The sequence below is a fragment of the Nicotiana attenuata genome, chromosome 12 (assembly GCF_001879085.1).
Source record: "Nicotiana attenuata strain UT chromosome 12, NIATTr2, whole genome shotgun sequence".
Taxonomy (NCBI): Eukaryota; Viridiplantae; Streptophyta; class Magnoliopsida; order Solanales; family Solanaceae; genus Nicotiana; species Nicotiana attenuata.
The window spans coordinates 17247316-17319404 of record NC_032000.1 but is presented as its reverse complement, the minus strand read 5'-3'; the positions used below and the strand labels follow the sequence as shown (position 1 = coordinate 17319404).

Below are 72089 nucleotides of genomic sequence, written 5' to 3'. Positions count from 1 at the left end.
CTACCATTATTCTCTTAAAATCAGTATTTGAAATATGTATGGTAATGACAAGAGCATCAGAGTGAGGAAAAATCAAACCGTTGGTATCCGACTTATCGAAGATGATACTTTCTTCGAGGTCGTCATACTGGTCGCGAGTGATTGATCGCTTCAGCTTGTGTGTGATGGTGAATTTTATGTGGTTGACTGCTACTTCGTCGCCTCCACAGATGATCATCTGAATGGTGCGGGCAGGAGAGGGTGGCTTTGGAGGCCCTGGTGTTGTTCTCGTCTGCGGCCGAAGTTGGCTCATCCTCGGTCACTCATTAGCTCCTTCAGGTGTCCTTGGTTTAGCATGTTAACCACTTCTTGCCGTAGGGCTATGCAGTCTTCGGTCATGTGACCCCGCTCCTGGTGAAATTCACAAAGGACGTTCGACTTTCGGGTACTAGGGTCGGACTTTATTTTTTGCGGCCATTTCACCTTCGTGCCAAGCTTCTCTCGCGCGTACAACACTTCTGAAGGAGAAACACAAAAATTGTGAGCGGATAAGAGTGGGGTCATGCCTCTTTCGTTTCGCTGAGTCCCTGTGTGCGGCCCTTCCATAAGTCGAGGGGATGGTGGAATGGTGGTTCTGACATAGTGCTGATGCCTATCTCGGTTGAGGTGCGTTCCAGGCTGATCTCTTCGATTGTCATTACGACGGTCTTTCCTTGGCTCTATTTGAATTGATGTTAAACGTTGGGTTGGACCGTTAAGGTTGTCATCATCTGCTCTCACCTCGACACAGTACGCGTTGTGAATTTTTCCCAAGTGGTGGGAGGATATTTCATGAGCCTGCTTAACAGCTTCCTGGTTGCTCTTGACCTATTTCTGTTCAACCCGTTTTGGAAGGCTGCTACCGCCATCCCTTCCGAGACTATATTCTCACTCTGTTAAACCGAGCGAGGAAGTCCCTGAGTCCCTCGCCTGGCGATTGCCTAACGGCGAATACGTCGTTCACCCTGGCCACTTTCTTAGCTCCGGAGTGGGCGGTGATGAACTTATTAGCCATTTCTTCAAACGTTGTTATGGACCGTGGTGGTAGTTGTGAGTACCAGGTTAGGGCTCCTCCAGTTAGGGTTTCGCCAAACTTTTTTAGTAGCACTGACGGTACTTGCTCCTTTCATAGTTCGTTGCCCTTTACTGCCGTGATATAGTGAAGGATGTGGTCTTCTGAGTCTAAGGTACCATCGTATATTTTTAAATATGGCGGCATTTTGAAGGTCTTGGGTATGGCATGCGGCGCTACCTCCTCGATATACGGTCGTTCAATGAATCGGCCGACGTCTCGTTTTGGTAGCAGTTTCGGAGCTCCCGGTATCTTATCGACCCTTTCTTGATGTTCTCTCATCGGGTGACGGAGTGCCTTATTTTCGTTTTCCATTTCTTCCATTTTCTTTAAAATGGCTGCCAGTGCAGTATTGATTGCATCAACAATGGTGTGAGTGTCACCTGTTGAGGGAGCTGGTTGCTCACCGGTCATCGTTATGACATCTACCGGTGTGGCATTTCGGTTCACCTTTTGAACAGGTTTGTCAAGTATGTCATTGAGAGTACTTGTCAGCCACTCCTTCAACAGTTTCTTCACTGCCAGTGGTGCTTCCTCAGCTGTGGATGTGGAAGCTCCTCTTTCATGTGAAGCGGTTACACTTTCATGAGGAGGAGGTGAATCACTCCGCCTGGGCGTAACGCTTGGCGTCACATTCTCATTGTCTTCTCTGCCATCCTCGTTGATGGTGTTCAGAATGTTTGTAGTGCCACCTGCTATTGCTTTCTGTCTTGTATCTCCTTTTCCTGCCATTGTTAGTTTATGCAAAGCGAGGAAAAGATGGCTGTCCCTTTTTATGATCTAGAAGAAACTAAAATTTTAACTAAAAACTCCCCATAGACGGCGCCAAATTGTTTGATCAAAAAGTGTTATGCTCTTTGATTAAATCAATTGATAATGATAAGAAGGGTGAATCTTAGTTAAGGATAATAAATTCTAGACCGAATACTAAACGGAGTAGGCAAGATGGATGATGTTAATAAGTATGTTCGAGCTGATCAAATGCTCATAAATGCAACAACATAAATGTGCAATGAATATAGATTAATGCTACTGGTATAACAAAAAGGATTTACTTTCCAATTATTGCGAGACTCGAACGATTCCTTCCCCTGACAACGACATGGAATGAATGGAATAATAGAGAGTTCTGGGATCCTTGGATCTTGCGAATATAGAACCAAAAACGTGGGTTCGAACAAGGTAATCAATGAATGAGACAATTTCAGTATATTCTCCAGTCAACTCTTTACACAAAATGCTTTTTTCAAGAAATCAAGATCCCCCTTTTGTTCTCTATCTCTTCCTATTTATAAGGGACATTTCCCAAAAACCCTAAACAGTACAAAGCAAGGAATATCCTAAGGAATATTCCTTGTGTATATATTATGAACTTATGCTACCGTTGACCCCTCATCTCAGCTGCCCGTCTTTGGCATCAAACGTCTTGAGAGCAACCCTCAATTGTTATACCATGGTCGACCCCGTCCTTTATCTTACTTAGACTTTACCTTCGATACGCCAAATTTTGGACCTATACAGTTAGTCCCTCCACTTGTTGAGGTCGTGGTCCTGCATGCCCTCAATAAGCGGACCAAATTTGCCTTCGTTTCGGAAGATTTTGGTCGTTGAATAAGCAAGGTCGACCCAGATGGAGAGAACGGAGCGACTGGTGGAGTCGTGATTGGTGTGGCTACCATGGGGTGACGTCATAGCCACGCGCGTCATCATTACGCATTTTCCCGAGACAGCGTCTGCGTGCCTGTCGCTTCGGTTCTGGTGTCATTGACAATCCTTAACTAAGATTCACTCTTCTTATCATTATTAATTGATTTAATCAAAAAGCTTAACACTTTTTAATCAAACATAGATCTCCCTCTATGTCAACATATTCTTTAGATTCAAAAGTAGTGCTGGTGCACCAGAAGCTAAAGTTTATATGGACATTCTATTCTACGTTAGGTTATAGCTTTAAAGAAGTTCTACTATTAGTTGGTTTTAAATTCCTATAGTTAAGGCAAAGTGCAGATTTTATCCAACATTCTGTTTTCTTTATTGGAGTTGGTTATGAACTCCTATATTTTAGGCATTAAATTTTACCATATTACCCAACGTTTTGTTTTTCTTTCAATGAAATAAATTAATTTTGAAGGGTATAAAAGTCATCTAATATTTCAAGGATATTTTTGTCGTTCAACATTTAATGTAAAATATTCGTGCTTTTATAATAATATAGATATAGATATAGATATAGATATAGATAGATAGATATAGATAGATAGATATAGATAGATAGATAGATAGATATAGATAGATGGATAAATATAGATAGATATAGATATATATAAATATACCTCTACCATACATAAAATATACATATGATATATAATCCGTGTATATGTTTTGTATATATTTGACTATTGCCCGTAATTATCTGCCAAAAATAAAAAAAATTCCAATCGTTTAATTACTTGTTTATAAACTTCTTTCTTTAAGACGAAGATTTTGAATATGGAATCAAATTTTTGTAAATGCCAAAATTCTTTCCACACGATAGCAACCTAGTCACTTGCTGAGTAGTTATTATGAGTTTTAATGTACTTTACATGTTCTATATTTAATGACGATTCCAAGTATTCTTCTAGCCGGAGCTTACATCCAAAGTACATACATAAACCTAAAAATATGTATTTTCCTTAAGAAAAGATTTTCTAAAGAGTTTCTTGTCACATAATCTCAAGTCTCAACAACAGAAACTCAGAAAGTACAACCTGCATAAAGTATAAGGCTATAAGCATACAATAAACAAAATTAGAGGGTAAATTTCCCAGACCGTGTCTAAACTTATAATTTATTGCACTGAAGTACCTAAACTCTATCTTCATGTAACAGAAAGTACAAGTCCATATTTTTCTTACTAATAAAAGACAATTTTTCTAATCAGCATGTTCGTCATCATTATCACATCATCACTACTCATCTTTTAATAACGAAATTTTTTATGTCCCTCAAAATTATACTAACACTCTCTAACCACGATTTTTGGACGGTGTATGAGCAATTTAAAATAACAACAACATATGTATACTATAATAAAACCAGTGGTATAATGCTGCCGCACCACGACACAAATAAATGACAAAGTACGAGAAGGGAGACTAGGTAACAACTTCCTAATATAAAGTTTCAGAGCGAACCTGTGCAAGAATAACAACTTTTAATTAATTTGTTCAACTTGCAGTTTTAAATTCATATATATCATGGGTCATACTTCACTTATTGGTGCTCAAAATCTAGTTTGTTCATTTCTAAAAGGATCTTTACTTAGGTGTTTGCAGACTTTTAAATAATAAAATAAGTATTTTAAGGCATAAAGTTAAACTCTTAAACTTTAAAGTTTTAAATTCAAATTTTGAATTTTAAAATTTGAAAATTGAAATTAAGTGGCTACATAAAATTATTTAATAAGACCAATATGTAAGGATCAAACTTCAAAGGCTTTCATATCATATTTTCATTGCATAATAATACTTCAAATTAACTTGTCTTATAAACTAACACATTAAGCTTAAATAAGTCTAACAAATTCAAAATAACTCAAATTGTCTCAAATCAACTTAAATACGAATTCCTGAAGGACGCACAAGACAACCCCTTGATGCGCCTCCTTAAACCAGTTGTGCTCTCCCACTTTTGATGAACATTAAAGACTCGACCACAGTTCTTGAACTCTACTTTGCGAACTTCTTCATTTTCGTCTACCACCTCAAAAGTGTTCCCAAATATGTGAACGCACTCTAGAAGCACGGGGCATGACTTAACTTGAACCTAACAAAAATGGTAACCACACTTCACTTGATAATTATAATTTTGTAATGGCTACTGTAAATAATTGACAAAACTTGAAATATTAATTAATTGAGAACTTGAGAGCAATAAGCAATTCAATAATCAAAAGGGAATTGAGAGAGAATTAGAGTAGAAGAAGAGAGCAAGTTGTGAAAAAATAAAAAAGAGGGGGGCTATTTATAGTTATTAAAAGGTTAAAAATATAATTTATCAATTATTAGGGGGTGGAGGGGCTATTCTAGTAGGGAGATAGGCCGAAATGGCTAAAAATGCAAAAATGGCCGTTGCCCAGCGGTCATTTTTGATTTTGACCGTTGGCAACAGTTAGAATTTTTAAAAAAATAAAATAAAAAATTACAACATAATCGGGCTAGAAGGGTTAGCGGGCTAGCCAGGTCCGGTGCACCGGTAGCCAAAAAAAAGCCTGACCCCATTCGGCACACCCCCTACCCCAGCTGGCCAGCCAACCCGTCCGACCCCTTACCTAACCGGGCTGAACCGGGTCGAATCGGATCGAACCAGGTTGTCAGTGGGTCGGCCCGGCCCGATTAACACCTTTAGTTGGAACTCCAGCACAATATGAAATTCCAGCATGTTATGCTGGAAGTTCACATGTAAAAAATTCGAGCTCCAGCATATTATGCTGGAATATTTTTCGGATTTTGAACAAGTGTTTTTGTTTAGATTTATCTTTACATAAAAAGTGACTAAATTTCGATTACTTTTAAAATTGTCGCTATTTTTTAATTATCATTTGTAAATCTGGCTATTTTTGAATTTTACCCTTAGATTGACCCAAATTGTTTTGAGCCTCCGAGCATATAGTTGATTTGCAAGAATGGCAATGGAAGTAGGTTATCTTGAACTTTAATTTTAACAAGTGTTACCTCTCTCTTACCCCATGGATACTGTATTGGGAAAAAACTGAATTTATAATTGAAGGTGACGTGGCATGACACGTGGACTGGTCAAATGGTCAAAACATGATGATCAGTTAAGAGGCACGGGCAATATCAGATACGAGGAGAAGAAAGTTAAATAGGCACGAGATGCTATTCAAATGATACGAGTCTCGTATCTATTTAACTTAATTAAAGCCAGGAGGTCAGAAGGAATTGAAGATATGAATCTGATGGCATAAAGGAGTCTAAATTCAGTATTAAATGTCAAATACGTTAGCGAATCAGTATTGAATAGGAATGATTGTGTAACGTTTCATTTAATATCATTTAATGCTCATAATTGCCTCTTTAAGGCTAAGGCATTATACCTTTTCCTAGAAAAATCAACTATAAAAGGAGGAGGTCTCAGCATTTGTAAGGACACGAAATATCATTGAGATTACATTGAAATACAAACTTATTTACTGCTTTATCCTCAAAAATTTCTTATTCTTTTCGTCTCCTGATTATCAGTAACCCGATTTTTCCTCTTGATTTCTAGTTTTAACCGAAATTCTATTTTTTGGTTAAACAAATTGGTTCCGTTACCGGGAATCTGATAATCAAGCATATCTCAATCTAATTTTCTTGATTGCATCAATCATGTCGAACAACAATGACAACACTCAAGGAAACCCAGAAATTCAGACAATCCAACAACTTCAGGGAGATTCCCCACAAGGCTCTCCACAAGATTCTCCACGAAGCTCCCCACGACGATCTCGTGAAGGCACTCCTGATGGATCTTATACAGATGGACAGGCTCAATTCGAAAACGTTGAAACCATGAATGAGGCTCTGCAAAAACTTATTGCCTCTCAAGTCAATAACGCTCTCCAAGCTTTTGTTCGCCAATTGCCTGCTGTCCCACCCACATCTGCTCCGAACAACAATACTTTGGAGAATCCTCGTTCAGGATTGATTAATTCTGGCAGCGGCGGAACCCCTAGTGAAACACAAGAGAGAGACCCAGGTAATCCAATTAATTCTGATTTACAAAGTCTAGTACTAACCTTGCAGAAACAGCTTAAGGAGCAAAATGAACGCATAGAGCAAATACCCGGAGTACCGCCCGCGATCAAGGGTGTGGATATAGATAAATATTCCCAACAACCATATTCCAAAGTATGATGGCACATCAGACCCACGAGATCACGTTACTGCATTCACAACAGGTGTCAAGGGCAATGATTTGACTAAGCAAGAAATTGAGTCGGTCTTGGTCAAAAAATTCGGTGAAACACTCACTAAAGGAGCTCTAACATGGTATTCTCTTTTACCTGAAAATTCTATAAATTCGTTTGCTGAGCTTGCAGATTTATTTATCAAAGCACACTCGGGAGCTCAAAAAGTTGAAAAACGAATGGAAGATATCTTCAAAATCAAGCAAGGAGACTCAGAGTTGCTTAGAGAGTTCGTAGATAGATTTCAACGGGAAAGAATGACGCTGCCACGAGTACCTGACAATTGGGCAGCCATAGCCTTTGCTAGTAATTTGAATGAGAAGAGTTCAGAAGCCACGAGGCGACTCAAAGAAAGCCTTCGAGAATTCCCAGCAACAACGTGGAATGATGTCTACAACAGATACAGCACAAAGATGAGGATTGAAGAAGACATTATTTTACGACATAAAACAGAAGAAAAGGTAAGCTCAAGGCGTGTGGAAAATGAAAAGAGATCCGGTAAAAACAGGTACGAGCCATACATGGGACCTGCGGGAAAGGACTCACGGTCAAGACAAGATAATCAAAGGTACGATCACAGACCTAGGAACAGGGAATCAGGCTCCTCATCAAGGTTTGGGAATGATCGAAACACACGCGGGTCACGAGATGATGATGGAAGTTTGAAGGCAAGATTTGGTGGATATAATTTCAATGTCGCTACCTCCGAGCTCGTAGCTGTTTTGAGGAGCATGGGAGATAANATAAAGCAATTTCAAAGGATAAAAATGCTAAACTATTCTATAAGTCCTAAATAGATCAGAAAAAGGCAAGAATAGAACATATTGAAGTACCAAGAAAACTTCTTAAAAAAGACTAAGTAAAACTTAGTCAAGCGAAATGTTTTTACAAGTGCCCCATTATGATAACTGGGGACTTAACCAAAAAATCCCTTAAAAAGGTCAAGGGATAAAACCGCCAATTAATTAAAAAAAACAACAAAGGAGTAAAATATTCAACTTGTCACTAAAGGGGTTGGAACTTCTGAAGTTGCAATGTCAACTTCACTTTCAGAAGCAGTTGTAGGCACGGTAGCAATTTCTGAGGAAGTAGCGGCAGTTGGGTTTGAAGTGTTAAATTCACCGAGGGAAGCAAGAGTCACGGGAGCTTCAGCTTCCACGGACTGTATCAGTGCAGTTTCACCCTCGGGAGCTGGAATTGTAACATTTTCAACTTCAACAGAAGCGGCTCCTTCACTTAAAGGTTCCTCAGCCACGGGAGTTTCATCTGCTGGAGAAGAAAAGTCAAGTGGTTGTTGAATCATTTCAATGGTTCTCAAAACCTTGGCCAATTCCGATTCTAAATCAAAGTTTTCTTGACTGGCTTCAGTTAAGGCATCACGGCGGGAGTTTAGAAAGGCCCAGCTCACCTCTGTGTTAAAGTTCTCCTCAACAAGCTCATAATCCATTTCCCACGAGGCAAAATCATTTTTTAACATTTGATTTTCAGCCAAAGTGGAATCAAGGGTAGCTTCAAGGGAGGCACGAGAATTCTCTAAGGCACGAACCTTATCAGAGGAAATTTGCAAGTCAGCCTGAGCCTGAGACAAGTTTTGAACTAGCTCTCCCGCGTACTCCTCTTTCTTGTTCAACAATACCTTAAGTTCTCTAATCTCTTCGCTTGACTTTGATAATTGTTCTGAAAAAGAACATTCAAGGCGCTCTTTATCCTTCTCAGCTTTACTAGAAGAAGCCTTGGCCCCCGCTAATTCAGAAGTCAGAATTTGCTTTTGCTGTTCCAGGTCACGGTTATTCTCTTTCAATTCTTTTATCTTTTTCTGAGCATTTTTAAACTGCTCTTTCCAATTGGTTGCCTCAAGCTGGGCTTCTCTAGCTATCCTCTCAGCTTCAAGAAAAGTCTGATCAGACTCGCGAGCCTTCTTTTCTAAGAGGGAAATTCTTGCCATCAATTCCGTACCAATGAGGTTAGCCTACAAAAATAACTCATGAAAGTTAGAATTAAAAAGAAAGAATTTATTAAAAAATAAAGAGAGAGTACCTTCAATGTACAGTGAACTATATCATTCATCAAAGTTAGACAACTGTGACTGTCCATCTTCTTTTTCTCAATATCCCCAATTAAGGGTTCAAGCCAAACATCTGCTCTGCCAGACTTCCTTAAAAGACTGCTATTAGCAAGAACCTCAAGTGTTACACTCCTCATAGCCATGCTTCTGCTACTAGAACCCTCCTCTGCATAATGAGCAGAGGAAGGGAGAACTATAGAAGGAGGAACGGTAGAAGAGGTGAAAATAGTAGTAGTCGAAGGAGTCGAGGTAGGTAAGGGAGCAGAAATTGACAAAGAGGTAGGAACAAACAAAGTGGGTAAGGAAACACTTGAAATTAGAGGAGGAACAGAAAGAACAGGAACGGAAGATGAAAGAGGAATTTCATCTAAAACCGGACCTAATTCACCACTTTCGAAGCCCTCAATAAAGAGGCGATGAGTGGATTCAGGGGTGTCCCTTGGAATGGTTTCTTCATCAGAGGTAATAGTAACGGGTTCGGTGGTACGAGCGGGAGAGATTTCAGTTTCATCCTCAGAAACAATGCGCCTCCTGGTTCTAGGACGAGCTGTCAAAGAGGTATCTTCATCTTCATCAACGTCAGAATCCTCTTCAACCACTTTCCTCTTTGACAGCGTGGCTTGTGTTCTTTCCAAAGCAAGAGGAGTACTGGAAGAAGTTCGAAGGGTGATAGCTACTTCAGCTGACATCCCTCGAATAGCAAATCCTGACAATAAGAAGGATAAAAAGTTAAAAGAGGTGAAAAGAATTTAACACACGAGAAGCAAAAAGGGATGTATACCGTGAGTTTTCACTTTCCAACCATGTTTGTTGGAAATAGATTTCCAAGTTCGTGCCTCCATAGGCACGGCTTTCAAGACAGCATCTACCCAACCACGGAAATTAGGAACGGGTTCCACATCTCCCATGGTTGTTACAAAAAAAGCAAAGGAATAATAATAAAATTAGAAGAGAAGTTGAAATAACGAAAGCAGATACGGCAAGAAAGAAAATACTTACATGCAAAGTTTCATTTCTCAGGAAAAGGAATACTTGATTCACCCGCCAAATCAATTGTGGGAACAGCAACAAATCGGGTGTACCAGCCACGGTCGTTATTATCTTCGGGGTTAACCAAAACCTTCTTACTTCTTGAAGATAAGGTAAAAACACCATTGCGGAATAGCTTGGGGTGATAAAGATGAATTAGATGAGGGAAAGTAAAGTCAACATCAGCTTTGGTTGACATATACCTCAAACAAGCTACTGCTCTCCATACGAAGGGACCAACTTGAGCCAAACAAATTTTGAAAAAACGACAGAAATCAAGTATGACTGGGTCAATAGCAGGAATAAATCCCAAAGTAAAGGGATAAGTGTAAACGAAAGAAAATCCAACCCTATAAGAAGATATTCTTTGGTGTGGGGTAGGAATAACAATGTGGGTGTCATCTCTCCAACGACAGTCTCTTCGAACAATTTGAATCAAAGGTTCAGTAATTAAAGAGGGATATTTATCAGCTCTCTCTACTTTAATCACTTGGTCACGAAGGGATTCTTTGTCATGTTCGAAAGATAAATCCGTTGGCACAATTTCTTCAACCAGAGGCTCTTGGTTAGACTCAGAAGGTTCTTTGCCCTTAGAAGTGGATCTGTTAGAAAGAGAGCCTCTAGAGATATTGCCAGAACTAGAAGAAGGGGTGATGGAACCAGAGGTACCACCACGAACCGACCCTGTACCACGAAGCACACCTCCTCTACCTCTTCTATGTCTAGCAGGAGCATTGGGGAAACTATCAAGAATTGGAACTCTTTTAGGGTTAGGACTCGAAGACGACATAGTGAGAAGATATGAACAGAAGGTATGAATTGAAGAAGAAGTGAACGAGAGTAAATAGCAAGAAATTTGGTAAAAAGCTTGTGAAGAAGAAGACAAAAGAAAAAGGGGGCAAATTTATATATAAACTCAACCGTCGATAATTAAGAAGTGTAATGATGGAAAGCCTATAATAAAGGCAACTATCACTTCGTGAATAGTGGAGTTAAAGAAGCCTTAGAAAAAGGCTGCAAAATCGCAGAACTAATGAGAAGGTGACACGTATATGGTGCATTAAATAGAAGAGACAATTGAAGCGCCGACACTGTCATAGCATTGATTATGGCAAAAATTCCCTTTTTAATGAAGATCCACTTCCCAAAATATTTAATTGATAAATAAATGGAAAGTGGGGGGACTATCTGTATTGGGAAAAAACTGAATTTATAATTGAAGGTGACGTGGCATGACACGTGGACTGGTCAAATGGTCAAAACATGATGATCAGTTAAGAGGCACGGGCAATATCAGATACGAGGAAAAGAAAGTTAAATAGGCACGAGATGCTATTCAAATGATACGAGTCTCGTATCTATTTAACTTAATTAAAGCCAGGAGGTCAGAAGGAATTGAAGATATGAATCTGATGGCATAAAGGAATCTAAATTCAGTAGTAAATGTCAAATACGTTAGCGAATCAGTATTGAATAGGAATGATTGTGTAACGTTTTATTTAATGTCATTTAATGCTCATAATTGCCTCTTTAAGGCTAAGGCATTATACCTTTTCCTAGAAAAATCAACTATAAAAGGAGGAGGTCTCAGCATTTGTAAGGACACGAAATATCATTGAGATTACATTGAAATACAAACTTATTTACTGCTTTATCCTCAAAAATTTCTTATTCTTTTCGTCTCCTGATTATCAGTAACCCGATTTTTCCTCTTGATTTCTAGTTTTAACCGAAATTCTATTTTTTGGTTAAACAGATACCACTTTTGATTTTTGACCTTAAAAGTTTGCTCATGGGACAAACGGGGGTAAAAAAATCAAGATCAACTATTTTCAAAGTAATTAGATATAATTTGCTGAGCTTATAATTATATTCTTGGGCCGCCCAAAAAAATAATACCAGGTAAATGAATATGTTTTGTACGTTAAGTATAAATATATACACATATACCTATAACATACATAGAGTATACATATAATATATAAAATCAATGTATATATTTTGTATATTTGACTATTGCCTGTAATTATTTTGGGCTGCCTGCCAAAAATAAAAAAAATTCATTCTTTTAATTACTTGTTTATAAACTTCTTTCTTTAAGATGAAGATTTTGACTGTAGAATCAATTTTTTGTAAATGCCAAAATTCTTTCCACACGATAGCTACCTCGTCACTTGCTGAGTAGATATTATGAGTTTTAATGTACCCCTTCACATGTTCTATATTTAATGACGATTCCAAAGTAATTTTCTAGCCGGAGCTTACATCCAAAGTACACGCATAAACTTAGGGATGTCAATGGGGCAGGGCGGGTTTTATTTGATGCGGGGCGAGGCGGAGCGGGTTTACTCTTATGCGGGTGCGGGACGGGGCGGGGCGGGGCGGTAAAAATAATTTTTAGAATTTTTAAAGCGGGGCGGGGCGGGTTGCGGGTTTAATGCGGGGCAACTTTGAATTTTATCTTTTTTGAAACAAAAATCATTTCAACTACAATTTCACATTCTTCTTCACTAGCACGAATACTATTTTGATTTATAATTAACCAATTTGCATAAGTCTCACCAAAATGATATTACATAAGTCAAGATATCGTATTAGTAATAGGAAATGATAGTAACCCATTTATTTTGGAAGATCAGCGTAATACTATCAGTTTTATGTTAATGTGATTCTATGAAACTCTCCAGTTTATAAAATAATAAAATGTCAAACTAGTTTGTTTTAGAAAAAAAATAAGTGGGGCGGGTCCAAGCGTGGCGGGGCGGGGCGGGTTTAAAACTGAAAAAATAACTATGCGGGACCGGGAGGGCAGGTTAAAATTTTTATGGGTTTCGCCAAACCCGCCCTGCCCCGCCCCGCCCCATTGCCATTGTCACGACCCGGATTTTCCACCGTCGCGACCGTGATGACGCCTAACTTTTCAGATGCTAGGCAAACCAACAGTTAAAGATTTAATACGCTAACCCTTAACCAATTCAGTAAAAAACAGCAATTAAACCAAAACAGATTAAAGGAGTGCAGAATTTCATAAAAACTCAAGTACTTATACACAACTACCCATAATCTGGTGTCACAATTCACGAACTTCTAAGAGTCACTACAAACACTGGTTGAAAGAAAGTACAACTATTTTCGAATTAACAGAAACAGAAAACTGGAATAACTGGAAGGAAACTCCAGGGTCTGCGAACGCTGGCAGATCTACCTTGGGTCTCCTGTAGGATTGAAGGCAGCAGCTCAACTCGGGTCAACACGATCCAGTACCAAAATCTGCACAGAAAGTGCAGAGTGCAGTATCAGTACAACCGACCCCATGTACTGGTAAGTGCCGAGCCTAACCTCGGCAAAGTAGTGACGAGGCTAGGACAAGACACATACATAAACCTATGCAGTTAAACAATATACTAGCAGAATAACAACTAATAGAAGCTAAGCAGAAATTAACGGGAAGGGAAGCATGCTGAGGGGGGGTTGCAAGATAAAGGATCATAGCAATAGAAGAATTTAAACAGCTAGTACACCTTGAACCAGTAATAGCAAGTAAACACAGCAAACGGAAAATGCACGGCATCACCCTTCATGCTTTTACTCTCAACCTCACCAGATAATCAATAATAGAAATGTACACGGCATCATCCTTCGTGCTTTATCACTCAGCCTCACCATATAAATAATAGAAACGTGCACGGCATCACCCTTCGTGCTTTATCACTCAACCTCACCATGTGAATAATAGAATTGTGCACGGCATCACCCTTCGTGCTAAATGACTCTACCTCACCAAACCACGAGACAACAATAACAGGGAGATAGAAATGACAACAACAAGTCTTACTTCAACACTTAGTTCCACAATACCAATCTCAACTTTGAGTAAATGCTCAATCAATACCAAATTCAATAAAACATGATAAGAAATTGCTCAACACATCGAATAGCTAGTGTAAACATGAACAATATGATAAAAAATACAACATTTACAAGAATAAGACTCACTCACATGCTATGACTCGACAACAACGTATGGGTACTCGTCACCTCGCCTATTTGTTGTACTTAACATCCAAACATGTAACAAGTAAGCATATAACACCTAATCCCTCAAGCTAAGGTTAGCCACGACACTTACCTTGCTCCCACGGCCAAACTCAAAGCTCAATCACCGCTTTTTCCATGTAGCACCAAATTACATGAAATTCTTGAGAACACTTGAAATTCCTCTTTTCTCAACCGGATGCCCGAATTGCGTCAAATCAACTCCGTTTTTCACCAAATTTCACAGACATGACTTAAATATTATTTAAACCTGTACCGGGATCCGAAACCAAAATACGGGCCCGATACAAATGAGATCAAACATTAATCAAATTCTTTAAACCATTAGATTTTCAGACTTACAATTTTTAACAAAAATTTATTACTCGGGCTAGGGACCTCCGAATCCGATTCCGGGCATACGCCCAGGTCCCATATTTAAATACGGACCCACAGTGACTGTCAAAATACGAGTCCGGATACGTTTACTCAAAATATTGACCGAAATCAACTAAATCAACTTTTAGAGGCAAAAATTATTATTTTTCTCAACTTTCCACAAGTTTTCCGAAAACACGCCCGGACTGTGCACGCAAATCGAGGAGGGATAAAATGTTATTTTGAAGGCCTTGGAACAGGGAATCGAGTTCTAAAACATAAGATGACCTTTCAGGTCATCACATTCTCCACCTCTAAAACAACCGTTCGTCCTCGAACGGACATAGAAAAGTACCTGAGCTGGGAAAAAGGTGGGGATATCTACTCCGCATATCGGACTCGGACTCCCAGGTAGCTGCCTTAACAGGGTGACCTCTTCACTGTACTCGAACCGAAGGATAACTCTTCAATCTCAACTAACAAACCTGCCGGTCTAGAATAGCTACCGGCTCCTCCTCGTAGGTCAAATGCTTGTCCAACTGGACAGTGCTGAAATCTAATACGTGGGATGGATCGCCGTGATACTTCCAAAGCATGGACACATGGAATACTGGATGTACCGCTGATAAGCCTGGGGGCAACGCAAGTCTGTAGGCCACCTCTCCCACTCGATCAAGAATCTCAAAAGGCCCGGTGAACCTAGGGCTTAGCTTGCCCTTCTTTCCAAACCTCATTACGCTCTTCATGGGCGACACCCGAAGCAACACTCTCTCTCCGACCATGAATGCCATATCACGAACCTTACGGTCGGCATAACTCTTTTGCCTAGACTGAGCTGTACGAAGTCTATCCTAAATGATCTTAACCTTATCCAAGGCATCATGTACCAAATCTGTACCCAATAACCGAGCCTCCCCCGGCTCAAACCACCCAACCAGCGATCGACACCGTCTACCATATAATGACTCATAGGGAGCCATCTGGATGCTCGACTGATAGTTGTTGTTGTAGGCAAACTCCGCTAACAGCAAGAACTGATCCCAAAGAACCTCCAAAGTCAATAACGCAGGCGCGGAGCATATCCTCCAAGATCTGAATAGTACGCTCGGACTGTCCGTCCGTCTGAGGATGAAATGCTGTGCTCAACTCGACTCGCGTACCCAACTCACGCTGTACTGCTCTCCAGAAATGCGAGGTAAACTGCGTACCTCGATCAGAGATGATAGTCACGGTCACACCATGAAGACGAATGATCTCACGGATATAAATCTCTGCCAATCGCTTCGAAGAATAGGAAACTGCCACCGGAATGAAATGCGCTAACTTAGTCAGTCTATCCACAATAACCCAGACTGCATCGAACTTCCTCTGAGTCCGTGGGAGTCCAATAACCGAATCCATAGTGATATGCTCCCACTTCCACTCAGGAATCTCTATCTTCTGAAGCAAACCACCAGGTCTCTGATGCTCGTACTTTACTTGCTGATAATTTAGACACCGAGCTACATATGCAACAATATCCTTCTTCATCCTCCTCCACCAATAATGCTGCCGCAAGTACTGATACATCTTGGCGGCGCCAGGATGAATAGAATACCGGGAACTATGGGCCTCCTCTAGAATCAACTCACGAAGTCCATCCACATTAGGCACACAAACACGACCCTGCATCCTCAAAACCCCATCATCTCCAACCATAACCTGCTTGGCATCACCGTGTCGCACTGTGTCCCTAAGGACAAGCAAATGAGGGTCATCATACTGCCACTCCTTGATACGCTCAAACAAGGAAGACCGAGCGACTGTGCAAGCTAAAACACGACTGGGCTCAGAAACATCCAACCTCACGAACTGATTGGCTAAGGCCTGAACATCTAATGCAAGCGGTCTCTCACCGACTGGAATGTACGCAAGGCTGCCCATACTGGCTGACTTCCTACTCAAAGCATCGGCCACAATATTGGCCTTCCGGGATGATACAAGATGGTGATATCATAGTCTTTCAATAGCTCCAACCACCTCCCCTGCCTCAAATTGAGTTCCTTTTGCTTGAACAAGTACTGCAAACTCTTATGATTCGTGAATACCTCACACGACATGCCATATAGATAGTGCCTCCAAATCTTCAATGCGTGAACAATGGCTGCCAGCTCCAAGTCATGAATAGGATAATTCTTCTCGTGAATCTTTAGCTACTGCAAAGCATATGCAATAAACTTGCCACCCTGCATCAATACCGCACCAAGTCCAATACGAGATGCGTCGCAATATACTGTATAGGGTCCTGAACCTGTGGGCAACACCAACACCGGTGCCGTAGTCAGAACGGTCTTGAGCTTCTGAAAGCTCGCCTCATACTCGTCCGACCATCTGAACGGGACACCCTTCTGGGTCAACCTAGTCAACGGGGCTGCTATAGATGAGAACCCCTCTACAAACCGACGGTAATAACCCGCTAAACCCAAGAAATTACGGATCTCCATGGCTGAAGTAGGTCTAGGCCAATTCTGAACGGCCTCAATCTTCTTAGGATCCACCTGAATACCCTCTGCTGATACAACGTGACCCAAGAAAGCAACTGAACTCAACCAAAACTCACATTTCGAAAACTTAGCAAATAACTGGCTGTCTCTCAAGGTCTGAAGACCGACCCGAAGATGCCTGCTCATGCTCCTCTCGATTGCGGGAGTAGATCAAGATATCATCAATAAAAGCAATCACGAAGGAATCCAGATAGGGCTTGAACACCCGGTTCATTAAATCCATAAATGCTGCTGGGGCATTTGTCAGCTCATAATGCCCATACCGAGTCTGAAAAGCTGTCTTAGGGACATCGGATGCCTTAATCCTCAACCGATGGTAGCCAGACCTAAATTCGATCTTTGAAAACACTTTGGCACCCTGAAGGTGATCAAATAAGTCATCAATCCTCGGCAATGGATACTTGTTCTTGATAGTGACTTTGTTCAACTACCGATAATCTATGCACATCCTCATCGATCCATCCTTCTTCTTTACAAACAACACCGGCGCACCCCAAGGCGAGGCACTGGGTCTAATAAAGCCCTTATCAAGTAAATCTTGCCAATGCTCCTTCAACTCTTTGAACTCTGGCGGGGCCTGCGGTATGGCGGAATAGAAATAGGCTGAGTGCCCGGAACCAAATCAATACAGAAGTCAATATCCCTCTCGGGTGGCATCCCCGGTAGGTCTGCAGGATATACCTCTGGAAACTCTCGAACAATTGGTACAGAATCCATAGAAAGAACCTCCACACTAGAATTGCGGACATAATCCAAGTAAGCTAGACAACCCTTCTCGACCATGCGCCGAGCCTTCATATAAGAAATAACCCTGCTGGTAGAATGACCAGGAGTCCCCCTCCACTCTAATCGAGGCAACACCGGCAAGGCTAAGGTCACTGTCTTGGAGTGACAGTCCAATATAGCATGATAAGGTGACAACCAATCCATCCCCTAAAGGACATCAAAGTCAACCATATCGAGAAGTAGGAGATCTACACGAGTCTCAAGACCCCCAATAATGACCACACACGAACGATAGACATGATCTACAGCAATAGAATCCCCCACCGGCATGGACACATAAACGGGAGCACTCAAAGAATCACGAGGTACAACCAAATATGAAGTAAAATAGGATGATACATATGAATAAGTAGATCCCAGATCAAATAATACTGAGTCATCCCTACTACAAACTGAAACCGTACCTATGATAACCGTGTTAGATGACTCAGCCTCAGGCCTGGCAGGAAAAGCATAGCATCGGGGCTGGGTCCCACCACTCTGAACTACATCTCGATGACGGGCCCTGTCTGGCTGGCCTCCACCTCTAGCGGCCTGACCTCCACCTCTAATACCTCGACCTCCACCTCTAGCTGTCTGACCCCTACCTCTAGCTGGCTGAGCGGGCGGTGGAACACCCGGTGCCGGGACCATGGCACGAGAACCCTGATGCTGAGAACTACTCTATGCTCGAGGGCAATACCTAGCAATGTGCCTCGGATCGCCACAAGTATAACAAGATCTCGGCTGCTGTGGCTGATGACCCTGTAACTGACCCTGGCGGCCCGAGTAACCACCCTGAAAACTCAGAGCGGAGGTGCACTGATAGGAGCTGGTGGTGCACTGTAGGCTAGCTGATCGAAATACTGCATATGAGGGCCACGACCACCTGAAGCACCGTGAGAAGCCTGAAGTGCTGAATTAAACGTCCTGGGAGGATGGCCTTTGCCAAAAGTACCCCGGCCTCCAGATGAGGCCCCACTGAATCCACCGGAGTGACGAGGCCTCTTGTCAGACCCCCTGACCAGTCCCCTGAGCTAAAACCATCTCAACTCGCCTGGCAACATTGGCTGCATCCTGGAAGGAAATCTCACTCCCAGTCTCCTTAGCCATCTGCAATCTGATAGGCTGAGCAAGTCCCTCAATAAACCTCCTCACCCTCTCTCTCTCTCTCTCGGTGGGGAGTATAAGAAGAGCATGACGGGCCAAATCAACAAATCGAGTCTAATACTGAGTGACAGTCATAGAACCTTGCTGCAGACGCTCGAACTGCCTCCGGTAGTCCTCTCTCTGAGTGACAGGAAGATACTTATCAAGAAATAGCCGAGAGAACTGGTCCCAAGTAAGAGCCGGCGACCTAGCTGGTCTGGCCAAACAAAAATCCCTCCACCATTTCTTGGCGGAACCTGACAGACGAAAGGCAGCAAAGTCGACCCCATTAGTCTCCACTATCCCCATATTACGTAACACCTCATGACAACTGTCCAGATAGTCCTGGGGATCCTCTGAAGATGTACCGCTATAGTGAGTGGTGAAAANACTGGCTGAGCTACTGGAGTCTGAAACTGGGGAGCCATCTGCTCCGGAGTGTGGGTAGCGGGAGTCTGGACTCCTCCTCCAGCCCGAGAGACGGCTGGTGCCACAGGAAAGGTGCCGGTCTGAGCGACACTCTCCATAAGGCCCACTAGATGGACCAAAGCATCCTGAAGCACTGGGGTGGCTATGAACCCTTCTGGAACCTGAGCTGGTCCGGCAGGAACAGTTTGGGCTGGAACCTCATCGTCAAACTCCACCTGAGGCTCCACTACTGGTGGTGCTGCTCGAGCCCTGGGCTGAGCCCTGCCCCTGACTCGGCCTCGACCTCTGCCCCTCGTAGGAGCTGCAACTGGGGGCTCTGGCTGCTGCTCAGCTGAAGAAGCGGTACGTTTTCTCGCCATGTGCGAAAGAACAAGAGTAGAGAGTCCAATTAGCATTGGGAGAACTAAACCGCACGATAGAGAAAGATAGAAGTGAAACTGTTCCTAACTCCACAGCCTCCGGAAGATAAGTACAGACGTCTCCGCACCGATCCTACAGACTCTACTAAGTTTGCTCGTGAATTGTGAGACCTAGGCAACCTAGTGCTCTGATACCAACTTGTCACGACCCGAATTTCCCACCGTCGGGACCGTGATGGCGCCTAACTTTTCAGATGCTTGGCAAGCCAACAGTTAAAGATTTAATACGCTAACCCTAAACCAATTCAGTAAATAATAGCAATTAAACCAAAACAGATTAAAGGAGTGCAGAATTTCATAATAACCCAAGTGCTTATACACAACTACCCAGAATCTGGTGTCACAATTCACGAACTTCTAAGAGTCACTACAAACACTGGCTGAAAGAAAGTACACATGTTTTCGAATTAACAGAAACAAAAAACTGGAATAACTGGAAGGGGACTCCAGAGTCTGCGAACGCCGGCAGAATTACGTTGGATCTCATGTAGGATTGAAGGCAGCAGCTCAACTCGGGTCAACACGGTCCAGTACCAAAATCTGCACAGAAAGTGCAGAGTGCAGTATCAGTACAACCGACCCCATGTACTGGTAAGTGCCGAGCCTAACCTCGGCAAAGTAGTGACGAGGCTAGGACAAGACACATACATAAACCTATGCAGTTAAACAATATACTAGCAGAATAACAACTAATAGAAGCTAAGCAGAAATTAAAGGGAAGGGAAGCATGCTGAGGGGGGGTTGCAAGATAAAGGATCATAGCAATAGAAGAATTTAAACAGCTAGTACACCTTGAACAGGTAATAGCAAGTAAACACAGCAAACGGAAAATGCACGGCATCACCCTTCGTGCTTTTACTCTCAACCTCACCAGATAATCAATAATAGAAATGTACACGGCATCACCCTTCGTGCTTTATCACTCAACCTCACCATATAAATAATAGAAACATGCACAGCATCACCCTTCGTGCTTTATCACTCAACCTCACCATGTAAATAATAGAATTGTGCACGGCATCACCCTTCGTGCTAAATCACTCTACCTCACCAAAACAAGAGACAACAATAACAGGGAGATAGAAATGCGAACAACAAGTCTTACTTCAATACTTAGTTCCACAATACAAATCTCAACTTTGAGTAAATGCTCAATCAATACCAAATTCAATAAAACATGATAAGAAATTGCTCAACACATCGAATAGCTAGTCTAAACATAAACAATATGATAAAAAATACAACATTTACAAGAATAAGACTCACTCACATGCTATAACACGACAACAACGTATAGGTACTCGTCACCTCGCCTATACGTTGTACTCAACATCCAAACACGTAACAAGCAAGAATATAACACCTAATCCCTCAAGTTAAGGTTAGCCACAACACTTACCTCACTCCCACGACCAAACTCCAAGCTCAATCACCGCTTTTTCCTTCACACAAGCCTCCGGACCAATAGAATCTAGCAAATTACCAACCAAACAATTCAATTTAAGCCTTAGGAACTACCCACGATTGCAAGAAATTCAATTTTGGCCATTTTTTAAAAAGTCAACAAAAGTCAACACCCGGGCCCGCTTGGTCCCAACCCATAATTCGGACCAAAACCCGATTACTCATTCACCCCCGAGCCCGAATATGCAATTGGTTTTGGAATCCGACCTTAATTCTAAATCCCCAAATTTTAAAATCCCTAGTTTCTACCCAAAAATTCCCAATTCCACCATAAAAACCTTAGATTCTAGGTTGAAATCTTATAAAATGAAGTGAAAGATTGAAAGAAATGAGTTAAGAATCACTTACCTATGATTTGTGGAAGAAATGATCTTTGGAAAATCGCCTCTTGTGGTTAGGTTTCGAAAATTTGGGAAATAAATCAAAAATTCCGTCTAAGTCCCTTTTACACAGCTGCAGATGTCGCATTTGCGGCCTGAGCTTCGCAAATGCGAAGGTACCATCGCAAATGCGAGGTCCTTCACACCTCTGCTGCTTTCGCAATTGCGAAGATATGCTCGCAATTGCAAACTTAGCTCTCCGCAAATGCGACAAAAAGATCGCATTTGCGATCACTGCCTTCCCAGCCTCACTTCGTAAATGCGAAGAATTCCTCGCAATTGCGAGGTCTGCTTGGCCCAGCTACTCTTCGCATTTGCAATGAGAGCCTCGCAAATGCGGAACCTGCAGGGTTCGCAATTGCGATGCCTGATCTCGCAAATGCGAGAGCAAAGGCCTGCAACAAGTTAAGTTATACCAGCAAAATTTCCTAAGTTTAAAACATCTTGTAGCCTATCCGAAACTCACCCGAGCCCTCGGTGTCCCAAATCAAACATGCACACAAGTCTTAAAAACATCATACGAACTTGCTCGTGCGATCAAATCACCAAAACAACACCTAGAATTACGAATTTAGCACCAAATCACATGAAATTCTTAAGAACACTTGAAATTCCTCTTTTCTCAACTGGATGCCCGAATCACGTCAAATCAACTCCGTTTTTCACCAAATTTCACAGACATGAATTAAATATTATAACTTGTACCTCACTCCGGAACCAAAATACGGGCCCGATACCAACGAGATCAAACATTAATCAAATTCTTTAAACCATTAGATTTTTAGACTTATAATTTTTAACAAAAATTCATTACTCGGGCTAGGGACCTCCGAATCCGATTCCGGGCATACGTCCAGGTCCCATATTTCAATACGGACCCACCGGGACTGTCAAAATACTAGTCTGGGTCCTTTTACTCAAAACGTTGACCGAAGTCAACTAAATCAACTTTTAAAGGTTAAAAATTATTATTTTTCTCAACTTTCCACATAAAAGTTTTCCTGAAACACGTCTGGACTGTGCACGCAAATCGAGAAGGGTTAAAATGAGGTTTTGAATGCCTCGGAACACGGAATCGAGTTCTAAAACATAAGATGACCTTTTGGGTCATCACTGCCCTTCCTACATAAACTTAAAAATATGTATTTTCCTTGAGAAAAGATTTTCTAAAGAGTTTCTTGTCACATAATCTCTCCTTCACCTGCATAAAGTATAAGCATACAATAAACAAAATTAGAGGGTAAATTTCCCAGACCGTGTCTAAACTTTTATTGCACTGAAGTATCTAAACTCTATCTTCATGTAACAGAAAGTACAAGTCTTTTCTTACTAATAAGAGGCAATTTTCTAATCAGCATGTTCGTCATCATTATCACATCATCACTGCTCATCTTTTAATAACGAAATTTTTTATGCCCCTCAAAATTATACTAACACTCTACTAACCACGATTTTTGGTAGGTGTATGAGCAATTTAAAATTACAACAACATATATATACTATAATAAAACCAGTGGTATAATGCTGCCGCACCACGACACAAATAAATGACAAAGTACGAGAAGGGAGACTAGGTAACAACTTCCTAATATAATGTTTTAGAGTGAACCTGTGCAAGAATAACAACTTTTAATTAATTTGTTCAACTTGCAGTTTTAAATTCATATACATCATGGGTCATACTTCACTCATTGGTGCTCAAAATTTAGTTAGTTCATCTCTAAAGGGATCTTTTCTTCCTAATATTCGTGCAGTTTTTCTAGGCTCGTACTGTTTAACCAAAAAATGGAATTTCGGTCAAAGCGATAATTTAGAAGAACTCGGGTTACTGATAATCAAAGAACGAATAAAAAACAATGATTTTGCCAATAATGATATAATTAGAAAAACAAAGTAAACCAGTGTATTCAGATAGTTTTTCGTGTCCTTACAATTGATCCATTCTCTCCCTTTTATAGCTATTTTGGAGATATGCGTTTTGCCTTTTTCATAATAAGGCCATTATAGCAATTAAAGACATTAAATGCTACGTTACATAATCTTTGTATTTAATACAGATTCTCTAACGTTTTTAGTATTTAAGGCTCATTAAATACTGTATCTGTACTCCCTTGTACTGTCAGGTTCATTTTCCTTAATTCTTGGACTTTAATAGGTACTGGCGCTGAGTCTTTTGAATAACCGCTCGTGCCTCTTTCTATGCCTCTGCTCGTATCTGTTGCTACTCGTGCCTCTTTGCCAATCATAACTCTTTGATCAATCTACGTGTCATGACACGTCATCTTTATACCAATTTAATATGTAAACTCAAATTTTCCCAATACAGATAGTCCCCCCACTTGCCATTTATTCATCGATTGAATATTTGGGAAGTGGAATTTTATTAAAGCGGGAATTTTTGTCACCATTAATGTCATGACAGAATCGACGCTTCAATTGTCACTTCCATTTAATGTTCTTCACACGTGTCACCTTTCCATTGGTTCTGCAATTTTGCAGCACTTTTTAAGGCTTTTTCACAGCTTCACTATTCACGAAGCATCAGTTATCATTATGACCCTTCCATCATTGCTCCTTTTCCTTTGACGGTTGCTTCTCAGTATAAATATAACTTTCTTCTTTGTCTTTACCACATAAAGTTTTCTGAACATTCAATTTCTCAAATCTTTGTTTGCTTCTTCCTTGTATTATCATGTCTTCATCAAACCCTAACCCTAGAAGGGTGCCCATAGTTGATAACTTCCCTAATACCCCCAGTAGGAGCAGAAGAGGAGGTAGGCTCCGTAATTTAGGATCTTCATCTGTACGTGGTTCTTCTATTCCTTCTCCTAGTTCTGGCCCCTCTTCTAGAACTAGAGGTTCTCTCTCACAAAGATCTTCTTCTAGGGGTAAAGAATCTTCTGAACCTCTTCGTGAACCTTCAGTAGAGGAGATAATTCTTGCGGAACTATCTTTTTATAATGACAGAGAGTCTCTTAGAAATCAAGTATCTTCTTTAGATCGTGCTGATATTTACCCCACTCAAATTACTGAAGGTTTGATTCCTTTAGTTCGCAGTGACTGTCATTGGAGTCATGACTTCCCTATCATTATTCCCAATCCGAATCAAAGAATCACCTCCTACTTAACCGGTTTTTCCTTTGTTTATACGTACCCTTTCACCTTAGGATTTAAACCTGCTATTGATCTTGTTATTCTCGAGTTCTGTCGTTTCTTTGATGTTTGCTTGGGTCAAATTGGCCCAATAATATGGAGGGTTGTTGCCTGTTTGAGACATTTGACCAATTTAGCTAAGGTGCCTTTTACTTTCTCCCATCTAATTCATCTTTACTCCCCTAGGCTTTTCCGTAATGCTGTTTTACACTAGTAGCTAGGAGCAAAAGAGTTTTAGTTAGCCCTGAAGATGACAGAGACCGTGGCTGGTACGCCAGGTTTGTTGCTGCCCCCACTGTAGGTTTAGTGGGTGATGATAACGTTCCCTTCCCTGAGAAGTGGAATTTTGCACGTGAGTCTTCTAACCTTCTCGTACCTTTTTTCTTCAATTTTTGTTTATTTTTCTAATTTTACTTTCTTTCTCCAGCAACCATGGGAGTTGTGGACGATGTTTCAATTTTCGTGATTGGGTGGAAAAGCTGTTGAGTACTGCACCAATGGATGGTAGGTCTTGGAAGACACTTTCCCAACGATTTGGTTGGAAGGTGAAAACTCATGGTAAGAGTTTTTATTTTATTTTATTTTACATATTGTTTTTTTCTGAACTTACTTCAATCCTTCTTTCTATCAGGATTTGCTGTTCGAGGAGTTACTGCTGAGGCGGTCGCGGCTTCTCGTATCTCTTTGGAAAGGGCCCAAGAAATAATCTTGGGTTCTTCATCGAAAAGAAAAGTCGTTGGTGACCAAGACTCTGAAGAAGAGGAAGATGGGGGTTCATTGGTAACAAGGCCACGGGCCCGTAGACATATTATTTCTGATGACGAAGCAGAAGCATCCCCCCTCAGTTCTTTTCCTCTTACCGAGTCTATTGAGGCCTCGATTGTGATTCCTGATGATGATGTTGCTCCCGCTGCTGCTCATGATTCTGTTGAGCAACTTTTTATCAGCGGGTTTGGTAGTGAAAGCTTAGGCCCAGTTTCTGATGAACCACCCATGGCTTCTTTTTCTACTCCCGTGTCTGTAACTCCTTCTTTGCCGACTTCGGCTGTTTCCGTTCCTCCCTAGACTATTTTTACTGCTTCTACTGTTCCTCCTTCAACAATTTTCCCTCCACCTATTCACCGTGTTGAGGTTGGTTCCTCTAGTAGGAGTGGTGCTATGAGGCAAGTGACTATTGAAGTCCCCGCTGAGGGCAATCTTTTAAGGAAATCGGGTCAAGCAGATGTGTGGCTAAAGCCTTTGATTGACCCCGTTGAGAGAGCTAAGCTAGATAGCCACAGTTCCTTGACTTTGATGAATGACATTGTGCATGCTTCTTTAAAGGTATTTTTCAAACTTTTACTTTGTCATTTTTCTATCTTTGGGATTCTCATTCCCTTTCCTTTTCCCTTTTTAGGTCAATCTTATTGGCACAGAGATGATGAAAAGGGTTACCCTCTCAGAGCAGTTAGCGTGTGACTATCAATTAGAGGCGTATAATTGGAAGGAATAGTATGAAAGTCTTCAGATTGATGTGGAGTACTTAGAGGAAAATAAGAATACTTTAGAACAGCAGGTACGGGCCTTGACTTCAGAATTGGCAATTGTAAAAGCATCCTCAAGTCAAGCAGATAAAGAAAAGGCTCGTCTTGAAACTTCTTTCTCCGAGCAGTTGTCCAAGGCAAGTGAAGAGATTAGAGAGTTGAAGGTTCTCTTGGGTGAGAAAGAAGCTTATGCTGGTGAGCTCGTGCAGAATTTAACCCAAGCCCAAGAAGACCTTCGGGCTTCTTCTGATAAGGTTTGTTCCTTAGATAGTTCCCATGCCTCTCTTCAAGCTTCTTACAAATCTACCGTGGCTGAAATTGAAAAGTTGAAGAATGAAATTGCTGACTGGGAAAGAGATTATGAGATCCTTGAGGATAAGTCTGCCATGGAAGTGAGTTGGGCGTTTTTGAATTCTCGCCGTGTTACCCTTGTTGAAGCTAGCCAAGAGAATTTTAACTTTGAATCTGAGTTAGCTAAAATCAATGAAACTATTGAGAAGGCTCAGCAAGACCAAGATTTTCCTTCTCCCGTGGCCGAAGCTTTTGCAAATGTTGAAGTTGATACGGGTATCCCACTCCTTCAAGCCAAGTTGAGTCCGCTGCCGTTGATTCACCTGTTTCAGTTCCTTCATCTTCTCAGTGACAAGTTTAAGTTGTTTAAATTTCTTTGTGTTGTTTTTTGGAAAATTGTGGTTAAAACCTTGGTCTCATTTGAGGGTTTGTTTTGGAAACTTAAGTCCCCAGACTTTTTATGGGGCAATATGTATAAACAATTTTGCAGTTTATGACTAAGCTCATACTTAGTCTTTTTAATATTAAGAAGTTTCTCGTGCCTATCTTGAGCTTCCATTTTGTTTATTCTCGCCTTTATTTCTAAGGACTTATAGAGTAATTTGCATTTTTATTGTTCAAAAATGCTTCTGTTAACTTCATGAATATTTAAATTAATCATGAATTTTATAAAAGAGGGCCCTTTTATATTCGACACTTAATGAAGAAGACGTCTCAACTTCATAACGGTGTTAACATACGATAAAAGAAATAGGAATATACATGTTTCTTGAAATAACTTTGACAAGTTTTTATTTGAACTTTGTCTAGTTTTGAATAACACTTTACATGTATTTGAATTACATCTATAACTTTCTCGTAACTGTTTTTCTTGTAACAGATTTAAAAAAAAAATAAACACGAGGTTTTTATTTATAACCCGTTTCTATACATTGCCTTTACCCTAATTATGGTAAGGTACTTTTTAAGGCTTAGCTCGTAACTTTGCTCTATACTTGACTCATTCATTGAGTGAACTTTTCAGGCTTGATCTTTGATTATTTCTCAATCTTCTTTTCCTTCTTTACACACATGCATGTGTATATTATATAATCCCCCAAGTGTTTGAGCGTTGAAGTAAGAAGCCTCGAGCACTTGATTGGTCCTCTCATTTGGTCATTTCCCTGAAAAGGAAAAACATACGGGACTCGGAGGTGCGATTATAGATATAGACTACTTAACCCGTTTGAATTTCTATCAGAATAATTGTAACCCTAGGCCGGGAAATTTAATTTATTCCACGTGCCTTGCAGGTCGTGACTCATCATTTAGCACGGTTAGCTTTTTGCCTATCATCTAAAATCGTTAGTAAAATTTTAACAATTCAAAAATTAAATTTTAAAATACGGATACCTGACCGTGGGTATTCCTTAGAAATAGTATCTCTTCAGGTGAACAACATTCCAATGTGAAGGTAGTATCTTTCCATCCATTGTTTCTAACTCGTATGCTCCTTTACCTGCAATATCACGAATCCTATAGGGTCCTTCCCATGTTGGACTTAATTTCCCCGCATTAGCTGCCTTCGTAGATTGAAAAACCTTTTTGAGCACAAAGTCCCCAATTTTGAAGAATCTGAGGCGTGCTTTTCGGTTGTAGTATCGTTCTATAACCTGCTTCTGTGCTGCCATTCTTATTAGTGCAGCTTCTCTTCTTCCTTCAAGTAAANTCAGGAGTGTGGAACTAAGGATGATGAAATTGCTAGGCTCAAGGCACGTGTGGCTGAATTGGAGATCGAGAGAGATGGCCTTAGAACTGAGCTAGCAAAAGAAAAGGAGAAGAGTGATGGAATGCTTAAGAATATGCTAAACTTTCTCCAATCTCAACCATCTAGTTCTTCCAAGCCCTAGGCCTTCCAGCACTTGTCTTTAGATCAAGTCTAGTGACCCCCAGTGACCCGATTTAGGGATGTTTCAGTTCGTTTTACTCATGTTTTGGAAGTTTTTTCTTTCTTTTTGTGGTTTGTTTGTGGAAACATATCATTGTCAATGACTACTGTTGTTTCTCTTGTTCTATGCAGCTTTTGATCTTAATAGTTCAATTATGTCTGTTGATTATTGATAATTTGATTCATGTTTTCACTTGCAGTTGCCTTAGTGGCCATGAGTAATTATTAAAATCTGGGATTCACATTGGGTATGCAACTTTTCGATGATGCCAAAAGGGGGAAGAGATATTGTGCTTTACTCTTTATTCTGAATAATGTGATATTTATAACCTAATTAAAACTGGTCCTTGATGATAAGTTAAAATTCTAAGTGTTCATGGTTAAGCTGAGTTCTTACAGATGTTTTGATCAGTAAAAGCACAGAGTTTGTCATCATCAAAAAGGGGGAATTTGTTGGCCCAAGTTCAGGTGAAGTTTTGAAGAATGACAAATGAACTCAGTCATGGACCAGGTCCATCATGTGAGGCACAGTATTTATCAACCTATACATATGAGATGCACGTGAAGGAGATAAGTCTCAGTGATCAAGGAGCAATATCTCCTGAACTGACCGAAAAGGTTGCATATTGGATAAGGAGTGAAAGTCTCCTTATGAGAAGAGAATACAATTCGGATAAACGATAGGGTTGGAGTTTGTGTTGTTCAAGGACTCAACTTCGATGGAAGATCAGAAATTGCGTCTTAATCAAACTCTAATTACTAACTCATTAAATAACAGTGATTGTTCTCTTTTACAGGTATTGCACAAATGCAGAAGTTAAACTAAATTGAGAGCAAAAGAGCGAGGCAATTTTGCAAGCAATTTATGTGAGATCCAAGTGTGCATTCCTGGAGCTACTTGGACAAGATAGAAGAATCAATTCCATTGTGTCTTTCTTTATTTCTAGTTCAATTGTAGTAGGTGATTTAAACTTGTACCTTTCAGCTTTCATAGAAGCATTTGTATTAGGTACTTTGAGTATTCAAGTTAGAGTAACTTGGAGTTGTCTCAATAGTTAGAGGCTGGTTGCTACAACGGGATTAGAGTTTAATCCTTAGGTTTACAAGAGTTTTGTAAATGCTGTTTTGGCTCAGTGATTTTAGTGTTTGGGAAAATCCTACTGAGTAGTAGGTCGTGGTTTTTTTACCTTTTGAGCCAGGTGTTTTCCACGTAAAATTCTCTGTGTTCTTTATTTTATGTACCTTTAATTCCGCAAACAGTAGTAAAAAGTATACCTAGAAGAACCAGGTTCTTCTAGAGCGAAAATTGGGTACCACACAAATCACCCCCCCCCCCCTCTTGTGTGGTATTAACGTTTAGAACATCATACATGAAATAGCCGACGACAAAGTATCATCTGACTTCTGAATACCTCTTCATAAGGAGCATTATGCTGAAATGAACACATCCGGCCTGATATAGAGCCCATATTCATAATTAGATCTATCCACGGACCTCAAGCCGATTCTGATCGCACCGCACTAGGATAATAGCCGTTCAAGGGTCCATAATAACCCCCTTTTCCCACAACACACAAGAACATCCGCCAAATTCGGAACAACTTCCATAGTTCCACTGGTCATACTAACACTGTGAAGAAAATCAAAAATCCGCAATCAGTACTTAGAGCCTCTTACACCAGACACCGATCTCAGGTGATGTTGAAGATAATACCAGCTTACTCTAAACATCTAGATATTTTTCTGCTCATCCGAGCTTGTGACATTCTTGTCAACACCGTACCGCAACCTTGATCCTCAACTTCGAAATCCCAGGACACTCACTACACTTAATCATGCCAATGCGCAAGAGTACAAAAATTTCATCATAACTCCTAAACCACTAATAGGGTAAACACTTCATCATATAGAAACCTTTTACTTACATCATCTCAAGAGAACCATCAGAACACGCAACCGAACTCCCATAACCACAGAAAATACAAACTTCGAGTAGCGGTTTAACCCACCATAATCTTTTCGAGATCCGTCTGCACATAATAGGTCACAATACTCGAAAGCCTCCAAAAAAAATCAATTACGGCGACCGTCAAACCTCTCACGTACCGTCACAAAACACATGAGTAACTCAACACGCTGAAGGAGCTGATCATTGCCATCATTATGCCGATTCAACCATTGCTAATCGAACCGGCATCTTTTATTTTATCCTGGACTTGCCTTAGAAATAATAATAACTCCATTCAAAACATAGCGAACTCAATCCGCACTCGTTTTGAGTGATTTCATTTCACAAGACCACATTGTTTCAAAACCCACGAACCATTTCACACCGTTCTTGTGCGCATAATTGCATCTTCAACCGATACACCCATTCTGATAATTTTTCTATAAATCCAAATTTACATACTCCCATTCCTCTCATGATACCCCATAGACCAAAGATAATACGGAACAATCCAAGCTCCTTTATCATAATCCGCTACAAAAGCTCGATATTCAACCATACTATGGACTCGAATTCCATCGGCACCACACATTAACCTTTGAGTCCACTAGGACCGTTGTTGAGAGCACCCACTCTGACTTGGTCCCGAATATAATCAACTCCAAGGCTCTGCTAGAACTTGAACACCCTTTTCAAAGAAATGCCCGAATCACCTTTCTTGTAAATCACCTCTACACGAAACATAAATCATCCCAAAGCGTGAACATAAAATGATAAGGCCAATTATAGCATACATTCCTCAAACCCTTTACTCAAATCGCCAGTGATGTTCCCTTTCCATAGTCGTAATAACTCACCAATATGCCGATAACTAGAAACCTCACAAGTAAACCATAAATCCAATGGTAAGCAGTGGGGCTCTCCCACTTAGCTTGAAGCCACCTATTACATAACTTTGGAATTCACCGACCTTATCCCCTATTGACATGGCCTTGCACAATCAACCCGCCAAATTCCTTGAAATCCTTCTGTTAGCATTTTATGAACACTCCGAATCACTAACTACCTTTACATATTTGACCTCTTACCAGATACCAGTAGAATTCTTCATAGAAGCTTCGTCAACACCACGCGACCGCTAACCTACTCGCAGGAGATAGCCGACCTGAGCCTGTGCCCACTCACCAGTTGTACAAGTCTGTTCACTCCTCATGGACATTAACTAAAGGTGCGACAATACCTTAAAATCCAAAGTCATGTTGTATCATTCTTCATATCAAGCAACTCCTTTCTGTTGTATCCAATCACTCGCCGTATGATAGCCAATATTTCAAATTGAGTCCGTGGACCCAGTCGCCGTCCACCATAAATCCCAAATTACTCTAAACTTCCCTCAAGGTGTGTAGTCATCCACCACAGAACCCATACGCTACTCCGCCACTCTCCCACTTTGGTTAAACTTACTCCTTTGAGCAACCGCTCGACTCCCGTTCCTCACACTTGGCCTTCTAGAAGTTTAACCACCGCATGACACCGCGACCTCTGATAGCCGCTTCTTCGACACTATTTCACGTTACCCTGCCCCAAAGTCCAATTGAAGAAAACCATAACACCAGCGAACTTAACGTATTCAACAAGGACAATGACACCTTGAACCGATAATAATAAGTAAACACGGCAAACAGAAAATGCACGGCATCACCCTTCGTGCTTTTACTATCAACCTCACCAGATAATCAATAATAGAAACGTACACGGCATCACCCTACGTGCTTTATCACTCTTCTCTCACCATTTAAATAATAGAAACGTGCATGGCATCACCATTCGTGCTTTATCACACAACCTTACCGTGTAAATAATATAAACGTGCACGGCATCACCCTTCGTGCTTTATCAGTGTTCCTCACCATATAAATAATATGAACGTGCATGGCATCACCCTTCGTGCTTTATGACTCTACCTCACCAAAACAAGAGACAACACTAATAGGGAGATAGAATTACAACCACAAGTCTTACTTCAATACTTAGTTCCACAATACCAATATCAACTTTGAATAAATGGTCAACCAATACCAACATCAATAAAACATGATAACAAATTACTCAACACATAGAATAGCTAGTCTAAACATGAACAATATGATCAAAATATACGACATCTACAAGAATAAGACTCGCTCACATGCTATGACTCGACAACAACGTATAGGTACTCGTCACCTCACCTATACGTTGTACTCAATATCCAAACACGTAACAAGTAAGCAAATAACACATAATCCCTCAAGCTAAGGTTAGCCACAACCCTTACCTCGCTCCCACGTCCAAATTCAAAGCTCAAACACCGCTTTTCCCTTCACACGAGCCTCCTGACCAATAGAATCTAGCAAATTATCAACCAAACAATTCAATTTAAGCCTTAGGAACTACACACGATTGCAAGGAATTCAATTTAGTCCATTTTGGGAAAAGTCAACACCTGGGCCCACTTGGTCCAAACCCGAAATTTGGACCGAAGCCCGATTACTCATTCACCCCCGAGCCTGGTATTACAATTGGTTTTGGAATCTGACCTCAATTTGAGGTCTAAATCCCCAAATTTCGAAACCCTAGTTTTTACCCAAAAATTCCCAATTCCACCATGAAAATCCTAGATCTTAGGTTGAAATCTTGTTATAAGAAGTGAAAAATTGAAAGAAATGAGTAAAGAATCATTTACTTATGTTTTGTGTGCTTGTGGATGGTGTGCCACATGGGTACTTTCCAGCTTCTCGAGGGTTGCGACAAGGGTTCCAAACCTAGCCTGTTGATTTTAGTTGAAGAAGTGAAAGATATGGCCTTTCGGAAAAGTGCCTCTTGAGGTTTAGGTTTTTAAAATTTGGGAAATGAATCAAAAATCCCGTCTAAGTCTCTTTTACACAGCTGCAGATGTCGCATTTGCGACTTGAGCTTCGCAATTATGAAGCTCACAAATGCGAGAAAGGCATCACAAATAAGAACTTGTCGCATCTCTGCTTCTGTCGCAAATGCGAACATATTATTCGCAATTGCGGAGCTGGAATCGTAATTGGGATCACCTTCTTCGCAAATGCGAAGAACCCCTTCCCCAGACCAACTTCGCAAATGCGAAGGATTGTTCGCAATTGCAAATATAGGCTAGCCCAGCTTCTCTTCGCATTTGCGATGAGAAGCTCGCAAATGTGACCTCAACAGTAGTCGCAAATGCGAAGCTTGACCTCGCATTTTCGAGGTCTGAGGCCTGCAACATAGCTGAAGAACACCAGAAATTTTTCTAAGTTTCAAATCACTGCATAGCCTACCCGAAACTCATCCGAGCCCTCGGGGCTCCAAACCAAACATGCACACAAGTCTTATAACATCATATGAACTTGCTCGTGCGATCAAACCGCTAAAATAACATCTAGAACTATAGATTTAGCACAAAAACACCCGAAAATCCCAAGAACACTTTGAAATTCCTATTTTCACAACCGGACGTCCGAATCACTTCAAATCAGTTCCGTTTCTCACCAAATTTCGCAGACATGATTTAAATATTATATTAAACCTGTACCGGGCTCTGCAACCAAAATACGGGCCCGATACCAATGAGATCAAACATTAATAAAATTCTTTAAACCTTTAGATTTTCAAACTTACAATTTTTAACAAAAATTCATCACTCGGGCTAGGGACCTCCAAATCTGATTCCGGGCATACGCCCAGGTCCTATATTTCAATACAGAACCACCGGGACTGTCAAAATACAAGTCAGAGTCCGTTTACTCAAAATGTAGACTGAAGTCAACTAAATTTTTTTAAAGGTAAAAATTATTGTTTTTATTAATTTTCCACATAAAATCGTTCCGGATACGAGCCTGGACTGCGCACGCAAATCAAGAAGGCATAAAATGAGGTTTTGAAGGTCTCGAAACACGGAATCAAGCTCTAAAACATAAGATGACCTTTTGGGTCATCATATTCTCCACCGCTGAAAATATCGTTCATCCTCGAATGGACATAGAAAAGTACCTGAGCTGGTAAAAAGGTGGGTCAGACCGGACTCCCAGGTAGCTGCCTCAACAGGTTGACCTCTCCACTGCACTCGAACCGAAGGATAACTCTTCAATCTCAACTGACGAAACTGTCGGTCTAAAATGGCTACTGGCTCCTTCTCATAGGTCAACTCCTTATCCAACTGGACAGTGCTGAAATCTAACACGTGAGATGGATCGTCGTGATACTTCCGAAGCATGGACACATGAAATACTGGATACACTGCTGATAAGCCTGGTGGCAGTGCAAGTCTGTAGGCCACCTCTCCCACTCGCTCGAGGATCTCAAAAGGACCGATATACCTAGGGCATAGCTTGCCCTTATTTCCCAACCTCATTACGCCCTTCATGGGAGACACTCGAAGCAACACTCTCTCTCCGACCATGAATGCTACATCACGAATCTTACGGTCGGTATAACTCTTTTGCCTGGACTGAGCTGTACAAAGTCTATCCTGAATGATCTTAACCTTATCCAAAGCATCTGTACCAAATATGCACCCAATAACCGAGCCTCCCCCCCCCCCCGGCTCAAACCACCCAACCGGCGATCGACACCGTCTACCATATAATGCCTCATAGGGAGCCATTTGGATGCTCGACTAATAGCTGTTGTTGTAGGCAAACTCCGCTAACGGCAAGAACTGATCCCGAAAACCTCCAAAGTCAATAACACAGGTGCGGAGCATATCCTCCAAGATCTGAATAGTATGCTCGGACTGTCTGTCCGTCTGAGGATGAACGGATGTGCTCAACTCAACCCGCGTACCCAACTCACGCTGTGCTGCCCTCCAGAAATGCGAGGTAAACTGCGTACCTCGATCAGAAATGATAGACACGGGCACACCATGAAGACGAACGATCTCAGGAATATAAATCTCTGCCAACTGCTTCGAAGAATAGGAAACTGCCACTAGAATGAAATGCGCTGACTTAGTCAGTCTATCCACAATAACCCAGACTGCATTAAACATCCTTTGAGTTCGTGGGAGTCCAACAACGAAATCCATAGTGATACGCTTCTTCATCCTTCTCCACCAATAATGCTGCCGCAAGTCTTGATACATCTTGGCGGCACCCGGATGAATAGAATACCTGGAACTATGGGCCTCCTTTAGAATAAACTCACGAAGTCCATCCACATTAGGCACACAAACACGAGCATGCATCCTCAAAACTCCATCATCTCCAACCGTAACCTGCTTGGCATCTCCGTGCCGCACTGTGTCCCTAAGGACAAGCAAATGAGGGTCATCATACTACCGCTCCTTGATATGCTCAAATAAGGAAGACTAAGCGACTGTACAAGCTAGAACACAACTGGGCTCAGAAACATCCAACCTTACGAACTGATTGGCCAAAGCCTGAACATCTAATGCAAGCGGTCTCTCACCAACTGGAATATTCGCAAGGCTACCCATACTAGCTGACTTCCTACTCAAAGCATTGGCCACCACATTGGCCTTCCTGGGATGATACAAGATGGTGATATCATACTCTTTCAATAGCTCCAACCACCTTCTCTACCTCAAATTGAGCTCCTTTTGCTTGAACAAATATTGCAAACTCTTATGATCAGTGAATACCGACACGCCATATAGATAGTGCCTCCAAATCTTCAGCGCATGAACAATGGCTGCCAACTCTAAGTAATGAATTGGATAATTCTTCTCGTAAATCTTTAGCTGCCGCAAAGCATTTGCAATAACATTGACACCCTGCATCAATACCGCACCAAGTCCAATACGAGATACGTCATAATATACTGTATAGGGCCCTAAACCTGTGGGCAATACCAACACCAACGCAGTAGTCAAAATTGTTGTGAGCTTCTGAAAGCTCGCTTCACACTCGTCTGACCATCTAGACAAGGCACCCTGCTGGGTCAACCTAGTCATCGGGGTTGCGATAGATGAAACCCTCCATAAATCGATGGTAATAACCCACCAATCCCAAGAAACTCCGGATCTCTGTAGCTGATGTGGGCTAGGCCAGTCCTTGACTGCCTCAATCTTCTTAGGATCCACCTGAATACCCTCTGCCGATATAACGTGACCCAAGAAAGCGACTGAACTCAACCAAAACTCACATTTCGAAAACTTAGCATATAACCGGTTGTCTCTCAGATTCTGAAGAACGGTCCGAAGATGCTACTCATGATAATCTCGACTGCGGGAGTAGATCAAGATATCATAAATAAAAACAATTACGAAGGAATCTAGATAGGGCTTGAACACCCGGTTCATCAAATCCATAAATGTTGTTGGGGCATTTGCCAGCCCAAATGACATCACTAGAAACTCATAATGCCCATACCGAGTCCGAAAAGCTGTCTTAGGGACATCGCATTCCCTGATCCTCAACTGATGGTAACCAGACCTCATTTCGATCTTTGAAAACACTTTGGCACCCTGAAATTGATTAAATAAGTCATCTATCCTCGGCAATGGATACTTTTTCTTGATGGTGACTTTGTTCAATTGCCGATAGTCTATGCACATCCTCATTGATCCATCCTTCTTCTTTACAAACAACACCGGCGCACCCCAAGGTGAGACACTAGGTCTAATAAAGCCCTTATCAAGCAAATCTTGCAACTGCTCCTTCAATTCTTTCAACTCTGGCAGGGCCATACGGTATGGCAGAACAGAAATGGGCTGAGTGCCCGGAGCCAAATCAATGCAAAAGTATATATCCCTATCGGGTGGCATCCCCGCCAGATCTGCAGGAAATACCTCTGGAAGCTCCTGAACAATTGGTACGGAATCCGTGGAAAGAACCTCCACACTAGAATCACGAACATAAGCCAAATAAGCCAAACACCCTTCCCGACAATACGTCGAGCCTTCACATAAAGGATAACATTGCGAGAACAATGAACAACAGTCCCTCTCCACTCTAATCGAGGCAACCCCGGCAAGGCTAAGGTCATTGTCTTAGCGTGACATTTCAATATAGCATGATAAGGTGACAACCAATCCATCCCTAAAATGATATCAAAATCAACCATATCAAGAAGTAGGAGATCTACTCTAGTCTCAAGACCCCTAATAATAAATATACACGAGCGATAGACACGATCTACAACAATAGAATCCCCCACCTGCATGGACACATACATGGGAGCACTCAAACAATCACGAGGCACAACCAAATATGAAGAAAAGTAAGATGACACATAGGAGTATGTAGACCCTGGATCAAATAAAACTGAAGCATCTCTACTGCAAACTGAAATAGTACCTGTGATAACAGCATCGGATGACTCAGCCTCAGGCCTGGCCGGGATAGCATAACATCGGGGCTGGGCCCCACCACCCTAAATTATATCTCTGGGACAGCCTTCTGCTGGCTGGCCTCCACCTCTACCGGCCTGACCTCCACCTCTAGCTGTTTGACCCCTACCTCTAGCTAGTTGAGCGGGCGGTGGAACACCCGGTGCCGGGACCATGGCACGAGAACCCTGGTGGTGAGAACTGCTCGATGCTCGAGGACAATACCTAGCAATGTGCCTTCGATTGCCACAAGTATAACAAGATTTTGAGCGTTGTAGCTGATGACCCTGAAACTGACCCTGGCGGCCTGAGTAACCACCCTGAAAGCTCTGAAGTGGAGGTGCACTGATAGGAGCTGGTGGTGCACTGTAGGCTAGCTTATCGGAATACTGCATATGAGGACCACGGCCACCTAAAGCACCGTGAGAAGTCTGAAACGGCCTGGGAGGGTGGCCTCTACCAAAAGTACCCAGGCCTCCAGATGAGGCCCCACTGAATGCACCAGAGTGACGAGGCCTCTTGTTAGACCCCTGACCACTCCCCTGAGCTAAAACCTTCTCAACTCGCCTGGCAACATTGGCTACATCCTGGAAAGAAATCTCATTCCCAGTCTCCTAAGCCATCTGCAATCTGATAAGCTGAGCATGTCCCTTAATAAACCTCCTCACCCTCTCTCTCTCTCTCTCTCTCGGTGGGGAGTATAAGAAGAGCATGACGGGCCAAATCAACAAATCGAGTCTAATACTGAGTGACAGTCATAGAACCTTGCTGCAGACGCTCGAACTGCCTCCGGTAGTCCTCTCTCTGAGTGACAGGAAGATACTTATCAAGAAATAGCCGAGAGAACTGGTCCCAAGTAAGAGCCGGCGACCTAGCTGGTCTGGCCAAACAAAAATCCCTCCACCATTTCTTGGCGGAACCTGACAGACGAAAGGCAGCAAAGTCGACCCCATTAGTCTCCACTATCCCCATATTACGTAACACCTCATGACAACTGTCCAGATAGTCCTGGGGATCCTCTGAAGATGTACCGCTATAGTGAGTGGTGAAAATCTTGGTAAACCTATCCAATCTCCACAAAGCCTCAGAAGACATAGCTGCTCCATCGTTGGTCTTTGCTGTAACACCCGATGGAACTACCCCAACTGGCTGAGCTACTGGAGTCTGAAACTGGGGAGCCATCTGCTCCGGAGTGTGGGTAGCGGGAGTCTGGACTCCTCCTCCAGCCCGAGAGACGGCTGGTGCCACAGGAAAGGTGCCGGTCTGAGCGACACTCTCCATAAGGCCCACTAGATGGACCAAAGCATCCTGAAGCACTGGGGTGGCTATGAACCCTTCTGGAACCTGAGCTGGTCCGGCAGGAACAGTTTGGGCTGGAACCTCATCGTCAAACTCCACCTGAGGCTCCACTACTGGTGGTGCTGCTCGAGCCCTGGGCTGAGCCCTGCCCCTGACTCGGCCTCGACCTCTGCCCCTCGTAGGAGCTGCAACTGGGGGCTCTGGCTGCTGCTCAGCTGAAGAAGCGGTACGTTTTCTCGCCATGTGCGAAAGAACAAGAGTAGAGAGTCCAATTAGCATTGGGAGAACTAAACCGCACGATAGAGAAAGATAGAAGTGAAACTGTTCCTAACTCCACAGCCTCCGGAAGATAAGTACAGACGTCTCCGCACCGATCCTACAGACTCTACTAAGTTTGCTCGTGAATTGTGAGACCTAGGCAACCTAGTGCTCTGATACCAACTTGTCACGACCCGAATTTCCCACCGTCGGGACCGTGATGGCGCCTAACTTTTCAGATGCTTGGCAAGCCAACAGTTAAAGATTTAATACGCTAACCCTAAACCAATTCAGTAAATAATAGCAATTAAACCAAAACAGATTAAAGGAGTGCAGAATTTCATAATAACCCAAGTGCTTATACACAACTACCCAGAATCTGGTGTCACAATTCACGAACTTCTAAGAGTCACTACAAACACTGGCTGAAAGAAAGTACACATGTTTTCGAATTAACAGAAACAAAAAACTGGAATAACTGGAAGGGGACTCCAGAGTCTGCGAACGCCGGCAGAATTACGTTGGATCTCATGTAGGATTGAAGGCAGCAGCTCAACTCGGGTCAACACGGTCCAGTACCAAAATCTGCACAGAAAGTGCAGAGTGCAGTATCAGTACAACCGACCCCATGTACTGGTAAGTGCCGAGCCTAACCTCGGCAAAGTAGTGACGAGNATGAGTTTGGAGCCAAAGGAGATGGCGTAACCGATGACACTAAGGTAAGAGTAAAAACTTACACGCACCTGATATTTACACTAACCTAAATAAATACATCGCACATATCTTCGCATTCATACACTCTGCTTTTTGTAAACATCGATAAATTAAGGTGTACACAAATACTACTACTATTACTTAAGTGTAGCTTCAGTTAAATAGTACTTCTTACATATTTTCAGTCTTTTCAAGATGTCTGGAAAATCGCATGTTCTTCACCATTACGACCACAAATAGTAATCCCAAGTGGATATTCTTTTCTAGTTCGACCAATTGATTTTCTTGGGCCTTGCCGGTCAAAGGTGTCTCTATCAGTAAGTGTTTAACTCTAACTTTTATAACTTGTATAACACTACTATATATATATATATATATATATGTGTGTGTGTGTGTGTGTGTGTTTTCTAAAGTTATTTTTTAAAGTTGTTGGCAATATATTATAAGATTGCAGGTTCAATTGTAGCGCCGAAAGATCCTCAAGTCTGGGATGGTTTGAATCCACATAAATGGCTTTATTTCTTTAAAGTGAAATACTTGACTGTAGAAGGAGGAGGAACAGTCGACGGGATGGGCCAGAAATGGTGGTCTAGTTCATGCAAAATTAATACAACCAATGTAATTTTATTGCCATATATAGAAATTCTTTGTGCTTTATGGAATTCTTTCACACCATATAATTAAGTCTAACGTGTTACAATTATTTTGGCAGCCCTGTCGACATGCTCCAACAGTAAGTGCTATTTCTCCCCCAATCTTATTCTTTTTAAAGTTTAACATTTATATATTGATAGCCTAAGAAAAAAAAATATTTTAAAAAAACGACCGGCTTCAATCGATTTTTCGGTTGATTATTTTACCAACAGAAGTCGATCGGTCGGTCGCAAACAATTTTGACCGAATTTTTAAAGTGAATGTATATCAGAAAGATTTACTTTTAATAATAATTTTGGTTATGCCTCATTGATTTAAGGATAATATGTACAGGCTATGACTTTCCACAAATGCAACAATCTGAAAGTGAGGGACATAAGGATGCTAAATAGTCAACAAATGCATATAACAATTTCTAAGTGTATACATGTTGAAGTATCACATCTCATAGTACAAGCACCTGCTAAGAGCCCTAACACAGATGGAATCCACATAAGCTCATCTATCCATGTTGGTATCAGAGATAGCAGTATTGGCACAGGTTTGTTTATTTTTTTGGTCTAAGAAACAAGGTTCCGTTGTCATAATAGAAAATAGGTTTGTTTATTTTTGGTCTACGCATGTTGGTATTAGTGTTCAAAGGAGCCTTGGAGCAACTGTAAAGTTGTTTAATTTTCATGTAACTTATAGGTTACGGGTTCGAGCTGCGAAAGCAGTAATTAATTCTTGCATTAGGGTAAATTGTCTATCACACCCCTTGAGGTGCGATCCTTCACTGAACCCTGCGTGAAGGCGGAATACTTTGTGCACCGCATTGTCTCTATGTTGGTATGAGAGTTAGCAATATGTTCTATTATTGTAAGTATATTTTATTTTGTTGTTACATGCACAAATTGAATCCGCCAGGAGATGACTGTATATCTATAGTGGGCAATTCTTCAAGAATCTTGGTTAAAAACATTGCTTGTGGACCAGGCCATGGTATAAGGTAGAACGTTTTACTGTTTTGTTAAGATCATTATGTGTAGACAAATTTAGTTTTTTTGTTTGATTTCTGATATTATATGCCCCATCATTTTAGCATTGGAAGCTTGGGAAAGTCAAACTCGTCGTCTCAAGTGCACGATGTCTCTGTTGATGGAGCATATCTTTCCAACACAGAAAATGGTGTGAGGATAAAGACTTGGCAGGTAATCATATATAGTAGTATTGATTTATTGTTTGTTTCATACTATATGACATTATTTCTTATTAGTTCGCAAAAAAATATAAATCTTTATATTTTGAAAACAATTTAACTTTCAGTTTTTCATTTTTGTCTGTTTTTTTTTTTCCTTAAACTTTGCTCAGTTAAACTACGACATATAAATTGAAACATAGGAAGGGAGTATCATTTAAATTTGTCATTATTCAATCATCAGTTTTCATCTTTAAGAATTTGATTAATTTGCTGAATGCAATCCCTTTTGGTTTTCCTCATAATGCTTTATATATCAGGGAGGTAGGGGGTTTGTGAGAAAGATTGCTTTTGCTAACGTGTGGATGGAAAATGTGTCAAATCCCATTATAATAGATCAATATTATTGTGATTCTCCACTCGCCTGTCCAAATCAGGTAAGTAATTTATTATTGCATGTCTAAAATTCACGCAGTTAGTATTTCATTGATAAAGTTAAATGAGCGAGGCTACTTCTATTTTGAGCTCATTATTAAGATATAGTACTTTATATCACACAGCAATTGTTGCCCTACTAGTGATGGAATTAATTAACATCCATGATTAAGTGATCATTTTCTGAGAACCAAGTGATCATAGTTAATTATCACGTACCAAACCATATATTGCACTTCTGCATGCATTAAACAGGTTATACTCACTATTGTGTCCAATTATTTGTTACATCTATTGTTTCCTAAAATTTAAATAATGTGAATTTTGATAACACTTTAAAATATAGTATTTTGTAAAAAAATATTCCAATATGAAAAGATTTGCAACTTAAAGTCTTATGTAGTAGGAATATGTATTTTTCGTATAGTTTTTAAATTAATGTTGTAACAACAATAACAACAATAACAACAACAACCCAGTAAAATTCCACCACTGAGGTCTGGAGAGGGTAGAGTGTACGCAGACCTTACCCCTACTCCGGAGGAGTAGAGAGGTTGTTTCCAATAGACCATCGGCTTAGAGTAATGTTGTAACGTATAAAATTAAAATAACGAATATTACGGTAGTCTGATTAATTAGCTGGTCAATATAAAAATATGAAAAGTGTCAAATAAATTTGGACAAAACTTCCCCGTTTGTGTTTTCTGAACACATTTGACTTCAACACTCTTGCAATTGTGTTCGTATGCATCTAACGACTGTGAATACCCGATATGCAGACTTTGGCTATTGACATTAACAGCGTATCGTTTGTGGGTATTAGAGGATCTTCAGCAACAAAAAATGCAATAACATTTGCTTGTAGTGATAGCTCCCCATGTAGAAATCTATATTTGGAAGATGTCCAACTTGTTTCATTTTTGGAGTTTCCCACGACATCGTTTTGCTGGAATGCATATGGCTCAACCTCGGGATTAAACAATCCTTCTTCTTGCTTTCCCTCGGGTGAAACCATTATTCAGCATCCCACAGAATTATCCAACTTGAGCAAGTCCATTTGATAATCTCTATGTTCAAATGTGTAGCTATATATCCTAGGCAAAGCTAGCTTAAATATAATGGTCAAGCATGTGGAAACAAGTTGATCATGACTTACTAGTCAGCACCAGGACCAAGTAGGAAAAATGAGCAGTGTTTCATGGACCATCACACCCTTGGGTTGCGGCCCTTTCTCGGACTCTGCATGAAGCAGGATGCATCGTACACCGGGCTGCTCTTTTAGTTATTGTGTAAATCCCTCAAATTTTTGCAAATAAGGTGCTTGCATATTAAGCATGTAAAATTTTGTAATGCTTGATGAGTTGAGAAGGTTATGAATAATCTGTCCTTGGAAGGATGAACTTGTTGGGACTAACCATGCGTTTACATATACTAATATTTATTATGGAACAACTATTTATTTAATTTTAATAAAGTTAATTTTGCATTAGATAAATTATTGATGAGTAGCTTTAACAAATTTATAACCGGATAACAGTATCTGACATATTCACCTTTCTCATCTATGCAAGTGAAAACAATTGTAATACAAAAACAAAGTTTAAAACTGAAGATGAGTATTACAATTATACAAGAATGGAGTTATAACCAACATTAATACACAGTAAAATCAGAAAGACAGCGACAACTATGTAGATTTGGCATACTGCAGCCTCAGTTGCTTTGCCTAAACATACAGATACAGACTACAAATATATCTCAGAACTCAGTTGGTGGTTTCGATCTAACAAGTCTCTTGATTCTATCTAACATTAATTAGAGTCCAGAGAATACATTCTTCAAAAAAACTCATAAGTCATCCTGCTTCTAAAACAGAACACTCTTCCAAGTTCCACCGCCCAGTTGTTTCCAGCTTTATGTAAAAATGCCATATATAGTATGTTTTGAACCACTTTTGCCACTACACTATAAATCCTTTATTATTTCAGCAAAGATACAAAATTTTATATATATATACAAAAAATATTTGCTTTTACGCTATGGCGCAGTGTAATTTGGATGATCCTTTCTAACATGTGGCTTTGCCACTGGTGATAATTCCTTAAATAGAATACATTTAAGGAAAATAAAATGCATTTTCCTTTTTCTTTCCTCCTTTTTTTTAGGTTCTATGATCTCGAGCAGAAAAATTCAGCAGAATGTAGCTAATAATTAGATTTCATATAACAACATTACAAATTCTGAAGAGTTGTGGGTTACGGCGAGTACATTTAGGGAAATTAAATTGTATATATAGTTCAAAGTCCGAAGCAATTTTTACACAAGCGCTAATATGCTGCATGTTTAACTGAAAAATGGGATTTTAGTCAAAGCTTTATTTTTAGAAGAACTCGGGTTACTGATAATCGGAAATGAATAAAAGAAGAATGATTTTGCCAATAATGAGATAGTCAGAAAAACAAAGTAAACCAATGTATTCAGATAATATTTCGTGTCCTTACAATTGATCCATTCTCTCCCTTTTATAGCTATTTTGGAGATATGCGTTTTGCCTTTTTCATAATAAGGCTATTATAGACAATTAAAGATATTAAATGCTATGTTACATAATCATTGTATTTAACACAGATTTTCTAACGTTTTTAGTATTTAAGGCTCATTAAATACTGTATTTGTACTCATTTGTACTATCAGGTTCATTCTCCTTAATTTTTGGACTTAAATAGGTACGAGCGTTGAGTATTTTGAATAACCGCTCGTGCCTCTTTCTATGCCTCTGCTCGTATCTGTTGCAACTCGTGTCTCTTTGCCAATCATAACTCTTTGATCAATCTACGTGTCATGACACGTCATCTTTACACCACTCTAATATGTAAACTCAATTTTTTCCAATAAAGATAGTCCCCCCCACTTGCCATTTATTCATCGATTGAATATTTGGGAAGTGGAATTTTATTAAAGCGGGAATTTTTGTCACCATTAATGTTATGATAGAATCGACGCTTCAATTGTCACTTCCATTTAATGTTCTTCACACATGTCACCTTTTCATTGGTTCTGCAATTTTGCAGCACTTTTTAAGGCTTTTTAACGGCTTCACTATTCACGAAGCGTCAGTTATCATTATGACCCTTCCATCATTGCTCCTTTTCCTTTGACGGTTGCTTCTCAGTAAAAATATAACTTTCTTCTTTGTCTTTATCACATAAAGTTTTCTAAACATTCAATTTCTCAAATCTTTGTTTGCTTCTTCCTTGTATTATCATGTCTTCATCAAACCCTAACCCTAGAAGGGTGCCTATAGTTGATAACTTCCCTAATGCCCCCAGCAGGAGTAGAAGAGGAGGTAGGCTCCGTAATTTAGGATCTCATCTGTACATGGTTCTTCTATTCCTTCTCCTAGTTCTGGCCCCTCTTCTAGAACTTGAGGTTCTCTCTCACAAAGATCTTCTTCTAAGGGTAAAGAATCTTCTGAACCTCTTCGTGAACCTTCAGTAGAGGAGATAATTCCTACGGAACTATCTTTCTATAATGACAGAGAGTCTCTTAGAAATCAAGTATCTTCTTTAGATCGTGCCGATATCTACCCTACTCAAATTACTGAAGGTTTGATTCCATTAGTTCGCAGAGACTGCTATTGGAGTCATGACTTCCCTATCATTATTCCTAATCCGAATCAAAGAATCACCTCCTACTTAACCGGTTTTTCCTTTGTTTATACGTAACCTTTCACCTTAGGATTTAAACCTACTATTGATCCTGTTATTCTCGAGTTCTGTCGTTTCTTTGATGTTTGCTTAGGTCAAATTGGCCCAATAATATGGAGGGTTGTTGCCTGTTTGAGACATTTGACCAATTTAGCTAAGGTGCCTTTTACTTTCTCCCATCTAATTCATCTTTACTCCCCTAGGCTTTTCCGTAATGGTGTTTTTACACTAGTAGCTAGGAGCAAAAGAGTTTTAGTTAGCCCTGAAGATGACAGAGACCGTGGCTGGTACGCCAGGTTTGTTGCTGCCCCAACTGTAGGTTTAGTGGGTGATGATAACGTTCCCTTCCCTGAGAAGTGGAATTTTGCACGTGAGTCTTCTAACCTTCTCGTACCTTTTTTCTTCAATTTTTGTTTATTTCTCTAATTTTACTTTCTTTCTCCAGCAACCATGGGAGTTGTGGACGATGTTCCCAATTTCCGTGATTGGGTAGAAAAGCTGTTGAGTACTGCACCAATGGATGGTAGGTCCTGGAAGACACTTTCCCAACGATTTGGTTGGAAGGTGAAAACTCATGGTAAGAGCTTCTATTTTATTTTATTTTACATATTATTTTTTCCTGAACTTACTTCAATCCTTCTTTCTGTCAGGATTTGTTGTTCGCGGAGTTACTGCTGAGGCGGTCGCGGCTTCTCATATCTCTTTGGAAAGGGCCCAAGAAATAATCTTGGGTTCTTCATCGAAAAGAAAAGCCGTTGGTGACCAAGAATCTGAAGAAGAGGAAGACGGGGGTTCCTTGGTAACAAGGCCACGGGCCCGTAGACGCATTATTTCTGATGACGAAGCAGAAGCATCTCCCCTTAGTTCTTTTCCTCTCACCGAGTCTATTTAAGCCCCGATTGTGATTCCTGATGATGATGTTGCTCCCGCGGCTGCTCATGATTCTGTTGAGCAGCTTTTTATCAGCGGGTTTGGTAGTGAAAGCTTAGGCCCATTTTCTGATGAAGCACCCCTGGCTTCTTTTTCTACTCCCGTGTCTGTAACTCCTTCTTTGCCGACCTCGGCTGTTTTCGTTCCTCCCCAGACTGTTTTTACTGCTTCTACTGTTCCTCCTTCAACAATTTTCCCTCCACCTGTTCATCATACTGAGGTTGGTTCCTCATGTAGAGGTACTGCTATGAGGCAAGTCACTATTGAAGTTCCTACTGAGGGTAATCTTTTAAGGAAATCAGGTCAAGCAACGTGTGGCTAAAGCCTTTGATTGGTCCAGTTGAAAGAGCTAAGCTTGATAGCCACAGTTCTTTGACCTTGATGAATGACATAGTGCATGCTTCTTTAAAGGTATCCCTTTTTCAAGCTTTACTTTAACCTTTTTCTATTTTCAGAGTTCTCATATTCTCTTCTCTTTTAGGTCAATTTAATTGGCACGGAGATGATGAAAAGAGTTACCCTCTCTGAACAACTAACGCGTGACTATCAAATGGAGGCGGATAGTTGGAAGGAACGGTGTGAGAGTCTTCAAATTGAGGTAGAAATGTTTGAAGAAAGTAAAAGTACCTTAGAGCAGCAGGTACGGGCTTTGACCTCAGAATTAGAAGCTGATAAGGAAAAGGCTCGTCTGGAAACCTCTTTTTTCGAGCAATTATCCAAGGCAAGTGAAGAAATTAGAGAGTTGAAGGCTCTCTTGGTGAAAAAGAAGCGTATGCTGGTGAACTCGTGCAGAATTTGACTCAAACTCAAGAAGACCTCCCGGTATCTTCTGACAAGGTTTGTTCTTTAGAAAATTCTCACGCTTCTCTTCAAGCTTCTTATGAATTTGCCTTGGCTGAAAATGAAAAGGTAAGAAATGAAATTGCTGACTGGGAAAGAGATTATGAAATCCTTGAAGATAAAACTGCCATTGAAGTGAGTTGGGCGTTTTTAAATTCTCGCCTTGATACCCTTGTTGAAGCTAGCCAAGAGATTTTAACTTAGAATCTGAGTTAGCTAAAATCAATGAAACTATTGAGAAGGGCTCAGCAAAACCAAGATTTTCCTTCTCCCGTGGCCGAAAGCTTCTGCAAATGTTGAAGTTGATACGGGTATCCCCACTCCTTAAGCCAAGTTGAGCCCGCTGCTGTTGATGCACCTGTTTCAGTTCCTTCATCTTCTCAGTGACAAGTTTAAGTTGTTGTTTTTTTGGAAAATTGTGGTTAAAACCCTTGTGTCTCATTTGAGAGTTTGTTTTTGGAAACTTAAGTCCCCAGACCTCTTTATGGGGCCAATATGTATAAACAATTTTGCAGTTTATGACTAAGCTCATACTTAGTCTTTTTAATATTAAGAAGTTTTCGTTGCCTATCTTGAGCTTCCATTTTGTTTATTCTCGCCTTTATTTCTAAGGACTTACAGAGTAATTTGTATTTTTTTTATTGTTCAAAAATGCTTCTGTTAACTTCATGAATATTTTAAATTAATCATAAATTTTATAAAAGAGGCCCTTTTATATTCGACACTTAATGAAGAAGACGTCTCAACTTCATAACGGTGTTAACATACGATAAAAGAAATAGGAATCCACATGTTTCTGGAATAACTTTGACAAGTTTTTATTTGAACTTTGTCTAGTTTTGAATAACATTTACATGTATTCGAATTACATCTATAACTTTCTCATAATTTTTTTCTTGTAACAGATTTAAAAAAGAAAAATAAACACGAGGTTTTTATTTATAACCCATTTCAATACATAACACGAGGTTTTTATTTATAACCCGTTTCAATACATTGCCTTTACCCTAACTATGGTAAGGTACTTTTTAAGGCTTAGCTCGTAACTTTACTCTATACTTGACTCATTCATTGAGTGAACTTTTCAGGCTTGATCTTTGATTATTTCTCTATCTTCTTTGCCTTCTTTACACACATGCCTGTGTATATTATATAATCCCCCAAGTGTTTGAGCGGTGAAGTAAGAAGCCTCGAGCACTTGATTGTTCCTCTCATTTGGTCATTTCCCTGAAAAGGAAAAACATACGGGACTCGGATGTGCGATTATATATATAGACTGCTTAATCCGTTTGAATTTCTATCAGAATAATTGTAACAGGAAATTTAATTTATTCCACGTGCCTTGCAAGTCGTGACTCATCATTTAGCACGGGTTAGCTTTTTGCCTATCATCTAAAATCGTTAGTAAAATTTTAACAATTCAAAAATTAAATTTTAAAATATGGATACCTGACCGTGGATATTCCTTATAAATAGTATCTCTTCAGGTGAACAGCATTCCAATGTGAAGGTAGTATCTTGCCATCCATTGTTTCTAACTCATATGATCCTTTACCTGCAATATCACGAATCCTATAGGGACCTTCCCATGTTGGACTTAATTTCCCCGCATTAGCTGCCTTCGTAGATTGAAAAACCTTTTTGAGTACGAAGTCCCCAATTTTGAAGAATCTGAGGCGTGCTTTTCGGTTGTAGTATCGTTCTATGACCTGCTTCTGAGCTGCCATTCTTATTAGTGCAGCTTCTCTTCTTCCTTCAAGTAAATCAAGATTTAAACGCATTTCCTCGTCATTAGACTCTTCTGACGCATGTGTGAACCTTGTACTCGGCTCTCCTATCTCAACTGGAATTAAAGCTTCAGCTCCATAAACCAATAAAAATGGTGTTTCTCCTGTACTTGTTTTTGTTGTTGTGCGATATGCCCATAAAACACCAGGTAACACTTCTGGCCAATTACCTTTGGATTCCTCTAAACGTTTCTTTAAATTGTTGATAATGGCTTTGTTTGTTGACTCAGCTTGCCCATTACCCACCTGGATGATAAGGTGTGGATGTAATCCTTTTAATCTGTCAACTTTGAAAGAATTCTGTGATTTGAGCGCCTATAAACTGAAGGCCATTATCACACACGATTTCCTTTGGCACACCGAATCGGCATATGATATTTCGCCAAATAAAATCTTTAACTTCCTTTTCTCGCACCTGTTTGAATGCTCCTGCCTCTACCCATTTAGTAAAATAATCAGTGAGTACGAGCAAAAATTTTACCTGTCCTTTTGCTTGTGGTAGTGGACCCACGATATCCATTCCCCATTTCATAAATGGCCACGGTGCAATGACCAGATGTAGTAACTCCGCAGGTCTATGCATATTATTTCCGTACCTTTGGAATTTATCGCATTTAACCACGAAACTTTCCGCTTTTTCTTCCATTTTAGGCCAATAATAACCTGCCCTAATTAGGGTTCTTACCAATGATCTACCTCCCGCGTGATTCCCACAATGCCCCTCGTGGATTTCTCTCATTACATATTCTGTTTGAGAAGGTCCGAGGCATCTTGCTAAGGGGCCACCGAACATTTTTCGATAAAGATTACCTTGCTTCAAACAATATCGTGCAGCCTTTTTCCGAAGCGCGTGGGCTTTTTTCTTATCTTCAGGGACGGTACCATATTGCAAAAAAGCAACAATCTCGTTTCTCCAATCCCAGGTTAAATTGTTGAATTTTACCTCATTTTTGTCCGGATCAAGTACCGAATGAAACAAATGAATTATGGAAGCATTTTCATTGCTTGCCACGTTTGCCGCAGATGCGAGATTAGCTAGGGCATCTGCTTCGACATTTTCATCTCTCGATATCTGTGTGACTTCCAGGTTTGAAATTGTCTAATTAAATCTCGTACCTTTTCCAAATACTGTTGCATTCGTGCCTCCCTGGCCATATAAGTCCCTAACATTTGGTTAACAACGAGCTGCGAATCACTTTTGATTACAATTTGATTAATGCCAAGTTCATGTGCCAGTTCCAAACCTGCAATCACAACTTCATACTCTGCCTCATTGTTAGTTATAGAATGACATTTTATGGCCTGTCGAATGGTTTCACCCGTAAGTGGCACCAAAATAACTCTTAAACCTGCACCCTTCACATTAGATGAGCCATCCACAAACAAGGTCCAAATTCCCGGATTAGACCCGTTGAACACTTGTAATTCTTTTTCCGCTTCTAATTGCATTTCTTGGCTAAAATCAGCTAAAAAATCTGCTAATACTTGAGATTTTATCGCGGTTCTGGGTTGGTATGTGATTTCATATTCACTTAGTTCTATAGCCCATTTAGCTAACCTTCCAGACAACTCATGCTTGTGTAATATGTTGCGTAACAGAAAAGCAGTTACTACGATAATAGGATGACATTGAAAATAAGGTCTTAGCTTTCTAGATGCCATGATCAGTGCAAGTGCAAGTTTTTCTAATTGAGGGTACCGCTTCTCCGTATCTAATAATGATTTACTGACATAATAGATTGGAGACTGTTTACTTGGTCTTCACTAACTAGAACAGCACTTATCGCTACTTCTGAAACAGCAAGATAAATGAGCAAACTTTCTCCAACCTTTGGTTTTGCGAGCAACGGCGTATTTGACAAGTATTTCTTCAAATTTTTGAGCGCCTGTTGACATTCTTCAGGCCATTCAAACTGACCTTGCTTTTTAAGAGCTGAAAAAAATTTAAAGCACTTTTCGGATGATTTAGAAATAAATCTCCCCAAAGCTGCAATTCTTCCTATCAACCTCTGTACTTCTTTCTTATTTGTAAGTACATCAGGATTTCTTCAATGTATTTAATCTGCGCTGGATTCACCTCAATACCACAGTTAGAAACAAGAAAACCTAAAAACTTACCTGATGCAACACCAAACGCACATTTCTCAGGGTTTAATTTCATATTGAACTTCCGCAAGATCTGAAACGTATCTGATAAGTGCGATATATGATCCCCCGAATGCTGAGTTTTAACGAGCACATCGTCTATGTAAACCTCCATAGTTTTTCCCAAGTGTTCTTGGAACATTTTGGTCACCAGTCTTTGATACGTTGCACCAGCGTTTTTGAGGCCAAAAGGCATTACTTTATAGCAATAAGTCCCCCTGTCTGTTATAAATGAAGTTTTTTCTTCATCTAAAGGATCCATTTTAATCTGGTTATAACATGAATATGCATCTAAAAAACTTAGCAATTCATGTCCTGCAGTAGCATCAATTAGTTGATCTATATGTGGTAATGGAAAAGAGACTTTGGGACAAGCTTTGTTAAGATCTGTATAATCTACACAAACTCGTCACTTACCATTCTTTTTTGGTACCACAACAGTATTAGCTAACCAATTAGGATACTTTACCTCGCGCATAGATCCATTGTTTAATAATTTTTGGACCTCATCTTGAATCACCTGATTTTTGAAAGCTCCTTGCTTTCTCTTCTTTTGTTTGACAGGTGTATATGAGGGGTCTTCATTTAACTTGTGAGTCATTACCTCCGGTGGTATTCCTGTCATATCAGAATGGGACCAAGTAAAACAATCTACGTTAGTTTTTAAAAATTCAATCAACTTACGTTTCACGTCTGGGCTGAGATTGGCCCCTATGTAGATTTTCCTTTCAGGCCAATGTACAAACAATACTACAGCCTCCAGTTCTTCGATCGTTGTTTTGATATTTTCGTTTTCTTTTGGTTCTTCAATGGAGTCAGTCTTTGAATCTACATCTGTTCGCCCTTGTTCAGTTGAGGTTTGCGTTGTGGTATCCTCAACTCAATACTGTAATTGCTATTTTTCTTCATTTCTCGTGCTTGAATCTGCGATGGAGTTAATGTTCCTAGATGTCTGTTGATCTCCACGGATTTGACATATTCCCCACGGTGATGGAAATTTAATGTCTAGATGTAAGGTCGACGGAATAGCATCCATCTCGTGGATCCATGGCCTCCCTAGAATTATGTTGTAAGCCATTTCCAACTCCACTACCTAAAACTTTGTATCTTTGACAACTCCTTCTGCGAATGTAGTAAGTATTACTTCCCCTTTCGTCGTTGATAATAGGTGAATTTGACTATAATCACACCTTAAATAATCACCTTCTTGTAAAGTTTTAATGCTAAAAGTGATGACAAAATGCTCTCATTAGTGCTTTTCATGATTTGTAGGTGATATATGTATAAGGAAGGCTAAGGAGCAGTTTTGGAGTTAAAAGTGATGAAAAAGAGGCCAACTGTGAAATTTCCCAAGTGAACCAGGCAAAACATGCCGAGGAATTCAGAGTACTGGATCCACCGCGGTTCCACCGCGACCGCGGCAGAACCGTGGTGGGAAGAAGCTGTAGAAGATGTGAGAATCCGCGAGGGTGTTTGGCCGCGGTTCTACCGCGACCGCGGTAGAACCGCGGCAGGCGCATAAAGTTCAGGGGTCAAAGTGTCAAATACGGGATTCTTAGACCTAAAACCTATTTAAAACACTAGACTTCGCCCAAGAGAGGCATGTATTGATTTTTTAGGTTTCTTTGCAAGGAAAACCATTGTGAGAAAATACTCTAAACATCTTTCTTCTTTTCTTTTGATTTTATGATGAATTCAATCTTAGTTTATTTTCCCATAGCCATGAGTAGCTAAATTCCTTGTCTAAGGCTTTGATGGAACCTATTGGGTGATGAACTTCTTGTTTATGTGAATACAAATTGCTAGTTTAATCTTTATTTGTTCAACTTCGTGTTCGTTGTAGTTAATTGACAGGATCCTCAATTAGCTGTGCCTATTTAGTGTGCATAACTTGGAAAAGAGTGCATATTTAGGGTATTGTTGAACAACACCATTCCTAGATTATTAGAGGAATCTATAATTGCGGGTTTAAAGGCGGGATTAGGAATAACAAAGCCTTGGGTGTAATCTAAAGTGAATCGTGCTAAATAAAATAAGCTAGTGTATCTCGGGAGAGTGCAGTAGTAAAAGTACTGTGATTACTCGGGAGAGATTTACGGTAAGATTAGCGTTCATGATTGATAGAGATGTGTTGGTAAATTTGTATGAGCATAAACAGAAGGGATTCCATCAATAGGGGAAATCATTGCCTTAGCTTTTCCTCATAATTGTTTACAACCTTAGTAGTTTAGTTTACAGCTATTTAGTTACTTGCAAGCATAGTTGCTAAAGAACATTCAACTGAAATTTGAATATTTGGGAAGCTGGTTCTGAAGAACTAGTGGGTCTGAAGATAGTGGTTTATAGGTTAACTCTCTGTGGATTCGACCCTAGGCGTAATACTCGGGTTATATTTGCAACGTCCGCAGAGTCCTTTTTATAAGGTATAGTTGGGTGTGATCAGTCACGACGCTAGAATTGTCGAACCCGGACAAAGTATGCGCCTTGAGTACTAATTTGGCTTCAGCTTGCATCTCGTGTAGAACTCATAGCAGAATAATATTTACAGAGCTACCTGGATCAATCAAAACTCGTTTCACATTAGTGTCATGTACAAGTAAAGATATTACCAGTGCGTCGTTATGTGGAGTTAATACGCCATCCGCATCTGCATCATCAAACGTAATGCTTTCTTCCTCTAAGACATGTCGCACCCGCTTCCCGTGGGTAATCGTGACTTTGGATACTTTATTTGCTGCTGTATACGTCACACCATTGATTTCTTCACCTCCGCTTATAACATTAACAGTCCTTTTTGGGGAAGGCGGTTTTGGGGGCTTTGCCTATTCTTCATGTATGCTTGCTTTCCTTTCTCGCTGAATAACTCAGTGAGATACCCTTGCTTCAACAGATGATCAACTTCACCCTGTAGTAACCTACAATCTGCCGTTTTGTGACCATGATCGTTATGAAATTCACACCAGTGTTCGGGATTGCGCCTGTTTGGGTTTGACCTCATCTCTTTTGGCCGCCGCACCTTATCACTCATTCTTCTTAAAACAGCAACAAGCTCGGAAGTGCTTGCATTAATATTATAACCACCGAACCGCGCCTTCAAGCTTCTATCATCATCTCGTGACTCTCGCGTGTTGCGATCATTTCCATACCTAGATGATGAACCCGATTCTCTATTTCTAGATCTATGATCGTACCTTGAATGATCATGCTTGGACCGTGAATCTTTTCCAGCTGGGCCCATATATGGTTCGTACCTGTTTTTACCTGATCTCTTTTCTGTTTCTGCCTGTCTCAAACTTACCTTTTCTTCTTTTTGAGATCGTGAGATAATATCTTCCTCGATCCTTAACTTCGTGCTATATCGGTTGTAGACGTCATTCCATGTTGTTGCTGGGAATTCACGAACATTTTCCTTGAGTCGCCTCGTGGCTTCTGAGCTTTTTTCATTCAAATTACTGGTGAAAGCTATAGCTGCCCAATTATCTGGTACACGTGGTAACGTCATTCTTTCATGTTGGAACCTATCCACGAACTCTCTGAGCAACTCAGAGTCCCCTTGTTTGATTTTGAAAATATCCTCCATTCTCTTTTCGACTTTTTGAGCTCCCGAATGTGCTTTGATAAATGAATCTGCAAGCTCAGCAAAAGAATTTATAGAATTTTCAGGTAAAAGAGAATACCATGTTAATGCTCCTTTAGTGAGCGTTTCTCCGAATTTTTTTGACCAATACTGATTCAATTTCTTGTTTGGTCAAGTCGTTGCCTTTTACGCCAGTTGTGAATGCAGTCAAGTGGTCTCGTGGATCAGTTGTTCCATCGTACTTTGGAATATCAGGCATTTTGAATTTCTTTGGAATTGGTAAAGGAGCAGCGCTTGGCTTCCAAGGTTGCTGTGAATATTTATCCATATCTATTCCTTTGATTACAGGCGGTACTCCAGGTATTTGCTCTATGCGGTCACTTTGCTCCTTAAGCTGTTTCTGCAATGTTAGAACTAAATTTTGTAGATCGGAATTGATTACGTTACCTGGTTCTCCCTCTCGTAATTCACTGGAGATTCCACCACTGCCTGAATTAACAAGCCCAGAACGAGGGTTTTCCAAAGTGTTGGTATTTGGAACTGGTGTTGATGGTACAACAGGTAATTGGCTGGCAAAAGCCTCAAGAGCTTTATTCACTTGTTGAGCGATCAACTGCTGCAAAGCTTCATTGATAGCTTCATCGTTGTTAAATTGAGTATTTGCATTTGAGTGAGATCCATCAGGAGTTCCTTCTCGAGATCGACGAGGCGAACTTTGTGGAGAAGGGATCAGAGTGTGAACATCTTGTGGATCCCCTTGAAGTTGATGGTTTCCTTGATTTCCCTGGGTGTTATCGTTAACATTTGACATGATTGTTGATGTAATGAAATAGACAAAATTAAGAAAAAATAGATTATCAGATTCCCGGTAACGGAACAAATTTGTTTAACCAAAAAATGGAATTTCGGTCAAAACGATAATTTAGAAGAACTCGGGTTACTGATAATCAAAGAACGAATAAAGAAGAATGATTTTGCCAATAATGATATAATCAGAAAAACAAAGTAAACCAGTGTATTCGGATAGTTTTTCGTGTCCTTACAATTGATCAATTCTCTCCCTTTTATAGCTATTTTGGAGATATGCGCTTTGCCTTTTTCATAATAAGGCCATTATAGACAATTAAAGACATTAAATGTCACGTTACATAATCTTTGTATTTAATACAGATTCTCTAACATTTTTAGTATTTAAGGCTCATTAAATACTGTATCTGTACTCCCTTGTACTGTCAGGTTCATTTTCCTTAATTCTTGGACTTTAATAGGTACGGGCGCTGAGTCTTTTGAATAACCGCTCGTGCCTCTTTCTATGCCTCTGCTCGTATCTGTTGCTACTCGTGCCTCTTTGCCAATCATAACTCTTTGATCAATCTACGTGTCATGACACGTCATCTTTATACCACTTTAATATGTAAACTCAAATTTTCCCAATAAACGTACGTTTATAAATACTACTGTAGCTATTTAAGTAGTTAGGTAAGACTAACAAGAAAAGGTAGTAGATACCATATTCCCAAATAATAGATCCAAACAACACCTTTTAAATTTCTAGAGAACTCTTTTTCAATATCATTAACGTGTACCCATGGGCAGGACGTCTAAAAGATAATATATGCCATTAATTTCATTTAAATTTGAAGTAATATTATACCCTATTTTATTACCATAAGAAATATTTAAGTTCATCTGTACCAAAAAAAAAGAAGAGGACAGGCCTTTATACACCATTCAATATAGGAAAATTTGAAAAGAAATAACCCGCTTGCTAGTATAGTGTCTAGCTATTAATGAAAAGCAAGATAAAATTTGTAGAGTGCCTCAAAACAATTATAGTAGTATTTTAAAATAAAGTTAACTCTAAAATAGGAGTAATATCTATAATTTGATTGGAGCATGCCAAATTTGACTACCAAGTTGGCAGAAACATTTAATTATTGCCTTTGTGGAATGCACTTCGTAAAATAACGAGTTTGGATCCAAGCCTACTTTTTCGGACTAAGGATTTCCGTTCCATGTGTAAGATTGAGGTATACTGTTTCATAGTACCAGATCTAATATTAAAACTAGAGAATATGTCCGCGCTTCGTGCGGTATTTAAAGACATTTCATTTTATCAACTTAATTTTACCAAAATAAGCAATTAATCTTTATTAAACCCTACTCTAAAATGTTTTTCACATAAATAATTGGATGTGTGACCAACCAAGACCAAAGTGAAAAAAGTTTAACACCCGTAGCGAGTTTGTTCCAATATATATTTTCCTTTTTTTTTTTTTGCACTAACTACAGGATTTGTCAAGACTAAGGAAGATTATCATAACAACTTTTTGGCCATATTTGCCAACACCCTATGTGGTAGGATAAAGGCCATTGAGATGAAAGGCTTCAAATTTTAGTCTCGGTTAAAGAGCTTACGCAACCCATCGTCATTGTTCAGGTTTTCTTGATTTACTGCCGAATGCAAACTTCATTTGGTCCGAAGAGCACCTATAAGTCAACAAACAAAAGAGAAATTGTATTCATACTAAAAATCTATTTCCACTTACAATAAACAGAGTAATCGAATATACACATTCATAATCAACATCTATACATACATACAAAAGAGAGAAAGAGAAAGGGACTTCCTAGCGCATCACATAAATATAATTGATAACCAAACTACAACTGTCAAATCCGGCTTTTCATTAAATTTAGTTGAACTATTAGAAAGAACCCAACATCCATTTCGGCTAAAAGCATATGCATAAACTACTCGTAAGCTTTCTGAAAGGATGTTGCCAAGGATGCTGCATTATTTGGATTGGAGGATGTAACAAATGAAAATATTGTACATAACAGTTTTAGAAAATAAATTTTTAAGAACTTATATAATTCTATACTAATGTTAGATTTGTGAAATCAATGGAAACCAATGCTTTGAGAAATTGCACAAACTTACAAAGGGTATATGAGAATAACAAATGTAGTTTGTCTTCTTATGTTAAGAACGAAACAGGAAAGAAAAACAAATAAAATATATTAAAAAGAACTCTTACAAAGAAAGTGGATTTCATCTCCTCGTAAGTCAACTTGCTAAGGTCAATCGATGATTAATCGCTTTATCCAACTCTACAGGAACGTTGTCTCCATAATCGCGATGACTTCGGTCTCTGGTCAATCAGTACTGGAAACTTTTTTTGATTTGTCTCTTTATAAAGCCATGGATTAAGTTTTTCTGAATTTCTCTATATTATTAAATGGATTTAGAGGGATCTAAGTTACTTTTGAGGGAGTAATGACCAAGTAAATACTCTATATTTAATGACAAAATAAAGCACTTAATTGTAAAAACTTGGGACTCAAACGGAAGCCGCATTTGCTGGCCTTAAATGATCTTTCAATATATGGCCTAGCAACTTTCATTGCCGGCCTTTGTTATAGGAAAGGAAAATTAAATCAAAAAATGATGTGGAAAAAAGCAAAAAAAAGGAGAAAAAAGATAAAAAGAGTCCTTGGCCAAAGAGAGGTACCAACTCATCTTCTATTGTCCCAACTTTATATATATATATATATATATATATATATATATATATATATATATATATATATGGACAACTACACACATACATACATATATTAAACTTCTTCCGATTTATTTTTTTTCTTTTCCTTATATCCCTCTTTTTGTAGTGCTAAACTTTGACCCGTTCTTCATGCTTACAAATTTATGTTCTTCTTTTAATTCTCTGCATATTAAAATATATAATAATTTTTACTTATATTTCAATATTATCGTTACTCGTGTTATAAATAGAGAAAAGTAACCCTCTAAGAGAATTTGTAACACATCTCCTTCAGCATCTTCCTAAAAGAAACCAATGACGAATAAAAAATGTCGGCCCCAAATCCATTACAAATTGTATGAGTCTCTCATATAATTTCCACTCTAATTTTTTCCTTTCTTTTGCTTTTTTTTTTCGTGCTTTTCCCCCCTCCTCCTCCTCCTCGCGTTTCATAGTTACTTCTTATCCAATCATTTTACAATAAAATGCCTATTTAACTGTTGTTTTTACTTCTCTAACTTCCTCTAGTCACCTTCAGTCATTAACCTGCTTTCACATCAAGAAAATTGTTCTAATTAAAAAGAAATAGAAGACAATGTAATTGACATTAGAAACTGAATATCTTGACAGACGTGCTTTCACATCAAGAAAATTCATGCATATTAGAGTTCAAAATAGGAAGGTGTACTTCCAGGTACCAAATTAAAATAAAATAGAAGAGAACAACATCAATAGAAAAACATATGATTATCAGCTAAAAACATATGAATGAATCACCAAAAAGTAAAAACAGGAAAAATTAAATTACTCCGTCAAATCAGAGAAATAAAAGAGAACAAATAGTGTTTGAAAACAATTATTATCAGGTAGAACACATCAATGAACTACCCAAAACAATTAGATAAAAATTAATTACATCAAATACAATATTCTAGGCCAATAAATTGAAAAAAAGATATAGAAAGAAGGAAAAAAGATTCCAAAGCGATCGACCTGGTATAAGAATACATTGAATTTGTCTCTCCGAGCAACTTGTCTCCTTCCTATTATATTACCATGATTAATAATGAGAAAGCAACAGGGAGAGATTTCTATCGCTTAAAAAAAAAGCAAGAGGGAGAATTCTAAAGCTTTGCCTGATATAAGTCCTTCATTTGAGTATACACAGTTTTTGCTCATTACTGCTTCTAATGAATCTCAATATTGCCTTGTTTATGGAAGCTAAGGTGCAGTTGGAGGAGGAAGCTTATTATGGAGTTTCGGCTAAAAAGAAGCAAAACGAAGGATTGACAATTAGGAAGATGAATGAAATACAGCCAATTTGTAGAAGAGAAGAACCGTTACTATAAACCTTTTCATTGTTCATAACGTTTCGGCTATTATTTGCATGACAACGTTTCAGGAATAGTTATGTGTAATTAATTGTTAGAGTCGGTAACAAAATACATAATTATAGAAAATAAAAAAGAACCAAACAATGAGTGAAAAAGCCAAAAAAATGTGAAAAAAGATAAATAGCAATTCTAGTCTAGAGGTGTCAAGTCATCACTTTTATTCCCTCCTTTATATATAGATATATAGAAGTGTGGTAGCGGCTGATATACTTACTTTTATATTACAGGTTGTGTTTTTAATGAAATCTTTTATTATTTGTATTAAATTCCTTTCAAAATTATGACTGTTGACGGTGGAATCAAATTTCGCTAATGCGGAAACTCTTTCTACAAGCATTTTGCACAACTGATTTATGGCAAGCTCTTTTAAAGAAGTGTAAAAAAGTTCTCATGACTTAATTTTTAAAAACTTCTAATATCCATTAAGTAATTTTAAACTTTTGATCCATCACCCCAACAAAGAACAATATACAACGTACTCACACAGTTATGTGGTCCATTACTCAAATGGTCGTCACTCAACTATGTAAAATTACCTATTAAAGTCATTTTTCTTTTGTTTGTAAAAGCAAAGCCACTCATTTATGCATATAACACTCAAAAGATCACTCAACTAGATTTCTTAAATTTTTGATTGTCAAATACCTATTTTACCCTCTAAATTATCAACTTTTATCTTCTTTTTATTTTTTTTAAAACTTTTTAATATAATATTATGGTTATTTTCTCTTTTTAATTTATATTATAGACTTACCTATAGAATAAATAAGTTTTATTATTAAATTAAAAAATAAAATAGTGTTTAAGCATATATAATATTGGAAAAAAATATTCAGCATAGTAAAAAATTAATTAGAACAATTTGTTCGTATTAATAATTTTGATATTAACAACAACAACTCAAAAAATTATTTACACAATTGAGAATAAAAGAAAATAAAGGTTTGTTAATATATATTCCACGCAAATAATATAAAAATAATTATTTAAAATAAAGATATTTTTATAATATGCATTATATATTCTTGAAAATTATGCTCAATTCTATTATTATTCCGACATTGTATATGCTAGAAAACTATTTTTCATTTTTTATTTTTAATTTGTAGATAAAATTTATTTGTTCTATAGGTAAGTGCATAATATCAAATACCTATTTTAGAAAGTAAAATAGGTATTCGACGATCAAAAATTTGAGAAATTTGATTGAGTGACCTCCTCATTACTATATATGACTTTTCTCACCATGTACACACTATCGGTTAAAGATAATATTTTACATGAGTGTGACCGACCAGTAACCAAATGATTAATTCAATTAATTTTGCTAAACAGTCGCATCATGCGTCAGACCACTAATTAGTGCTCAAAATTTTATTTGCTCTTTGTTTCAAGGAATCTTAATTTTCTTCCAACTATTTGTGAGTGTTTCCAAGGCTCGTGTGTATATAAATTAGTAGCTAGTTTAGTACATAGGCAAAGATTCAAAGAAATTGTCATTATATTGTTGAGGATTTTGAAAAGAGATGGGGGTTGCATCAAGATTGCTATCAACAATTTCCAAGAAGACAATCAAACCTTTTTCTCCCACCCCATCGACTCAAAGATTGCACAAGCTTTGCCTTCCTGGTCAAGCCTTCACTCCCAATCATATACCCTTGGTGTTTTTCTACCCCAAACAACAAGTAGATACCATATTCCCAAATGGACATAAACAACAACTATCTAAATTTCTAGAGATCTCTTTGTCAAAAACATTAACTTGTTACTATCCATGGGCAGGACGTCTAAAAGATAATGCAACTGTAGAATGCAATGATGTTGGAGCCGAGTATTTTGAAGTTCAAATTAATTCTTCAATGGATGAAGTTCTTCATCACTCAGATTCAAGAATCAAGGATTTGGTCACATTTCCTCAAGGTGCACCGTGGGGGAGTTGCACAGATCGTGCTTTAGCTATAGCTCAACTCAGCCATTTCGAGTGCGGAGGAATAGCAATCAGTATCTGCTTATCACATAAGGTGGGAGATGGATGCAGTTGCTACTGGTTTTTAAGGGATTGGGCCTCATTAACACGAGATCCAAACACGAAAATCGCGTCTAGTCCATACTTTGTTGAGGATTCCATAATACCATCACCACTGCCTGATGGTCCTCTTGTTTCTCCAGTGAGTAAAAAAAAGCAAGAATGTATAGAAAAGACTTTTGATTTCTCTGCCTTGAAACTAAGTGCCCTCAAAGCCTTTGTTGAAGCTGAATCAGGAGTACAAAATCCGACAAGAAACGAGGTTGTGAATGCACTTGTTTACAAATGTGCTGCTAATGCAGCTTCCATTCATCAATCTCATCAGTTGGTCCAGTACTCAAATATTCGACAAAGTGTTTCACCTCCATTACCACCAACCTCCATTGGGAATCTTCTAACAGTCTTCTCTACACCAATATATAGCAGTAGTAGAGAAGGAGACTTCAATTTATCAAAAGTAGTTTCTGATATAAGAAACTCCAAACAGAAGCTCTTAAGCATAGATATTATCAAAGAAAATGAGTGGGCTTTAGAGATACTAAATGCATATAAAACAGGAAAGGGGACATTCCAGCAAAGGAATTGTGATGTGTATGTTTGTACTAGCCTATGCCAGTTCCCTTTCCAAGATCTAGATTTTGGATGGGGAAAGCCAAGTAGAGCACGCTTAGGAGGTCATTTCATAAGCAAGTATTTTTCCTTAATAAGTACCCATGATAGAGGAATACAAGCCTCCGTCCATTTGAATGAACAACAAATGTCTGTCTTTGAGAAGGATGAGCACCTTCTCCGGTTTGCTACTCCTACTGGTCAGGACTAGGGGTGTCAAATGGGCGAGTTGGGCCCATTTTGGGTTAAAAGGGGTAGAGTCAATAATTGGGCGGATCAAATGACCCGTCCAAAAGTTACTTGATATTAGACGGACTAGGCCAACTTGGGTTGAAATTTGGGTCATATAACCCAATCCATTTAACTACTATCAAGCTTTACTTAATATGTGTTATTTTCTTAAAAATTGTGTAATTACTAAATAAAAGTTTTTTTTTTTTATTAAGGTCACATAACATCAAACAAAAACAAATATTTGTACGATATTTTAGCGAAGTTACTCATGGATCAATTTGGGCTAAAAACCAGTCCAACTTTAAATGAGTTAAGATTAATTGAATGAAGATGTGCTGAATTTAATAAATGACTGGGTCAATAACCAGCCCAACCTTGGACGGGTTGGACGAGTCATTTGGGCTTGGGCCAAATTTGACGGCCCTAGTCAGGATGTTGGTCTGGAACAGATGGAAGCTTCTGAGCATATTGAAAGTACAAGAGGGGGTGGGGGTGGGGTGAATTATGGTCTATTTAAAAATTAGTTGAATAAGGATGATTTTAGGCGACTAGATTTCATATAGAATGTGAATAACAGTAAACAAAAGAGAACAGAATAAACATAATAATTTTTATACTGGTTCGGTACCGGTGTGGTACTTACATCCAGTTTCCCTTGGGTCACAAGGGTTCCCTTAGATCTTGAAAGCAATTACAATAATGATGGTTTTAACTCGTTTACCATCAACGAAGTATAGCAACAATGTATCTTGAATAATGACACAACTCTCTTTTACGTTCTAACTCTTCCTATCTTTTATGACACTGGTAAACTGAGGAATACAGTGTTAATGCTAAGAAGTAGAGAGATTTAAAAGACAATGTTTGTAGTTGCATGTCTTCCATTTGATCTGAGCAGACTTCTTATAGGAGAGTTTGAGAGCCGTTGTGTTTTGACTTTGATTGAGGCACATGATCTTCAAAGGGATTTGACACAAGGTCTGCCTCTCGAATCCTGCTCTTGGGAAGGGAAGGATTCATTCAGGACTTTCCTTGTCACGTCCTTACATAGTGGAGAGATTCGAGCCTTCGAAAGTGCTAACTGATGATGCCGAATATTCTGGATATATTTCCTTGTTTGATCTCCTTCGATTGAGGCTGAAAATATATGAATGATTTGATTTCCTTTTTCTTGTCCTTTGATTCAACATTATCTCTTTTGGTTCAGATATCATCAGGTCCTTTGATTTAGCAAATCTCTTTTGGTTTTTGACATCACTAGCTTCGTTTCTTTTAACAGCTTCTTGACAATTTTTTTTCCTTTTGTTGATATCTTGATCTCTGCAAAACAATGTAAATTGGTTGTCATCATTGAAACTTAGATTTAGACTTAACAATCTCCCCCTTTTTGATGATGACAATAAAGAGAAAATAAACAGAGGATAAATGTAAATAAATATAAGCCATGTAGACTTCCCTTTTTGGTATGTCCGTTCCCCTGCGTTTGTACTCATTTGCTCCCCCTGAGTTGATGCTTTAGTTTTCTACTGTTCTCCCTTTTGGCATCAATTAAAAAGGAAAGAGAAACAAACAACACGAATAATATATGACATAATATACATAATAACAAGCTAGGTAGGACAACAAAAGTAATGCCTTCAGCAGAGGCATAGTTTATACAGACCCAAGCAAAAATAAGTTTTAAAAGCAAGAAAGCAAGAGCAAAAGAGAAAGAGAAAGATTGTCTTTAACAACATCATCACACAAATACGTATTAGCTTCTTCCCAGGAAGTACTTGAGGGTGTTGATCACTTTGGTGCAGAAGGAGTCATAGGAATTTTCGACATCTTTGACAAGCTTATCCATCTATTCACTCATGAAATTGAATGTCGTGGTTCCTTGCCTCCGTGTGGCTCCCATATCCATCCTGAGCTTGGACACATCTGTGCCTGTCTCTTTGGTGACTTCCCTGATCTTGTCTACCTGTTCCTTCATCTCAACAATAAGTAGTTTTACCCCATCTAGATATTGCTGAATCTGCTGAAGATTTTGAGAGGCAGTCGACAGAGATTCTGGTTGTTCAGTTTGAGCTTCAACTGGCACTGGAACACTTTCAACTTTGGCACGCTTAACCCATCCATCATCACCCAAGGTGTACCCCATCATTGAGAAAGCTGTCTTATCATAAGTGCTGGTAATATGCTTGGGTGTGAAAGGTGCCAAGTCTACCTTCATAACTTCGAGAATGTATGAGATAAGGAGACCATATGGTAAACAGGCAGCAGAAGAAGATATGTCCCTGATACTTTCAAGCATGTATTGGCGAATCCATACAAACTAGTCCATTCATTTATTATTAACAAGACAATAAAGGACAAACACATCCCTAGTGGATAAAGTTCTAAGGGATCCAGTTCTGGGAAGTAAAGTAGTGGCAATCATGCGGGCCAAAACACGGTGTTCAAACTTCAGATTCTTGGGACTAACATCAGGAGGGTTATCATACAAAAAGGCTTTTGCTTATTCAAAAGAGACTTCAAAATCTTTTGGCCAAGAATTTTGCACAAATACATCAAACCCACTAAACTTAGCAAAGAAAATATTTTCAAATTGATAAGAGCCAGAACAATTCGAGTGCCTAAAACCATGTATTCCAAATCATCTTTATCATTCACAAACAGATTTGCATAGAACATCCTTACTGGATCCTCATAAAGAGTGTTTCCAACAGTATCAAACAGAGAAGAGAGGAGATGTTGAAAATTAAATATAGCAGTCACATCACAATACAGTTCTTTTATAAGAGAAAGACTTACAGAGCGTCCATAAGCCATAGATTTTGACTTGTAGGACTCAAACTTTGATTTTTCACTAGGGCCATAGAAGATCAATTTGTCCTCTGGTCTGAATTCAGTGCTCTCCACCTTTCCTTTCTTGCATGCAGACTTTTTGGGTGTTTGCTCCATGGGCCTTTTTCCTAATTTTTTCTGGCTAATAGGAAGATTTTCGGAAGATTCACTACTCTCATTGTCTGTTTTGAGGAAATCTGTCAATGGATGACTCCAGGTCTATAGGTTCTTCAGGGTTGAGGGGTTTTTGAAATCTTCTGTTGCGTCTGGTTGCAGTGGATTACAGTGGAAGAGGAAGGATTTCTTTTAGCCATGGTGAGAGGGTTTTCTTAGATGAGAATGAGAAGGGAAACGAAGAAGAGAGGGTTTTTAATAGAGCCTTGGAGGGATTGAAAGCCTTGGTTAATGGAAAGGGAGGATTCGGAAGGGAAGTGACGTTTCTGAAGAGATGGTTCGGCGGTTCTGATTGGAAAAATAATAATGATACTTACAAGGTATTAAACTTAAACACGCATAATAAAGGAAATAAAATATTTTAAAAATATATAACAGATTTATTTTACAAATTTGGAACAATGCAAATCTTTTTTTGTAGTAAACAAAATCTCTCATCCAAAAGAGGTTTTGTAAAAATATCAACAAGTTAAAATTCAGTGCTAATGAATTCTAATACAATATCACCTTTAGCAACATAATCACGGATAAATGATGCTTGATTTCTATATGCTTTGCTCTAGAATGATGCACGGATTTTTTTTATAAACAAATGGCACTAGTATTATCACAAAATATAGGAGTAGAGGTAAGAGATAAATCATAGTCGAGAAGTTGAAGCATTATCCATAGAACTTGTGTATAACAGCTTCCAACAGCTAAATATTGTGCTTCAGTTGTTGATAAGGCAACACAATTTTATTTCTTGCTATGCCAAGAAACTATTGCATTTCCCAACAGTTGACATGTGCCACTGGTACTTTTCCTGTCGATCTTATCACCTGGAAAATCTGCATATGAGAATCCACTTTAAGCAAAATTGTTAGAATGAGCATACCATAATCCTAGTTCAGAGGTACGAATAAGGTATCTTATAATACATTTAACAATAGTAAGGGATTCCTTAGGAGCCCAGCAAAATCTTACACACTTGCAAGCACTGGAAATAATATCTGGTCGACTAGCAGTGAGATATAATAAGGATCCAATCATTCCTCTATACATAGTTTCATCAACACTTTTTCCATTGCTGTCTTCATCAAGCATCGTTGTTGGACTCGTTGGAGTTCCAATGGACTTAGCATCCTCCATGCCAAACTTCTTTATAAGTTCCTTAGTATACTTGGTTTGGCTAACAAAGATCCCTTTAGGAGACTGTTTGATTTGCAATCCAAGGAAGAAAGTTAATTCCCCTATCATACTCATTTCAAATTTTCCTTTCATATAAAGAGCAAATTCTTCAAATAGAACAAAGTTAGTTCTACCCAAAATAATATCATCAACATAAATTTGAGTAATAAGATTACATGAACTTTAATGCTTAATAAACAGAGTTGTATCTCTAGTACCTCGTTTGAAACCTTGATTTAGCAGGAAAGAGCTTAATCATACCATGCACGAGGGGCTTGCTTGAGTCCGTACAGAGCTTTAGTCAGCTTGTATACATGATCTGGGAGAGTAACATTTACAAACCCAGGAGGTTGCTTTACATAAACTTCTTCGGAGATCTACTTGTTTAGAAACACACTTTTTACATCCATTCGAAACAGTTTGAATCCTTTGTGAGCGACAAATGCAAGTAGTATTCGAATAGATTCCAATCTTGCTACAGGTGCAAAGGTTTTATCATAGTCAATTCCTTCTTGCTGAGAGTATCCTTGCGCAACTAGCTTTGCTTTATTTCGAACTACTTGTCCGGATTCATTCAATTTATTCCTGAACACCCATTTTGTTCCTACAAAGGATGAGTTTGAAGGTTTTGGAACCAGTTCCCACACTTTATTTCTTTCGAACTGATCAAGTTCATCTTTCATTGCTTTGATCCAGTGAACATCTTTCATAGCTTCATCCACTTTCTTTGGCTCAAGTTGAAAAATTAAAGCCACGTGTGATTTGAGCTGTTGGGATCTTTTAGTTGTGATTCCTTCTTGTGGATCTCCGATAATGAATTCTTGAGGATAGCCAGGTTCACTTTTCCATTCATTAGGAGTGTTTGAGGAAGGTTCTCTTTCCACATTAGCCGACTTATCTATTTGGGAAGGTTCATGATCTTCAATATGCTCTTCAGTTGACTGAGTTTGCTGACCAGTTGACTCATTTTGAGGTTCGTTTCCTACAACAACAGATTTAGGGACAAAAACAACATGAATAGGTTAGTATCAACAAAAACAACATGAATAGGTTCTTCAATGCATAAGGTTCTTTTTTTATAAACCCTATATGCTCTACTTGAGGGAGAGTATGCAAGAAATATACCTTCGTCACTTTTAGGATCAAACTTACCCAGACTGTCTTTTCCATTGCTGTGAGTAAAGCATTTGCATCTAAAAGGGTAAAAATAGCTGATGTTGGGTTTCTTACCATTCCATAGTTCATATGGAGCCTTTTTGAGGATTGGTCGTGTCACGCCCCGAACCTGGACCTCGACGTAACAAGGCACTCGGTGCCTGACTACATGAGACCGAGCGAACCAACCGGCTGACTGAATCAATATGTGATATCATAACATACTAAATACGAAAGATAAACTAACACATGGTGATATACTGAAAGTCTGAATGATAAAAATCAAAGTGTGGAAACACTGATACAAGTCTAAAACATGTCTGTAGCCAAGATTGCTTAACACAAAAAGCTTGTGACTCTGTCTAACTGTTACTCTAGTTTATGAAGCCTCTAATGAAGTACTGAAAACACTGACTGTCTGAAAATACTGAAGACTGTAAGGTAATGATAATGCCCCGAAAGAACTGGGGATCACCAAATAGCTGGTACGAGAATCCTAGGGCTCTGAATCATCAACCTGTAAATCATTACCTGCATCGTGAGATGCAGGCCTCAGGCAAAAGGGACGTCAATACATTTGAATTGCACTGGTATGTAAAGCAACGGAAAGAAAGAATTATAAATGCTGAAACTGAAACTAAGCTGATAACTGAGAATTGATAATTGATAACTGAAATGATAACTATTGAAACTGAAACTGAAATGATAACTGATAACTGAACTGATAACTGATAATTGAACTGATAACTGGTAACTGAAATGATATCTGATAAGTGAAATGATAGCTGATAACTGAACTAAACAAATGAAGTAAGGATATGAATACTCTCTCTTATGAATGATGAACAACCTATTTATCTGAATAAGCTACAGCCTTGGGCGCAATATATATGTGCACAAGCTACAGCCTCAGGCCCAAGTATACGTATACATAACTAAGGCCTTAGGCCCAAAAATGCATAAAGCATCAACTACGGCCTCAGGCCCAAACATGCATAAAGCATAAACTACGGCTTTAGGCCCTTGTATGCATAAAGCATATAAAATACGGCCTCAGGCCCAAATACAGGTGTTCAACATTCAGGATCTGAGAATCATACTGAAATACATGATGCTGAAATACTGAACCATACTGAGTTACATAATACTTGAATGCTGAATAGAGCTAGAGTGAGACATGTATTCATGAACTGATTATGAAAAACTGAAACTTCAATTGTTTATGACATGCTGAGTAATCTAGACTGAGACTCATGGGCATCAAACCCAAGTCTATATTGATTATGCACTGATTTGACAACGTCTAGAATGAAAGTCATGAATGAGTTACGAAGCTAGAGAATATAAGTTCTACGACTATTCATGGAACTAAGGCATAATCACTTTCTGAGGGAACTAGTAATAGTCATAATGAATGGGACGTAGGGAGAATCATAGACATTCCCACGTAAAGAGAGTTAGCCTTACATACCTCAATTTCGCCCCTTAGTGATACTATAATGATCCGCAATACTAAGAACCTTCAATCTACAATAGCAACATCCAATGGAACCCAATATTAGTAACAAATTTCAATAACTTAAGCCATTTAGGCATATTATCAAACACCTTGTAGGCATAAATCTCTACATCTCATCACCATATAATTAGTTCATCTAACTACCACCATTCATGTAGAACTTATCCCACCATCATGATTAACCAATTTATAACTTCCAAAATCACATATATGACCATCCATCCACACAAAACCAACAAATTTTCATTAAATTATCATCTTTCAATCTCTATAATAGTTGTGTAATTAAATTGGGAACTTATGTTTTCCAATCACCATACCAATAGTTCCAATACTTATTCATACTCATATTCCCTAAATAATTCCATACATGTTAGTCTAAGGGTGTAGGATTACCTTTTTGGAAGAAATCTTGCAAAACCCTCCTTTGAGTTCTTGAAGAAATCTCTTGAAGATCTAAGTATTTTATGTGTAGATTTCATCAATACCAGTGTATAAATGATGGAATTCACACCAAGATTATGGGAATTTCTTACCTTGAAGATGGGAGAGGTTGTAGGTCTTGAGAGAGTGGAGGAAAACCCTAAAATTCGTCTAAATGAAGTGGGGGAAAAAACCCCCGAAGGTTTTATATCAAAATAGGGTCGGGTTGAAAAAAAAAACCATATTTGCATAGTTGCGGCGCATATGGCATCGCATGGGGAAGCGCGGTAACGAAAAATATGTCTAGAAACGAAATTTGGAAGTGTTCTGTAAATCTACACAGCCTCGCCACATGGGGCGACGCATGGGGCGGCGCGGTAGTGTACAATTCTACCAGCTTTTGGTAGTTTGGTCATAACTTCTGGTAGGAGTGTCCAAATGACAAAAAATTTTGAAGTGTTAGAAACTAGACTCCAAGTCTTTCATTTTATAGGTTGTGCATCACGTAACACCTTATATAAATGTAGATATTCTCGTCCAAAGTGTGGTCTGGTGCGTACTCATTTGAAATTCTAGTCTATCATGTGATTTTCCAACTTGGCTTAGACTTAGGTCTCTCCTTGGACCCCAAATCACTTGTGATATGACTCGTACACTTATTATCATAACCAATTGATAACCATCACATTAATACTCATTTAATTCATCCACAACTGATTTAAATTTATGGGGTGTTACCGGTCGAATCAGACACCCGTTGATGATATGACATGCTGTGCTCACAGCTTCTGCCCAGAAATGGTGACGTAGAGAATTTTCCACAATCATGGTTCTTGCCATTTCCTGTAAAGTTCTATTCTTAAGTTCTACCTCTCCATTTTGTTGCGGTGATCTTGGTGAAGAGAAGTTGTGAGAGATTCCTTGATCATTGCAAAAGTTTTCAAAAGCTCTACTTTCAAATTCTCCTCCACGATCACTTCTGATAGTAGAAATATAGTACCCATTTTCTCGTTGAACCTTCTTACAAAATACTTCAAAATTCCTTAGTGCTTCATCTTTATGACTTAAAAACATAACCCATGTAAATCGAGAAAAATCATCCACAATAACAAAAGCATATTTCCTACCACCTATGCTAGCAGTTCTAGTTGGACCAAATAAATCCATATGCAATAGTTGAAGAGGTTTAGAGGTAGAAACAATGTTTTTGATTTTGAAAGATGAGCGAGTTTGTTTTTCTAGTTGGCATGCATCGCAAATATGATCTTTTGAGAAATCTAGTTTTGGAAGACCAATCACAAGATCATGTTTAGAAAGTTTTTGAATAGGATGCATGCTGGCATGACCAAGTTTTCTATGCCAGACCCAGGGATCATCGATCATAGAAGCAAGAGAAATTTGATCCCCAAGATTATCTAAATTGCTAATGGTATAGACATTTCTGTCCCTATTGCCTGAGAGAATGACTTTACCTGATTCGTCTTCTATAAATCAACCATGTTTCTTAAAGCGTACCTCATAGTCATTATCACACAGTTGACTGATGCTTAGAAGATTGTAGCCGAGTTCATCTACCAGGTATACTTCATCTACATCACATGTTGAGCT

General features: G+C 39.3%; 2 protein-coding genes across 2 annotated transcripts; both read left to right on the top strand.

Moving 5' to 3' along the window:
* On the top strand, positions 39655 to 43824 carry LOC109235920 (probable polygalacturonase At1g80170). The gene is made up of 10 exons (XM_019402164.1): positions 39655 to 39680; positions 40102 to 40153; positions 40334 to 40465; positions 40596 to 40766; positions 40861 to 40881; positions 41136 to 41343; positions 41709 to 41790; positions 41884 to 41992; positions 42300 to 42416; positions 43194 to 43824. The coding sequence occupies exons 1-10, from the start codon at positions 39655 to 39657 to the stop codon at positions 43473 to 43475; spliced, it is 1200 nt and encodes a 399-aa protein (XP_019257709.1). The 3' UTR covers positions 43476 to 43824.
* LOC109235919 (acylsugar acyltransferase 3-like) lies at positions 61869 to 63188 on the top strand. The gene has a single exon (XM_019402163.1). It carries the CDS (start codon positions 61869 to 61871, stop codon positions 63186 to 63188), a length of 1320 nt encoding a protein of 439 aa, XP_019257708.1.

Bases quoted from the DNA above. Each gene is read 5' to 3' on its own strand.
- LOC109235919 (XM_019402163.1), top strand. From the start codon at position 61,869: ATGGGGGTTGCATCAAGATTGCTATCAACAATTTCCAAGAAGACAATC.